This window comes from Vanessa tameamea, chromosome 26, assembly GCF_037043105.1.
Source record: "Vanessa tameamea isolate UH-Manoa-2023 chromosome 26, ilVanTame1 primary haplotype, whole genome shotgun sequence".
Classification (NCBI taxonomy): Eukaryota; Metazoa; Arthropoda; class Insecta; order Lepidoptera; family Nymphalidae; genus Vanessa; species Vanessa tameamea.
In genome coordinates this window covers 95375-167463 of record NC_087334.1, presented here as the reverse complement: position 1 = coordinate 167463, position 72089 = coordinate 95375, and the positions used below count along the sequence as shown (strand labels likewise).

General features: G+C 36.7%; 4 protein-coding genes across 5 annotated transcripts in view; 3 read left to right on the top strand and 1 right to left on the bottom strand.

Annotated features, from left to right (window-relative positions):
* Positions 1–2392, top strand: part of LOC113404846 (endothelial zinc finger protein induced by tumor necrosis factor alpha-like) — a 6146-nt gene extending 3754 nt beyond the window's left edge. Inside the window, exons 5-8 of the mRNA XM_026645911.2 lie at positions 1–225; positions 396–530; positions 1662–1799; positions 2076–2392. The exon at positions 1–225 is cut by the window's left edge and continues 233 nt beyond it. Coding sequence (XP_026501696.1) covers positions 1–225; positions 396–530; positions 1662–1799; positions 2076–2091 — 514 coding nt within the window. The 3' untranslated portion in view covers positions 2092–2392. The remainder of the gene's footprint in view (positions 226–395; positions 531–1661; positions 1800–2075) is intronic.
* Positions 2393–21892: 19500 nt separating this feature from the next.
* LOC113404848 (hexokinase-2-like) lies at positions 21893–33361 on the top strand. The gene is made up of 10 exons (XM_026645919.2): positions 21893–22070; positions 28264–28417; positions 28829–28940; positions 29572–29678; positions 30170–30390; positions 30866–31074; positions 31462–31599; positions 31960–32102; positions 32403–32536; positions 32764–33361. The coding sequence occupies exons 1-10, from the start codon at positions 21903–21905 to the stop codon at positions 32851–32853; spliced, it is 1476 nt and encodes a 491-aa protein (XP_026501704.1). The 5' UTR covers positions 21893–21902; the 3' UTR covers positions 32854–33361.
* Positions 33362–33733: 372 nt separating this feature from the next.
* Positions 33734–62289, bottom strand: LOC113404847 (epidermal growth factor receptor kinase substrate 8-like). 2 transcript variants are annotated; one of them, XM_026645915.2, is made up of 17 exons: positions 62184–62289; positions 49541–49858; positions 48487–48557; positions 47960–48177; positions 46538–46637; positions 43980–44542; positions 42412–42504; positions 42014–42163; positions 41502–41590; positions 40883–41007; positions 40326–40469; positions 39832–39871; positions 37551–37673; positions 36711–36829; positions 36093–36281; positions 34178–35296; positions 33734–34115 (listed from the first exon to the last, which is right to left on the bottom strand). In XM_026645915.2, the coding sequence occupies exons 2-16, from the start codon at positions 49761–49763 to the stop codon at positions 35225–35227; spliced, it is 2319 nt and encodes a 772-aa protein (XP_026501700.2). In that variant the 5' UTR covers positions 49764–49858; positions 62184–62289; the 3' UTR covers positions 33734–34115; positions 34178–35224. The 2 variants fall into 2 exon arrangements, with proteins under 2 accessions (XP_026501700.2, XP_064075182.1); XM_064219112.1 differs by lacking the exon at positions 42014–42163 and having other exon boundaries at positions 62184–62288.
* An 88-nt stretch (positions 62290–62377) lies between these two features.
* LOC113404849 (Na(+)/H(+) exchange regulatory cofactor NHE-RF2) lies at positions 62378–63535 on the top strand. Its single transcript, XM_026645921.2, has one exon. It carries the CDS (start codon positions 62453–62455, stop codon positions 63014–63016), a length of 564 nt encoding a protein of 187 aa, XP_026501706.2. The 5' UTR covers positions 62378–62452; the 3' UTR covers positions 63017–63535.
* Positions 63536–72089: the final 8554 nt, after the last annotated feature.

The window sequence follows — 72089 nt, the reverse complement described above, 5'->3', positions numbered from 1 at the left end:
GCACCGCACGCGCGCGCACCCCGAGGCGGCGGCGCGCGCGCTGGCGCTGCGCTGCGGCGTCTGCGCGCGCAGCTTCGCGCACTCCAACTCGCTGCGCCGCCACGCGCGCGTGCACTCGGGCGAGCTCAACTACCTGTGCAACGTGTGCGGCAAGGCGCTGTCCTCGCGCGAGCACCTCAAGTTCCACATCCGCATCCACACCGGCTACAAGCCCAACGTCTGCAAGTGCGTGCGCCGCGACCGTTCGCTTATGTGTGCTTGGAGTTCGGATGCGAGAGACGCTCGCTCGCTGGTCGACTCCCCCCATACTACTGAACGTCTTCGCTTGGTATCCATTTTTATTCATTGTCTGTAACGTCCTACACGGTCTCAACGCTCGGTCTGTGGTCCCGCAGGGTGTGCGGGAAGGGGTTCGTGAAGAAGTGCAACCTGAAGCTGCACGAGCGGGTGCACTCCGGCGAGAAGCCGCACGTGTGCTCGCACTGCGGGAAGGCGTTCTCGCAGCGCTCCACCCTCGTCATACACGAAAGGTGCGCTCGAGGGACTCTTCGTAAACGAATGTCGGTCACGGCGGCCAATCTCCCGGACTGACCGACTGCGCGGGATATTTTATAGTGAAGCGTGGGCTTGCATTGAGCTCTTCTGTTTTCTAATCCGTATTGCGATGGCATAACACCGTGTCCCTATGAGTAAATTCTGATAAAATTCTGTGTTTAAAAGAATATTTATTTCAAAATTATCAAATAGTGTTTACCTTCTGTGAGCACCGGGCACCTGGTGGCTTAACTATCCAATAGAAAAAACCTTTAGGCAATAACTCTTTTATTGTATTAATTATCAATAAAATCAAATCAAATACATTTTATTCAAGTAAAGTTTTCAAAGAAGCGTTTTTGAATCGTCAATATTTTAAATCTATGTATCTATTTTCAATTATGTTAGTATTCACAATTATTGTTTCATCAGTCCTGCGTCAGAACCCGTCTTTATCCAAAGAGTATTATTTTTAATGAACAGTATATCTGAGTTTTAGATTTTTTTTTATTGCATAAATGGCACTACTCAGTCAGGGCATGGGTGCACTAATAAAAGTTTGAGTCGAATCAAAAAACTAAAGCCTTTCATAATTAAAAATAACCGTGAAAGACACTTGTCAGGGAAATATCATAGATTTAGTTTTTTATGCGTTTAGAATTAGATTAATGATATCAAACCAGCCAAGAACCTGTATCAGAGCATTGTTCACAACGTCAAGGTTGTTTATCCTTCTGTCTATTTTAAAAATGTCACCTGAAAACAGTACAATGTCGCAAGTCTTATTGACAAAATAAGTTCAATCGCTTACATATATTAAAAATAACAGAGGTCCTTACATTGAACCCTGCGGTGCCCATTTGTGCCAGAGCGCCATCTGATTTTGCCCTCTTAATAAAAACCTTCAAACCTCTTTAATTATGGTAGGGGTAAATGAATTGTAATGATTCCATAGTATTGACGTTTTCTAAAAGAATATCGTGCTTAATACGATCAAAAGCTTTTGATAAGTCACTCACTCACTCGGTCACTCTACTGTGAGCCGCGTAGAAGGACTTAGAAAATTCAAAATTCGCTTTACCGTTATTTTATTATATCATAGCTCACGTAGCCCCCCCCCCCCGCAGGTACCACAGCGGCGCGCGGCCCTACGCGTGCTCGCTGTGCGGGCGCGGCTTCGTGGCGCGCGGCCTGCTCACCATGCACCTCAAGACGGCCTGCGTCGACGTGCCGCGCCACCGCCCGCCGCCGCCGCGCCCGCCCAAGTGAGTCGCCGCTCGTCACTCACCACTCACCACTCACCACTCACCACTCACCACTCACCACTCACCGCTCACCGTGCGATTCTACTTTAGATAGTGTCTTCATTTCATATATGTTTGCGGGACTGAAACAGGTTCTCTCCAGCCGGCCTCGGTCTACATTTTGTGTAGTTTGAGACGAGAGCGCAACGACGCCATCACTACACCCCGTATTTACTCAGACGTGTGGAGCATGCCTTGGTTTATAATTTTAAAGAGTTTTCTTTTTTCATTTTTCAGATTAAGTTCGCGATGAAAGGCTCTTAGAATAACACCTTCGACTGCTATCGATTATATCCGATGTGACGAGTTGGGTTGTTTTTAATTTTAAAAAACTGTTTCCTTGAAGATATACGCTGATCATTACTATTATGCCTCTATACGTACAGTGTTGCTGGGTCTGCTAGTGGTCGTGGTAATTCTGAACGATTCAACGAATCGCTGGCATATTTTAATCACACACGAAGCTCGTTTCGTTTAAACAGTGGTTTATAGCTGAGTCACGTTTCGATAGATGGCGCTGTTTTCAACTTTTCAAATTATTTTTAAAATACGAATAAAGTCCATCGATATTTACAATATATGTTGGTTTATCCGCAAAAACATAAAATTACGACCGATAATTCCGCTGTGGTCGAGTTATGAATGCATTTATTATTGTTACATTACCGGGGACGATCCAGTGAGCGTTTGAGCGCAACTTCGTCCACGTTTTATGATGGTGTGATATCATTTCGATAAATATACAAAATTGTATATTAAAAATGTATGTACATAATATTTAAAAAAATCTGATTATGTTATTTTTTTATAGTGTCCTCAGATTTTAATTTTTAAAATAACCCTGAAGTTGTTTACACTCTTAGGGTAATTATTTTAAATCTACATATTGACAAAGAATTTGGGACTAAATTACTAATTAAATCAAATAATCAATTTCATAAAATACATTCATAAAAAGGGGACGGTTGTTTATGTTTATAGTCAGTTCGGTACTAATTCGTAATATTGACAGGCCTTAGGATATTTTGGTTTGCTGACTATTGCACGAGAAGGTCAGCAAAAATTTACAATTTTTCAGACAATCGCTAACGTACAGATAAACCAACATTATATATTAGCAGTTATTATTTCAGTAACTACAATTACAAATACGTAATAGTTCGAATTTGAAAACATTTTATTTTTTAAATGAGCTGTAGTAGTAAGTGTTCGTATTGTTATTGACCAATCCGGTCTCGCTTATATTTATATTGAGATTGCTCGACAGGTTTGGTCAGGGAGGCTCCCATCGTGGACGTGTCGATATCGTGTCCGACTCCAGTCAAGTCTGGGACCGTTCTACCTAAAAAAAGTAGTAGGGCTTTGCACCCTACCTGGGCATACTATATTTATTATCTATCATGGGTCTTGTACGGTCCCGTAACCTTTTAGTGATAGTTGATTGTTGGTAGTTGATAGTAGTGTGGAATAAGTCTCTGATGTATGATATCGATTGATACAAGTAACGTTTAATAAAGATTGCTTAACGATCTTTTAAGTTTATGTATTCCCAATTATAGGAGGTGACAACAAAGTTTATTTTTATTAAAATAGTGTTACAATGTTTTGGTGAGACTTATAACGTACTAATAACGAGATTATAAAACTAAAACCAAACATACTTAGTTTGTGATAATAGAAAAATATATTCATACAAAAGGGCTACAAGTACTCTGCAATCGTAATTATAGAGGATTACATCTGCACTATTATTAAAAAATGCAAAAGTAACTCTGTATATGTCTGTCTATTTGTTACTGTTTAAAGATCGATCCACTGATCCGATTTCATGAAATTTGGTGTGAAGCAAGTTGGAGCTCCAGGAAAGGGCAGGCTTTTTACTTCTAATACCTGACCACAAAGCCCTAAAGAGCGAAGCCGCTGACATCAACTAGTTAAATATAAAGCTACCACTGAAAAATAGTTTATCTTCAGTATTAACATCTGTGGGCTGTGGTGACCACTTGTAAACAAAGATCCCTGTCGAGCATTTCTTAGAGATTTTAAGTGAAACTAGATCGGTTAGTACGGATGAAATCGTTTTCCTAGAAGCATAACCGTTACCTCATACTTCGTTATAAATTAGTCCTAAGATTAAACAAATTCTATTTGAGGCTGAAGGTATTGTTTTCCTGCTTCCACTTCGCAAACTAAAAAGAGATAGCACGAATTATATGAGACGAAGCGTATAAGATCCTATTTAATTTTTATCTTTTTTTTAATTTTCGTGATGGTAATTTTTTTGAAACGGGGAGTTGTCGAGTTTTTTTAGTGTATTTGACGTTTGGACTTTGGACGGTCGCAAATTGTAGAAATATATAATTAATTTACCGTATAATTCATCTTAAATAATTGAAAATATAACAAAAAACTTTAAATTAAGCTAATATGACTAAACTAGAAGATTCTTCTGTTTCTAACACGCCGTTCGAAGTATTGTTTTAAGATCACTTCACTTCACGATGAATCATCAGCGTGTGGTAGTGTGAGAGACTTTAGTGCAGACAAGATGTCTTAGTGTGTGTGAGGTGACTAATGGAAGAATAAAGACAGCAAAAAAATGCGTTAAACCGCTCAGATCTACAATGATTTTTTATCGAATGGTCATTAGGCGGTTGTATCCGATAACGCAATAGGCGACCAATGAGCGTTCAGCATTTTGTTATATTAGTTAATCTGACTTTAATCAGAGACCTAAAGATTCGTGTGGACCTCCCAATTTAGTTAAGTTTAAAGATTTTGTGTAAAGTTGTCAGCAGTTTTATCAAATTAATATTTAATATGAAATCGGGTGAATGTTTAATTCTGTGTGCCTGATTTATATACAATTTCTTGCGTGTAATTTTAAGTTAAAATGTATAAAGTATATAATAACAACTTATGTTCTCACATTGCATCTTAGAATTTCGTATGGCTGAGTTCGTTAATGTTATGAGTTTCTGTTAGTAATAACTCACAGGAGCGGATTTAGAATTAACCCAAATTCACAAAAATATATTATTTTCTAAACCGATTATTTTCCCGTCGATAATTACATTAAATTTTGTCATCGCTGGCTTGCTTTAGATGTTATCAAAATAAGTTCACCGTCGAAAACTAATTTTATTTTACTTAGTAATAAAATAAAATATCGGAAGAAAATATATATCAAGCATAGTATGAAATTTGAAAAAATCGTATCAACTATCTCAGTATGAAGTATGCGTCTGTGTATTTATGTATGTTATATAGTTTATGTGTGTCATGCATGCGTGCATGTTATTGTATATTATAAAAGTTTTTAATATCTAACAAAATTCACTTTGTTTGTACTGAAATAAATTTCTAAATTTGTTTCATTTCTGGTCAGACAAATAAGATGTTTAATGAATAAGTCTTGTTCGGTGGTCGTGGTCGTGGTCGTGGTCGGTGCCTACCCAGGCTTGCACAAAGCCCATTTTAAATTAACATATCGGGTAGGTACCGCCAATCAAATCAAATCAAAGTATACTTTATTCATGTAGGCTTTTACAAGCACTTTTGAATCGTCATTTAACAAACTATTTAAAGTAAAGCTACCACCGGTTCGGAATGTAGATTCTACCGAGAAGAACCGGCAAGAAACTCAGTAGTTACTCTTTTTCAACGTCTAAAAATACAGTCATGTTAGTTAAATACAATTATATATGTATGTTATGTCTCCTGCCTGGAAGTCAACAATCATTAACTCCAAGCTTTTTTATCATTTATATAACCTTGTATCGAATAATATGCCTTCTTTACCAATGTATTTTTTACAAATGACTTGAATCTATGAAACGGCAAAGTTAAAAGTGTCTGCCAAACACTAATATGCCGTATCAACGCAATGTCTCGAAGACAGGTTTCGAGGCAAAACATTTCAGTGCCCCCGTGGGTGATGGTGCATCCTCGGTATTGGTTTATGATTGTTTCATTTTCACAGAATGTGACTTTTCATCTTGAGCCAAAAACAACTCATGTTTATTCGTCTGGTAGCTATCTCATACATGCAGATATTTGCAATACGAAGTGCCGGGCACAGGAATGGTCTACAGTGATCATTTTTAAAAAAATAAACAAGTGCGTCAGTTGTAAATCCGCCCCCGACAACTCATAGAAAGTTACTGAATCTTTTGGGACAACGTATTTTGTATTATTGAATTCGTCGTGCAGGAGATCCCCGTTAGTTTTAGAATTGAGACTAAAACGTAAGTTAGGAACAAGTGCCTCAAGTTGTGATACGATTCCCATTTTTATATTTATTATTGTATATAAATACGCCGTACGATAAGGTTATGTTACTAGCATTAAGAAAAAAAAATTGTGTAGTAAAGTTGATGATTGAATGTTTTGAAATACCAACGACATACGATTACAAGTTTGAATAAAATGTATCACAGTGGCTTTTTTTTACACACATCCCGTTATCCCTTTTATATACGTTTCATGTAACGAACTCTCATGTTTTGAATCTACTTGTTGGTAGGGCTTTGTGGCAGCTCGGCATGTTACCACACTCGTTACTGATAACCGCCAAGTAGCGACTTAGTACTGCTGAGTTCCGGTTTCAAGAGTGAGTAAGCCAGTATAACTCCAGGCACAAGAGACATAGCATCTTGGCTCTCAAGATTGATGGCGGTCTGATGATGACAAATAGTCGATACGCTTTAATCTGTCGGACTGAACGGGCGCCCACGACTATTCAAACATTTTGAATATAAGTAACGTCCGCGGTTGATTCTGCGAGCGGTGCGTCGCCGCTCAGAACACGCAGTTAATTTTTCTTACAAGTCCAATGTCTAAAGAGAGGTGATACTTACCACCAGCTAAATAATAATAAAAATGCGGAAAATACAAGTCGCCGTTGCGCCTGCAAAAGTCGCTGTTTTTTTTTTATTTTTAGATTGTTATGCCGTTTTAATCGTTATTACAATTTATGTAGCTTTCGATGTATGAACGTCACGTAGCTTAATTTTAAAACTTTTAAATTATTGAAGTTATCACAAAACTGTTCGTACAGTACGTGCGTATTGAAGTCCTCGTTGTGAAGGTATATTCCCTGGAGAATATAATGGGGTTGAATGAACGGCATTGTCTTGCTTAACAAGCAAAACGTAGTAAAAGAGTTTTAAATTTTTATTTGTTTTTTTTTCATGTATGAAGTTTATAAGAAAAGCGACTTCCGCCGGTCCTGGTATAAATTCTACTGAAAGGAATCGGCAAGAAACTCAACCCCCAAATTGAACTCACCTTCTCGAATTAAAAACAACACAAGACTTTTAAATATGGTGTCCAACAGCGAATACGAACTACTAACGATTTTTTTCGTCTGTCTGTAGTGTGTAGTAAATATTAACTAATAATAATTTTGACATAAAGTAAATAAAGTTAAAAATATCTGCAGAATATAGGACTGAATACCTTTGCAACCAGATAAGGTTAAACGTCACTTTATGAAACGCTGCTCAAATTCAGATTATCTAATTTTACTACAAGTTGAACGCTCATTGGTTGCTTGTAGCGTCATCGCCTTTCACTGACCAATGAACATTCAGATTAAAGCTAAATGAGACAAACCGACGTTGATCGGTCTTTCAAAAAAATGGAGGCAACTGAATTAAAAGCCGTAAGTTTGTAAAAGTTGTGTCTAGACCGAAGTAGGCCTGTCTTTGTTTCGATAATTATTTCTCACACGTCTTATCTTATCAACAATATTGAATGTACGAACAAGTCCCGTTACAGTTTTGATATTATATCATAAGATAAATTTCGTTGTATTGACGCTAATGCGATTTTTTTCTTGTAATAGGTATTTATATATACCAATACAAGTAGAATAGATTGTCGAGCAAATGGACCATAAACGCGATACTAAGTAGTCAACACTATCCAATAGCGTGGCAATGTAAGGAAAGTAAAATATTTACAGCGTTAATGAACAGCTTGGTGGTAGGGCTTTGCGCAAGTCCGCCTTGGTAAGTACCATCCACTCATCAGAAATTATACCGTCAAACAGCAAATTTCGTATTGTGTTCCGTCAAAAATTATCGTTGTTATAAAAATGCTAGAAATGTTATCGTATAATTAAAATTTGTTAATTATATTTTGCTGAACGTTAATAAACATATAACTAAACAATATCTTTATCAAAATAATTCGGGTAAAATATTATTATAAACAATTTTATTTTTTTTACATGGCAGAGTTTATCGGTATTTTATTTATTGTATTATCTGATACAGAGCTTGTAAAGACATTAAAGGATTTAATTGAAAATCATAAATTGGCTTCCGAATTTATGTAGGTAACATTCTGATAACAGCCAGTGAAAGAATATTATTTAATAAATAATGTATTATAGAAGAGTCCATTCTTTTTTATTTCAATCGATGAAATGTCTTTGATAGTCACAGATTAAAAAAAATGGAGATGAGCGCTCTAACTCTACACTATACAGATATTGTTTGACGTAAATCCGGGTGAATCTATCCGTCCGGAGACGCACAAGTAAAGGCTTTACGTGCTATACGAGACACGAGAGTGTAAACATAAACAATGCCTCGAACACGACTTTGAAGCTCGACGCTATTAGACAAATAAGGGACACAAAATTTAGTTTTAACTTTATTATTTCGACCAGGATTTAGTAGCCTTATAAGTGGTCACTTGACCACCGAGGCAGTTCATTATAATTACAGGCCGCTTAAACTTGTAGATATTACCAGACATACGTTGCGAACTCGTATCGAATAACGCGATTATTTTCGCTAAAAGGGCACGAGGACTGAGGACCGACCGGCCTCTTTCAAAGATTGGTGTTATTGTCGTTGTAATATCAGCTGAGAGGCTGGTGGTTACATGTTGGACGTTGGTGTCAACGTTGGGTGTCATAGTGTATCGCAGGGGCAGTGGCGGCTTGCTCGCTGTTGGAATTGGACGCACTCAACGGCTGACGGCAGTGTTCGCGCTAACGTCGTCGTCGTCGCTCGTCCGCGGTCGCGCCTCTGATATAATATCTCGTCGGCCTTGGTATCTATTTTGATTCGTTGTGGTGCGACACGCACTCCGACCCACGTGTGAGTATCGTTATATCTTTTCACTATCGATTTCAAAAATACACGACAACCGAACGAAAAAAAAAACATTAACCCTTAATATACATTAGGTTGAATATTATTATAAACAATTAATAAACAACATTGTTAACTCATAAAAATATTTATAAATAATTAATTAATGGATTCGTAATATTTTGTAATATAATAAAAACTTTTTTTACGACTTATTTAGAGCGGTGTCAATGTACATGTGTTGTCATTTACAATTTGTTAGTGATGTAAAACTTGAGGAAAAAAAATATTACACTGTACATAAAATATATTTAATTTTTGATTTAATAATCCCAGTACAGAAGTTGTATAAATAAAAAAAGATAGAATAAATTATTTACATCATCCTCATTCGCGTGTCAACAGCACCGTCATTCCAAACTAAACTAGCGTTTAATGTAAATAATGCATAATGAGGCCCGGTCCTCCGCGACCAGCAATTTGCGTCGCCGAATAATTTTAGATCACAAAAAACAACTACGATATTAAATAATTGTGTTAAAATTGCAACATATAATGTTATATCCATGTTAAAATTAATCTATATGGAGATACGGTTTAACATTTGAGACTAGTCCGTCTAAGGGTCATTGTCCCTCACGGCTAGCCTCTGCCCTCTATTATAGAACCAACAGTACTGGGATATATAATTTAATATATTTCATGCATAAGATATTCTTCATTTATATTATATGTGATGATTATTAAAAATCGTATTTACTTTTGACATGTTGAAGTATGAGGTTACTAACTATCAAAAGAATAGTTATCATACAGTAAAACATAAAACTGTAATAACTTTTTAAAAGTAAGTCAGTGCTACTTAGGACCCATTTGCTTGAATAATAAAAAGATTCAGAGTTACTTAAAACGCTGAATCGAGACATCATCATCCGTCAAAACAATTGTCTTTAAATTAAAACCAACTTCCGTTATTATAATATTAATACCTTGATGAGATTTTTATTGTTTATGTTTCACGTACGTTCATTGTGTGGTTATTTTGTCTTCTAGTGCAATCACTGAACTGTTATAGGTAATTGCGTTATTGCACTCAATTTTTTGGGCGGAGTGATCAATCACGATTCTGGAATTATTGTGTCCATTAGAGACAAACAAATTAGAGCTTATTAATTGGAACTCCTATGTCGCGTGATTCGCAACGACAAAGTCGCTCGTGATTAATTCATTAAGACTACTTGTGGAGCGAATATGTTACACATTTATTGTGAAACAAGTTTTAACTCGCCTTCCACTTTCCACGACGCCGTAAAACATTATTTGTCTGTATCAGAGACACCGACCTGGCCAAATTTGATTACGGCTGGAATTTATTGCAGATTAAAGAATATCAATAGTATATATTTATATTATAGTGATAGTAAGTGACCACCACCACTCATAATCTGTAGTTACACTGGCTCACTCACTCTTCAAACCGGAACACAATAATACTGAGTAATGTTGTTTGGTGGTATATCTGATGAGTGGGTGGTACCTACCCAGGCCTCTTGCCCGAAGCCCTACCACCAAGAAAAGAATAATCTCTAATATCTCTATCACGTTATATCGCTGCGCCGTTGCCGTCGGTCTATGTCTCCATTGTGCCGGCGGTTGTGCCGGCGGTTGTGCCGTTTCCCCTTCACACCGTTTCTATATTGATATGTTAATTAAATATAACTTGAAACAAACACCCGAAACAATAGCAGAAATAGTCAACACACTAAACATATTTTAGCATAATCATAAAATATATTTATCCATAAACAAACGGTGATATCTGGAAATCATTTAGGTGAATTGTACTTGTACGAGTACGGGTATATTCATCGGTAACAATCTGTGTTCCGATTGAATTTTTTTTCATTTACTTTTTATGACGTGATAGGCGGCATAATTTGATAATGCAGATTTTAAAAAATACGATATAAATAGGAAACTTAAAACGCGACGTCATACGTTTTTAATCCAAGTGTGCGAATACCATAGAAGTGAAGGTCTAATGGTAAATATAATCCTAATCAGTTAATTATATTCATTATTAAAAATATTTTAACAATAAATTTAATTTCTCTATAATAACAAAGTGTCACGAAAACCGAAGTTTTAAACTTATTGCGGCCTCATCTTCATTCGTCAAGTGTTGGGAACGTAATGTGGGATATAGAGTTCAGAACTCAATACACTCTGAGTTCGACCCGCGATTTGAGTTCCTCCGATTTGATTTAAAAGCTCGAGACTTTAAATGTGTATGATTGATTGTAGAGGTAACGAAAATAAAATGTAGCAGAGTTGTTTGCAGGAGCGAGGCGTGGCCGATGGCGCTGTGGAGGCTTGTTTGTGGGCCGTGAGAGTCGCGTCACGCGTCACGCTGCGCCCGACCTTTGTAAACATGTTGATCATAAGAGAATTAACGATCATTAATTGATTATCTACATACCTTTGATAACTGATCAAACAAAAATGGTTACAGTTAGCGTCAAAAGTACCTCGTACCTTTATATTATATTTTTTATAATTTCAACGGTTTCCCGGACGTGTCTCGTTAGCTTTTAAGGTTTATTGTAATAACACAAAAGGATACATTTTATGTACTCGTAATGGTATATATGTATGTATTTCGAATGTAAACTAAGTCTCAACTTATTTGACGGGACTTGTATAATGCTTTCTCTTTCCTTTGTATGAGAATATGTCCTTAAAGGGGATACGGGATAGCAAGATATTTTTGGAAAAAATGTTTAGGATCTGTTTAAAACGAAAACAATCGTTAATGATAAGTACATTTCAAATTATAAGACCTTACCTTTATCTTTTAGGGAGGAAACTTTACAGGATTATACGTTTTTTTTATAGATGATTGTTATAAAATTAATAAAATTTGATTTTAACTTAAAGTCCATAATATCTCGTCAAGAAATTACCGAGGACATCAGCGATAAGGATGATTAGAAACAAATATTCCAAATAATTTTAAGAATTTAATTGGTTTGATTTTGATGATAAAAATTAGTTGTCCTTGCAATAGCGGGATTGCAATTTCTTTTATGTCCTGCTGTGTCCTCGGCTAATGGATTCGACCGCGGCGCGCGCGCATCGGCCAATGTTGGCTCCCTTGACGCCCCTCGCTTCTTCGACGTCAATCTTCATTTTCTGGTGTCTATAAAAAGTTTCTATTTATGCTTTGTCTATTTTCGATTTGCCATTTTACAATATCTGAACCGCTGTTATTGCATTCACATTGGTTGCGTAGTTGTTATACTTTATAGTAAATGAAAAGTTTTAAATCCATTTCTTTAAATTGTAGGATGTAAAGTTCACCGCTTACAGCGACTGTTATATTAGTAAGTAGTAATAATTAGTTCAGAAAGAAAGCGGCGAATGGGACCCCACTAGCAGCTAGTTGTTAGGACAAGAGTGATACTCCAATCAAGTACGCGTCGTCAAAGAATGCATGGGCTATCCATACTACATATACATCTACAGCCACATCTAACGAAAAACTATTATTAATAATAAAACTAAATGGGCAATGCTCTTTTGTAAATGTTCGAGTGCCTGAGTGTTGATTAGTAAAAACTTCCAACCGATCTATTAGAAATAACAAGAAGCCACACGACAAGTTTGGCCACAACTTGTAATTAATTTGACAACATCATGATTTATTTTGTGAGTCAAATGTTGTTTGAATATCTTTATTATTGGTGCATTTAAGTAATATACGATAAAATTTGGCCAAATGACCGAGCCGAGTTAAATACAATAAACAGGTGAAACGATTATAAATAATAAAGAGTCTTTAAAAGAATGGGACCTACGACCTGGATATAAGTTAAAATTTTCAATAGTTTAGGTGGCTATGAAGGAATTTAAAACCACAAAATCTCTTGATTTGCATCATTAGACTTAATTCGCCACACAACATTAAATATTTCGTTTTACTTTGATCTTAAATAATGCCTATAAACATAATTTAAAAATACTGAACCATCGCGTGGAATGCTTCCGATTGATTGAAATGATTTACAATCATTTGGATGTGGCTTATGTTATTAAAACACATAGAATGAATGTTTCTTTGTTAATCTGCGTTTCGTTACCTTAGATCCGATTGAGCTCAAACTTTGTATACTTATTGGCAGTGTCATTAACTGACTTGTTGCGTCGAACAACAGCTTCATCTGTAAATGTAATGAAGGCGGTGATTAGTAAACAATCCTACATCTTATTCCATCAAATGTCAAATCTATAACGACAAAAAAGGTCAAATCAGTGATTAACTAAACTCACACCACCGTTTGCATTGTGTATGCCGGATTTTTCATCAAAGTTAAGATATAATTTAATAAATAAATGTAATGTTTATTTGTAAGTTTGTTCTCTAAACGTTTCTGAATGTCAATAAACTTGCTGAATTATTTTGCGTGTACATACGTATACCTACGTGTTGTGTGGAACTTTATTCTCCCCGTGTGAAGCCGGGGCGGATAGCTAGTATGATATAAAGGTAATGATATGATAAAATATTAAACGAGACTTCTGACTTACGTTATCACATAATTTTCGTTTTGATAATACGACTGTAATAATGGCCTTTATGTTGTTTTCTCCAGCTCTAGGCATTATGTAACTCTCAAATCATAAACAAACATATAATTAAGTATATAATAATTGCTCAGTAATTCTTATTAACCGTGTTTACACGTGTAAATAAGTACAATAGGTTGAATTTGTTATTTGAAAAATTGTTTCGGTCGCTCGGTAACAATTTTGAGAGTAAGCGTTTTCATAAAACCATTGTTTGGATATCGTTTAACAAAACACCCGGACACTATTTAAAGTTTTGCTATGTATGTATTTTGTTGTAAACTTAATATTATAAAAGGCAGAACAGAAGTACACGAAAAACCAGTGTAATCTGCTCGGAATCAATGGGCTGACTTTTACGGACTGATGTAATTGAATGAATTGTTAAAGTTAACATACGCAATAGTTAAGGCACTTAAATAAATAATGAGCTCGTTTAAAACTTGTTACATACATCATCGATAAACTTTCTATGAAAATTAAAATATAACGTACGTACGTACGCTCGGGGTTCACAGTTGTTTACAGGCCCCGACCTCGCTGATCGTGTGCTATCGTTTACGCATGTACTTGTTTGCCATCGGACCGACGCGGACGGCGGTCAAGTTCACGTAGAGCGCACCATACGCGTATCTACAAGCCATAAACAGTATCAGAGGCGATTAATGAGATATGCGACGATGGCGTTGTTAGTATGATTACTTTCTGAAGCTTAAAAGAAATAGTACTAACAGCCTGTAAACGTCTCACTGCTGGTCTAAGGCCTCTTCCTCCTTTTGTTCCCCTCCTTTTTGAACAGAAGTTTTCGGCTAGCTGCACCACGCTGCTCAAACGCAGGTTGGTGGATACTCGTGGAAGATACACATCCGCTACGAGCAGGTTTCTTCACGATGTTTTCGTTCACCGGACACGGCCGCCAATCTCAAGGGAGACCGGCCAACCTCGGACACATTATATTGCAGTGTGTTGCGCAAACACAAGTGCGCTTTCTGTTCCCTCATTCTCATAATGCGATGGGACGGCAAATTCGGCACGATCGGAAATAGATTAGACGCAGTCCCGACCTACCGGCTCTACCTACTGTCCGAGACACGGGAGATTACACACTTTCAACTTCCAGATTCAGAGATCTCTCTGGGAATTTTTCGACAGAAAAACCCAACTGCAGTAATAAAAAAACGAACTCAATGATTGTTTTTATATTTAATTTTATACAATTAAAATCAGGCGAGGTAATGGGTTACAAAATCAAATCAAATATTTAACTTTTTAAATCCCTCGTAGCTATACTGGCTCACTCACTGTTCAAACCGATCAGCAACTCAGAGCTTATTTAGTTTTTGGCGGCAGAATAATCCATCAAGACGGGCTTGTCAAAGTAAGGCAATAGTACCGGGATAAGCGTAAATCATATATTAAAAAATCGGGAAAATAATTACAACATGAAATAAATATAATAATATATTCCAAACTAATTGATGTTTTTGGTAGTTTCGCTAATTTATTATTTAAGACGATGTCAAAGAAATATTACTTAACAGTACGAAAGAGTTATTCCAAGACCTAAATATAAAAAAAGTAAAGGCCCTGGATGAGGCGCCCCACATTTTTTCTGGGTCAGTGTCACCTGAGTGCGATGCTCTGTACGTAATTAATTACGTTCAATGTAGGCCAGTTCCAGAAACAGTAATCATACAAAAAAATTGTCTCGGCGTTTTATTACATCCTCCTCGACATGTAAAAGTAATCACATGATTTGAACATAATATTAATTCGTTTGTTTTTATTTAAAACAATACACGTAATTTGTTTTATTAAAAAGAATAGTCGCTATGGCCCCATTTAACTAATATTCCTATTTACTCCACTATATAAACTACAGGCTTGTGTTACGAGTGGAGGCGACAGTAGCCCAAGGAATCAGAATCGATCCTGTGACTTCTTACATCGCTTGGCGGCCCGTAAACCACTGCGCTATTGAAGCTTAATTGCTCTTTTTAATTTAAATAGTAGGTATTTTAAAATAGTATCAATCATAACATCAATGAAGGTATAAGTACTATTTTGAATATATAATGTTGGTAAGGCTTATCAATATTCATAAAAGAGGCCATTATAATATATCTAATTGACAGGGGTAGCTTTGAGATTGGCGAATCTTATTTAGTTTTAGATTTATCAAATAATATAAATCATGACGATCGAAAGTAAGTAATGAATGACTTTATATGAGACACGAACATTCTTCACTGACGAAAATAAACAATACGCAGTTTGTTATTTGTTTATCCTGAATATAACTTGTTTATAACGTAGAGCCGGTCCTTCTTAATATTTTATTGAAGAATAAACTAATTACTTTTCATTAATGAAGGCCCGCACAGTTTGTTTTCATTAATTTTTAATATCTAGGGTACCAAGGAGGTTCCGAATTACAATCAACAACAAAATTAGCTAGGTTCTTTTAGGTATTGGCGAATATTTATAAATTGATTAATGGCTTATTGACATCAAAAATTTTATTTATCACCGCAATTTAATAATATAAACGAATATCTCGACCCAGAAGCAATTTATTAACTTCGTAGAGTTGGAAACAAGAGTATGCATTACTATAAGTGACCGGCACGTGTATCCAGATGGTTTGTATCTACTGAGACACGACTGAGCGACCGAAACATTCCTAATATACAATAATTAACATTCGCAAAACGTATTACTCTTTAAGTTTGATTTCGAATAATCGAAAAGTATCGAAATGGTGTCGCACTTGACCGTTCGATAAAATCTGAAGGTGTCTAGTTTGCGACATCGGTATTATCGGAGGTCGAGATATCGGCTATCCGGAGGCACGACCCGCTGATAGCCCGCGGCCTCCGAGCGGCGGCGACGGCCCGCGGAGCGTCACTCTGCGCCTCAGTTCCGACGCACAGTAGTACATACTACAGTAGCTCACGGGCCGCGCCAGTGACGTTTATGTGAGATTATTGGACCTTCGTAGTCATATGAGGTAATGTTCATTAATTCTGATTTTTATTCATATAATACATACGGTAATATTGCTATGAATAGAATAAAAATATTTGACGTTTATTAATTAGGTTATTTTAAAACGTTTTATTGGTATTTTGGACAACTTACTGTCTTTGTAATAAATTTGAAACATGACACGTAAACTATAGCTATTTACGAATGAACTTAATTTACAATTCTGTGCAAAACTAAACAGATTGTAATAATAATATATAGTATTAAACAAAAATAAGATAATAGTTTAAGTTTATATTCTCTGAAGTTGATTAACATAATATATATTCAGTTAAAACAAATATTATAAATTAATAATGTAAATAATATATTTTTAGCAATATAATAATAAGTATTGTTTTTCCGAAATATAAATCTGTATTTTGATTGCGGTAAAAGCCAGATATTTGGATTTGGGCACCCATTTTGTGCGGTTACCATATCTTCGTACGTAATTACGTAAATAACTAGATAGCAGATTATTTTTGTGATTGTTTTACTGATCTACTTGCGCGAATGTCCGAGAGCGCAACTTCAAGCCGGCAACTTATAATGCGCGTTATAAGTCAATGAATCTTTTGCGACGCCGACGTTCCACGGGGGAGAAGATTGCAGTCGTAGAGGATATTCCTATTAAGATTGCATTCACGGAGAGATTGTGAACCGTTTTATAGTTTAAACTACTGACACGAGTTGAAAGGATTCATCCTCATTGTACTTATCTTGAGACTAGTTGACTGACAATTGCTTGTGAATAAATTATGAGCTGTTTAGAAAATAAATAAGTCCAATTCAAAATTCTATATCATAGAATGTGCAGCACTACACTTGCTTGTCAAATCTACTGCTAGTTCAGAAATAGCCAACTCAGACTCGAGACGAACCGGCGAAAGAAATTAGCTTTGCTTTAGCTTTTAAAACAGAATGTTGAAATTTTTGCTAAATCACTAAACGACGTGAGACGTGGGCGTCGCTCGACGTTAGAGTACGGGGGTACGTAGTTGTGATTCGGGATCAGAGGCTATAGAGGAAGGATCAGTAATCACTAAATTAGGAACGAATCTCGTCTTTAATGATAAATACGAAAGTTTGCTGATTTCTCCATCTGTTCTTCTTTTTGTCGGCACCGGAGAAACGACTGACGTGGTCACACATACACTAGCAACTACTAAGTGAGGGTCCAACATGACAACTGTTATTAAACACGACTAATTCGGTTAAAGTTTTGCACACCGGTGACAATAAACACTAGAGTAATAAATAATTGTAAAGAGATTAAATAAAATATTCCTTTTAAATTAATATGAATTGCAGATATAGTATATAGTTTTGGCCCAAATTGTTTGAGCGAATCGGCTCTTACATAACAGCTGTTACACTTGAATGATAACGACAAATTTCGTTGTACACATTTTATTTTTAACTGCGATAGTGATTTGATATGAGAGGTGAGAAACCGAGGACGCGACGTACGTCTGGAGCCATTATTGCTGGTCATTGAAACGTGACTTGTTGAAAGATTGCTTAATGCGTTTCGTAGAGAGAAATTTACGAATGTGACGCCTATGGGAAAATGGGATACAGAGACAGTAGCACATCTCAACGACCTGGATTCGAGCCTCAGGTCTGGCTACTAAAAATTGCTCGGTTTCTTCTGTCAAGGAAGCCAGTAGCAGTCCGAAGTTTGGAAGTTGGCAGAGAATATGATACTGAATTAATTTCATGTAATTTGTATTCTTGAATCATAGTCATCTATTCAAGACTCACTCCACTCGCGTTAATGGACGGACGTACGCATGTACTTGTGTGTATGTAGCTCTTATTACCACGACAATGATCATTACTTATTATTATTATTTCACGGTCGAGGTCTGGTTGGCGGGTCGTAGTCGTGAGTTATTCAATGATGATATATTTCTTGACTGGTCGGTTGACTTGGCAGTATGTTGAAAGAAAAACTTTAAGCTATTATTTACTCTACATAGGAATCAAAGTAAATTGACTCTATATTCCCTCAATCTCAAAATGCAATGGAAAGAACACGACCGCAAGGCTTTCAATTAGCTTCACGTGCTTCCCGACGATGAGTATACTAATAAACATTTATAGACATTTGTATGTTTGAAATGTTATGCCTAAAAGCCCGTGATGCGTTATTATTGAATTCCTGCACATTGGAATCTGTAGCCCTATAATCTTGGACTAACGAATGAAAACGTGTTTATTGAAGAATGTTTGTCTCGGTTATTATTTGATTATATTTGAATTATCAAAGATAAGTCTACTTTGTTGTTCTCGTCGTTTGTGTTCAAATAATATTGAAGAAGATACAGCTTCATACTGTGTGGTACTCTAGACATCGGTCGGTAAATCTCTCAGAGTAATAAATTATTACCTGAGTCCAATCAAATATTATATATTTACTAATCACTTATATTGTTATTAAGTTTCGTAGTTTTCCGCAAAGTTGGGGAAGTCGTCCAACGTTGGTTGCCAGTGTGGCGTTACTTGTTATTATTATTTTTGAAGTCTAATGAGTGAGATTATATTATGTAGCTAGTATTATAAATACTACTAAAATATAACCTAAATTGTAAAAAAAGAAAATTAATTCAAACACTACAAGAAACAAAAGCTTGGCTTTAATTGGTTATAAAAATCACTTGCAAGACTCGACCCACACACATAAACGGCGACGTTAAATATAAAAGTTATAATAAGCGTTGCTGTTGTTGAAATTATATTAGCATTCAGCTAAAAAAACCGTTGATATCTTGAATATGTAGTTGGGAGAGCGATTGATGTTCGCAAGTGGGCGCGTCGCCGCGTCACAGCCGCGCCGCCGACTGCGATGTCGTGTTTCTGTTTACGCGACTATCGTGACCTGTGTGCAATAAATATATTTTTATTAATACTTTATCAAACTGCATAATAATATTTTTAACGAAGTTATTATTGTTAGCATTTATAGTTACTTCAAACAATTTAATTTCAATATCAGTTCAATTGATATGTGTTCACTTTGTTTCTCCAAAATCAAAAGAGATTATAAAATTGGATGATAGAGATATACGTTTACAATATTTAGGACATCAAATCAAAAAAACAACTCGGTTAAAAAAGTTATTTAGCCGCACTAACTATATTATTTTCACAAATTAATAATCGATACCGTTGATGTTATTTAAGTTGGTCAATCACATCACGTCAATTCTAGTTAATTTTTTTTTGTTAATTGTAGGTGGACTTACAAATGGGCTACCCGATGGTAAGTCGCCCATACACTTTGGCATTAAAAAAAAAATGATTCCTCATATTACCAATGCGCACAAACTTCGGAAACTAAGATATTAAGCCTGTAGTTACACTAGCTCACTCACCCTTTAAACCGGAACAAAGTATACAATATGGAACATGGAGAGTGGTCAGAATCTACCCTAACTCTCTAGTGTCTCTAGTCCTGTTATTAAAACAGGATATGCATCATTAATACGAGTAAATTATTCCTGTTAAAAATATTACACTCGATATATTGAAATATTTACATAAAACGAAGTCATATAAAAATACAGGAAATCGCGATTGAAATATAAATGTAATTTTCAAGATTTATCGTAATGGCGGCCGTCATTATAGCAATCTCTATTTCCTTTCAGGAAAAAACCTCGTTAGTCATTATATTTTTCATTTACACGGTTTCATTGACTTCCGATTACAATATATACATTGGTATTATAAATGATAAAAAAAGTTAAAGCTTTTAAGAAAATAACCTTTTCAGTGGGGGTCGATAATATCCCCAGGGGTCAAGATTGAGCCTACGTTGTTTACATCGCTAAACGGCCTGTAAAACATTTTCATTTCAAATAATTAACATATTAAATTTTAAACTTAGATTCCGAGACGGCTCAGCTGTAAGGGCCTTTTTGTTTGGTATGTATTAGTATTGCAGCAAAGTCCTGGAATAAGTTCCAAATCCACTTTTGCTAAAAGAGCGGAGGCCTAAACCCAGCAGGGGGACATTTATTATGTTACTTTTACTTTACCTTTAGCTACTAAAACTTAAGATAATTATGCATCGACGAGATAGGATGCCACATTCTGAGGTCTAGAAAACTGACTGGTTTAATCTACTTTCCAAATAATTGACTTAGTAGACACTGGGTAGCTTTCTCGTGTATCTTATCAGCGGACGTTTAACGTCATAGATTATACCAAAAATATTTCATAACTGATAATAGTCTTCGATTGATAATGTTACTTAAGGAGAGGATATACCTACATGTAATACTTCCTAAGGATACAGTTCCCAAGGGCTCGAGATCGGGTCAATAAAACAAAATGGGTGTCTGACAAGAAATTGTTCCTGGCTTTGAACTCACTTCGGTGTCGGATTCAAAATCGTTAAGAGAATATGCAGAAAGAACTTGTATACACAAGTGTTTGAATAACGTGTTGGTTTTTTATACGCACACATTTGTGTACTATTGTATGGCCTGCGCTGTTATTAAGTTACCGTCAAACAGCAATGCTTATCGTGATTCGGTTTATTGGACGAGTGCGCCAATTGGTGGCGAATTATAGACGATGTCGTTCCGACAATCGTTCCAGTTGATATTGTTACACTGCCAATGAAGACAGCGAAGACCACTTACCAACAGTTGGCCTATTTGTCAGTTCACCTACTTGTATATAGTAGTCCTCTTTGAATGTTATTTATAGAATGCTTTGTTATCTTCTTTCTAATGTAAAGTAACGGTTGATAGAAAGAGACAGTATTTATCTATACAGCTGCGAGACAACGGCTATAGATTGGTTTTCATGTAAATAGTGTTGGTTAAGATTGTGGTAATGTATCCTACTGAAGCTGATTAAAAAATATGATTTTTATTTTTCCGAATGACAGTCGGAAAAATTGTTATGTAATTATTTGTTACAATATTTAGTGTCTTAGATAAGAATAAGTATGTAATAGCAATAAACAAAGTACCAACCCTTATATAGTAGTTGTTACCTTTTTTCTGCAAAATTTTTCATCCTAATTTTTTTTTATTTTCATCAGTATATTAAGTAATACAACACTAAAGGAATCTTCGGCTTAATTTTGCAATGTATAATTCTAAATGATTTGCGCAAATGATGTTGCAACCCTTGCATCACCTAAGAAACTGTTCGTACAAGCGTGTTCATTCATTCTTTCTGTTCCAGCCGGTTCTTTTGCAACGTTATTACAGAAAGTTAATTTGTATATTTTTTTGTTTTGTTACAGAACATACACAACAGATTAAACAACAACACAACAATGTCGACCGCAATAGAAAACAGTTTGTCAGTAGACACTCGCGTCAACGGTCACGCGGGATACATCAATGGCAACAGTACGAGCAACGGCACTCCGAACAACTGCACCTGGGAGCAGCAGTTCTTACCACCCCCACTGCAGCTTGATGACAGAGCACGAGCTATTAAGGTACTGCCAAAATTACCTACAGACAGGTATAGTTCGTATATTAAATGAGGGTAGTCCTAGCCTCTCTAAACATGCTGCTCTAATGAGCGGTAAGTTTTGAGGTCGTTCTTACAGAACAACTCTACAGATTCTTGAAACATTTATTTTTCCTAATATAAATTGGTAAGGAAGTAAAAAGTATTTACTTAAAACCGATATTATTTTGCATTTATTTCCGTTTCCTGATCCGATGATAGCATACCGGAAATGTCTATTCTTGTGATAGCATCCTTGTGATACGAGTTAGAATGTGGCATATTTTACATGAGTTGGCTGATTTAAAGTATTTTTAATTTTAATTTCAAACATTTACTATTAAGCTAAATTAATTTATTAACAGCTACCGTGCAAGTTGTGATCGCGTGGAATGGAGGCAAGAATGCTACCAACATTTTTCTGTGTTTTACAATTACGATTATCTGGGCAAAATCACCTCAAATATGTACTAGTCCCGGAAGAACTCTTCCAAGTTGTAAACTGTTAATCGTAATTTGATTTGTAGAATTTAAAAAAAAAAAAATTTGTTATTTATTTTGATAAGGATTAATATGGCGTGTCGAATTAATTGCTCTTATGTTATCGGGTTCAGACCGATCGTCAGTGAGTGCGAAATTAAACTAAATATAAGAAAAGCATTAATATCAAGCAATTTAAGTGATAAAAATAATTAACTTTCAATTGGTTTACATTTTTTTTCTACCTAATGTTAGGTGTAGTCTACTAAGTGTAGTACCATTTTAGAATCCAGACTAAATGCGCCATATTTTAAAGCCACTTGCCAAAAGAGCGTAGTACATTTTTTTTAAAAGACAGTCACGTAAAGCTGAACGGTGTAATCTTTTTTGTGTAATGGTTGCGCAATAAAATGATGTTTTTCTAAAACTGAGGCATTTTTGAATCTATTTTAGATTACAATTTATAAAACGGTCAAGATTCGTAGTCACAAAGCTTGAAAGACTGTCACAGGATGTCAATTTCTCGATTTTTTTTAAGAAACCAATATTTTTTTAAATTATTTATAAATATTTTTTTCTTATTTTTCTGATAACCCCCATCAATTGGCCTATCGTCCATTGCCGGCTTGACATTGATTTCTGGGACACCCTTTGATAACCCTTTTCTTGTATTGTATTATATGACTTTAAGTAAACGCAATTTTGACCTATTTCTTGGTATATTTCGCGTTAAAATCGTGCAAATTAAGTCAACTGTAATGAATATGCATGCAAAACATCCTACGTGTAAAACCTCCCTCATTGTAGACTGTTAATATATAAAGGACGTATAAACGCTATTATTATTAAATAATAAAAAAATATTATAGTATATTGATTGGCCTTTCGCCCGAGGTCACCCAAAACTCTGATTTTTCCTCGTATTGATGATAAGTTTATCGTAATTACACACGAGTATCTACGCGAGCGCCTCGTCGTGCTAACTACGCGATAGTGGGCTGCGAAATAACGATTACGCCTAAAACACAAGAGCTGCATGAATAGACACCATTATCAGCACTTTATGTGAATACATACTTCATAAAACATTGGTTTTTAGACAAATAGAATATGAGAAATGGCTGTTCTGTTCTGTTCTGAAATAATTAATAATATTTCTACTCTTTCCGTCCCATCGGGTTATGACCAGGGGGGGGGGGGGGGTTAAAGTGCACTCGATAACTGGTCAGACTTTGGCAAACTTAATAAATAACTGTCAAATGAATAGCCGTAATATTACGTTATACTTACTTTTAATTATGTGAATTAATGTAATATTAATCAATAAAAAGGTTTATTACTCGATAAAATATTATTTCTATTGCTGATTAAAAAGTTAATTTGGTTCCATACAGAATAAATCATATTTATTTGTGTTTAATGAACATACCTATGAAATTCAAGTGTCGGAAAAGAGTAATTTACTGAGTTTAGCATCTATTTGCCGAATCAGCAATAACTTTAAATTTTGATTATTTTTTAAAAAATCGGTTCATTAGTGCAAAAATAAATACTTGAAAAGAAATGAAATTTTAAAATAGCAATAAGTATTGCTGTTTTAAAATTTCATAAAACGTGATTGTTATATATTATTTACATGGTTTATGAAAACAATGAGTTTAAGTGGAAGTAAGTGCTGCACGTGCAATTATTTGACGAGTTACGATTCGCTGCACTCAATTGTGACGGATGCCGCTTTGATTGACCGAGACTTCGGTAATTGTGGAGAATTAAAAGATTCCTACTATTCTATTCGACCGTTATTAAAATATACTTCAGGCGACGCTCGAGGTGACGCAGTGGTCGTAACACGTGAATCTTATCCAAAAAGATAGCGGGATCAAAGCCACACTTTTTGAATACATTTCACTCGTGTTGGATTAAAAAGAAAACATCAGGAAATCTGTATCAGATTTAACTTACCCACGTGTGTACACAAGTGTGTGTGTAGTATGTGTGTAAGCCTATATCTTCAAGAGATCCTAGCCCAGCAGTGGGACAATGATAGGCTGTTATTGACAAATTATTGACTTATCATCTTTTGATACGAGCAGCAGTACTCGTATAGTCTATTCCAATCAAAAGAGGCCAAAAGCCAAATAAACAACATTTGACATCGCATTGACGCGATGTAATTGGTCGAGAGCTTGAATAGTCTATTATCGGAACTTTGGAAGTAAAGTTAAAGTGAACATAAGTAGTTGTGGAATAGTGATGTGTTGTAAATAAACATACATTAATCAAGAATTTTTTCATAATACACAATAAAGTAGAGCTAATAGACAATCGCGTGGAATACGTAAATTCACATGTGCGATGGTTCGGGCATTGGAGCGCGGACGCAAACGCGTTACAGACTCACAGTGGAAGTCGGCCCCGCTTTGATTAATAACAACTTGTCTCAATTCAAGAGCTGTTGTAACTGATATGTCAGTCTCTCAGATTGTTAAACTGTTTAGAAATAGAATTATTACTATTTATAGGACTTCCTTAGCAATGAAAATAAATTAAAAGCATTACAATACAATAGAGAATGATTTCTCTTCAATCTCGAGGACTTGTCGATGGAACTGAAGATATTATCTCAGTGCTAGACTTTTAGCCGTGATATACAAGTTTTCTTTTCTATTAAATATCAATCTGATAGGTAATCGAGAGGTAAAATTATTTGTATCTCCAAAACTGGGCGCTACACTCGGACAGTCAATATTGTTTACTTTTAAAATTTTGGCAAATTCGTCAGAAACGCTTGTTTAACTAGTACATTATTTATTTAAGTGATATTTCTCCATAATGTAGCCTGTGTCTTAATTTCTACTATCCGTGATACGTCAGTCTTGTTATTTTTAATTGGTTCTTTCGTATGCACATATAAATAAAATAATCTCCTCTCAAAGACAATCAATACCTACATATATTCCAAGTTCCAACCATTTTTTTCAGACAGCATCCGTGGCCTTGTTTGACTTAATTGCTAAATATCTAGGTACACAAAATAATTACAATGTTTAAAAGAAATATTTTATACTTCTTCCTTGTGTATATTTATGTAATTTTGCAGGTTTTAACGTTGGTTTAAGACATATCAAAACAGTTAACATTTTTGAACAGAAAAGCTGTTAACGAAAATTTTGCTTTTATTGTTATTCACACATAACATGTCAAACAAAAAACATCAAACCTAATTATATTTCTGATCATTCGGTGGTCAACGTTAGCTTGAGATGTGCTGCGTACTATTTTCGCTTTGATAGATCTTAAGATTAAAGAGTTTAAACAGACAAACTCGTCAGCTTTATAATGTAAGCATAACATTTTGTAGACATGTACCAAGTGAGGCTTAGATACGATATCTTAATTATTTATACAATTATTACTTCGATAGTGATGTTTGTATAACAACTCCGATGAAACAAATTCACGCAAATTCAGAGCTCGCATCATACTATATGATAACTGCGCCGCTAGCGCCCCGTTTGCAAATCCAGAGAAGCGACCAAAATTTTCTAAATTATCAATTTGATGACTTGTTTGAGTAACTATTGTTTAAATTGCGATGACGTGCTCCTGATTGTTGTCAATCGAACGACACGACACAACAAATACAAGTGCAATCTCTGTTTCCACATACTAATAATCCGATGGGACGCCATACAATGCCAATTCCCAGAGTCCGGGATGCTCCTCAGAACTCTTCTGGTTTGATGTGAGGTCAACTTTGGTGAAAATTCCTACCACCATCAAAAAAAACCATAAATGCGCTATAATCTAGTGCCAATAATATATTAATGACATTGACGTCACCGGCTTCGACTTATATTACAGCAAGTACTTTAATTCTATTTTATATTGCCCCATTGGTCGGTGGTCGTGTTTATAATTGCCATAAAGATAATTTTAATTTCATCGCAAATGTTGTGATAGATACTGTTCTAAGCTTTTTATTGTCGTAGGGGATTTACTTTCTCGTTATCAGAACATTTGATAATATTCTACGTGATACCTAACGTTCGTTGTAGGAAACGTTGCATAGACTTCGTATTCTATACTTTTGTATTGTCTAAACACACCAAAAATAAATAAATAACAAATTAATTATAAAGTTTGTTAAAAATTTGCACGTTTTTATAACTGACCATATTAATTTATTTCGTATAAATAGATTTATCTTAAAGACACTCACAAATTGTACAATAATTCAGGCTGTGGTTTACATACATATAATATCCCCTTCATATATACAATGAACAATGAATAATTGTGTTAACGGGCTGTCACTGAATACGTTAAATAAATCACAAGGGGCCGAACTGTCTCGGGAATATTGCGATCATACATCTTCATAATTAATTGCCGAATCAAATGTCAGCTTAATTATCTTCAATAACATGGTCATTATGTTATCGGGTGCAGCTCGGGCCAGCTCTGCGCTGACGCTGCGAGCACCCCCCGATAACCTGCAACTGATTTTATTTTATGGCATTTTATCGTTAAATTCATAGATATCAATAAACGAGATGCCAATAAAGGTTAAACTTTAGCGATAAATTGTTTTTGGATTTTAGATATTGCTTTATACTTCATAATCTACTTTATATGTCATATACAAATAAAATTACCTAAAAGGATTTAATTTGCCATGTTTAATTTCTGTAATGAAAAAGGAACCAACGCGAATTGAAGAAGCGTGGTGGAATAAGCCTGGAATAAGCATGCTCCTGAAAAAGAGAGAAGAGCCTAGTTGTGGGCAGTTACTGTTACAGTCACATACTCGTAGTTCCGTAATCACGATAAATTTAGTACAAAGTAAAATAATAATAATAAAAATGTATTTATATCTCCTCATATATGACCAAGATCTCATGTTACAGATATGTTCACTCTGACTGATGAAATAATAATGTAAGAATAAGACGACAAGAAATAAATACAAGTTAGATTATATTTGTTAATGCGCGCGATGATTTGACGCAGAGGTGAGGGATACGATATAAGTTTAATGACTAGGAACAGTTTACATTCAAGTGAGGAGCTAGTGCCAGATTTAGGTATAACTTTAATTACTTAACACTAAACAGTTAAATATATATGTGATACACTTAAAATCACGTGATATAGTATATTTCTCAAACTTTCTGCGAAACTGTCGGCGCGGAATACACATTTCCAGACGGATGAGCTGTCAAGAGTCTATCAATATCATAAAAAACATCCGACGCCACTCAATACTAAGCCTTATTATGATAAGAGTAGGATTAACTACAACATTAAAATACTAAAGACGTATATATCTTTTAATGAAAGCCTTCCTTAATATCTTGTGATTTTTTATTTAATTGCTCTTTAATTTGTTGTATATCGATATTTTTGTATAAACCAATCAATGATTTAGTAAGTCTATCCTAGATAACACGGAAACCTAAATTTTATTTCAATAAGCAACTGCATTTGTATAACGCCTTTAAATGTTTTTAACGTCCTAGCTTTGTATCGACTACACATTATTTTTTATTTTAATCCTCTTGCTTTATTTGGAATAAAAACATTAATATTATTATTGTTTTCGAAAATCTTTGAGTTAAATATACTTTCTCTAAGATTCTCTAAGATCTCCGCTGTTAGACGGCAAGAATTAAATGAGATTTTATGAAACTTTGCAGATAGACTCCCGACTCGCAGGTCTGATGCTTTGTGGGGCGACGTTGCGACGTGTAGGCGAGGTATTCTCGCGAGAAATTGAAAACGGCCTGCGCGAACGACCTTCTAGTCTCCAAATGGAAAATACATATGTTCCTGAGCTTCCTGACGGAACCGGTGTGTTGACATTCGTTGTTATATTAATTGTAAGATGTAAACTGCAACGTAACTTATGCTATAGTTTTAATTGCCGTGATTTCTATGATAAGGGTGATTAAGCTGAAAAAAACAATTCTCTATTTAGATCAGCTCTTTATAATTTAGCCAACAACTTCAATATCGTAAAATGCCTTGCCTGCCTTGCCTTCTAAATTAGGCTTCGACGTAAAAATTGAAACAATGTTACTGATACTGATCCTATGACACAAAGTAAAGCCTAACTGGGGTAATTACACCACTACAACACGGGCACTAGCTTTCTATTTAGAAAAGTTAAAAAAAAAACATTGCAATCTTTAACAATAACACTAACTTGTATTGTAATCTTGAAAAACAAATGTCTGTAATTTATATCGTTATTTATTTCAGAGGAAGGCGTGTTCCTGGCACTCGACCTCGGTGGTACTAACTTCCGCGTGCTACTTCTGGAGCTTCAAGCTGGTCAGCTCGTCCGAGAAGATGTAAAGCAGTATCATATTAGGTATGTTTTGAATGAGTATTTGATTCCCTCTACAGTTCCTAGCATCATTTGATTAGCAATATTACATCGAGGAGCTGAGACCCAGTGTGTGGCTCTTGTGAATCACATGATAAAATCTATTTCGTGTTTATAATCGACGGTGTATATATATATACTATATTATATATATTTATATCAGATGACAATCGCCTCCAATAGCTCCTCTAACTAAAGCCTGCTCGAGTAAATATCAAGTCTTCTCCTCAAAAGAATAGAATGTCTTCGTCCAGTAGCCTGTAACATTTTGCTTCACAATTCTTTATTATTATTATTAGCTGGTATGTTTGAACTTACAATAAATAATTACTCTAAACAATATTCTTGAGAAGGTACTTAATATAGTACTTAACGATCATCTTATAATTAAACATAGAGAAGAATAGAAAAGTTTTAGCTTAGAAGATTTTTTGAAATATTTAACAAGATTCGGCTTAAAATTCGTATATCTTACGATAAGTACGCAAAAGTTGGCGCCTTTTTGGTTCCATCGATCTCTTCCACAACCTGATGAGGATTATTGCACAAAATGACTAAACATTGTTTTTTGCACATGAAATCATTAAAATAATATTTTTATGAAATTTTTGTTCAGTGACGCTTTGCGCCTCGGACCAGGTGAAGATCTTTTCAACTTCTTGGCTGACTGCGTGCAGGATTTCTTGCGCACCGAAGGCATGGAGAATGATGAACTATCCCTAGGTTTGTTATCCTGTCAACATGTTTTTGTTAAATAGTTTTGGTAAATGTCCTTCTAGTTCATTCTATTCTTCTTTTAAAGAGGTTTTGGGGTATATTCCACTACAACGTTTAGAAACTAGCGAGAAGAATCTGCAATAAACTCATTAGTTACTCTTTTCAATCTATCGAATTTATATAATATGCTTGAAAATCAACAAAATTCTAAATCCACCCTTTTTTCATTCGTGTAATCTTGTATTGAGCAATTCAATGTCTGGTATATAAATGGATTTTGCTAAAATAAAATTTATAATATTTATATTTTATTAGCAAAGTTAAGGATCGGAAACTTGGTGTTATAAGCTTATCTATAATTCTCGTGTTATGTTTACAAAATGATTGTCATTTACGTGCAACTGTTTACAAAATAAGATTGAAATTATTAGCAAAATAGATTACATAAAGCGATGACCGTAGCTCCTTACCTTGTTAATTTATTCTCTTGTCGCCAGGATTCACATTTTCGTTTCCAATGAAGCAACATTCGATATCATCGGGCGAGCTCATCACGTGGACCAAGAGTTTTAAATGCGGCGGTATGGAGGGCGTGGACGTGGCAGCGCTGCTGCAGCGCTGTCTGCACGCGCGCGGCCTGCGCGTCACCGTGCAAGTGTTACTCAACGACACCACGGGCACGCTGGTTGCAGGCGCGCAGCTCGATCCTGCAGTTGTGGTATGTTTATTTTTTAGTCAATTACTAGGAATAGATGATTTAGACGTTCTGGTTTGAAAGGTAAGTGAACCAGTATAATTAACCAGTATTGTATAGGAGTAACAGGCACGAGTGATAAATATCTCAGCCCACGAGGTTGGGAGCACATTCGTGATGTAAGGAATTGGTAATATTTCTTACAGTCCCAATGTGTTTGAGTGAAGGTGACCACTTGACACCTGGAGACCCATTTGCTCGTTAGCCTGCTTATATAATAAAGATGTGTGGTACATCCCAATCCAGGAAGCTCCCAGTGCTTAGAGCAAACGAATCTTAGCCGAGGATTGCGGGTAAAAATCGTCGTAGTTTGTGTTTGTTCAAAACTCGTGTGACTACCACCGTCTATGGGGATATTCGTAGGCGGGGTTGCTGGGCTGTGGGCTGAATGGGTGATTTCAGGCTAATGCGTTATCATGCTTCGTTATTTAATTTCCAGATCGGAGTTATAATGGGCACGGGCTCCAACGGCTGCTATATGGAGCGCGCGGAGCGCGTGCAGCACTGGGAGGCCGCGCATGAGCGAGTGCAGGACGTGTGCGTGGACATCGAATGGGGCGCCTTCGGGGACAATGGCTGCCTCTCTTTCTTACGTACCGAGTTCGACAAGGAGGTCGATGACAATTCTCTCCTCGCTACATCGTTTACGTATGTATTGCAATTGTTTTCATCTTTAAAGATGTCTTTTCTCGTGCTCTCATTTTCAGTTGTTCCTTGAATACTTATCTGAGAGTTTTCTATGTACTCTTAAGGTTTTTTTGAGTTAGAACGCTACCATTATAAATTTCTCCTTTAAATCAAACAAAGAAATCAAGGAAATCACTGCGCTTCGTAAATTTATAATTCGTGTAGACTTAAACGGGGAACAAAAGCTTGTGGATCTTATATTGAAAGTTACATATTTAAACAAAATATTGCTTGTTAAGTCGTTGATAGATTAACTAAACAGCTCGAGGCTTAGAGCTGATTATGAGAGTTAGGGAATAACAATATTTTATTGCGTAGTTGACTAATGTCTAAAATAATAAATTATAGCTTTGAGAAGTACATCGGCGGCAAGTACCTGGGAGAGTTGCTGTGCGCGGTGCTGAGTGGGCTGGCGCGCGATGGGCTCTTCCCCGCAATCCCTGCGCGCGGCTCGCTGCTGTCTGCACATGTTAGCCTCTTCGAGGAGTGAGTTGTTTATAAATATTTATTTAACAGGGAAAAACTTTGACAAGGTCGTGTCTGTATGTTGAGTAAGTAGTTTAAACAAATAAATATATAAATAACTAAATATAAGAAATAAAATTGTTATTAAAAATCACATAAAACTTAAAACATTTATAAAAAATAAGTTTAAGCGATATTAGTTAAAACCGTATATACCTAATCGAAAGAGAAAGAGAGGGAAAGAATACTTGGAGGGGCATAATGCTTTCCTTACGTGACGATTTCTGTCAGTTCTCTCTTCTGAAAGTCACTTAAAAGAACTTCGTTCCAACTAACAAAAGTAGTATTATAAATTTGTAAAAGCAGTCTTCCCATTTCCAGAGAGAACGTGGCGGGCGTGTGCTCGCGCACGGCGGAGGCGCTGCGGGACGCGTGCGGCCGCGCCGTCTCGCGGCACGACGCGCTCGTGGCGCAGCACGTCGCCAGGGTCATCTCCAACCGCGCCGCGCAGCTCGTCTCTGTCTGTGAGTACGGCAAGGGGATATTTCACTATCACTGGCAAAAAGGAAAAAAACGGCATAAAAATGAAATTTATAGCAAATCTTGGAAGAGGTGGCTTTGTGGATTCTTTTGAACAGTTCAGACATATTTTGAGCTGACTCCAGATATTATCCTTCACCGCCGAGCATTATATGAATATACATAATCTCAGGCCAACAGAAACTCAGTTATGCCTGGACTCGCATTCTCATGTCATCATTCCCACTCGTGCCATCTCCTTATAAGATTATATACATTTAGTTACGGACCGTACTCCATGTCAGGTATCGCGACGCTGCTGCGCCGTATGTCGCGCGCGCACGTGTCCGTGGCGGTGGACGGGTCGGTGTTCAAGCGCCACCCGCGTATCCGCACGCTCATGGAGAGGTACATCGCGCTGCTCGCACCGAACCACAAGGTATTGATTGTTTACGACCGCTCACTAATATTCACACGTCCAGCTGCACATTCGCGTATGTCTTGTGTTAAAATGGAGTGTCAGTAATAAAATATTCTAGAACACGAGTGTGTGCGCAAAATACAGGCGCATAAGCTAGAAAGTTTTCAATAGATCATAGCTGATGAGTATTTGATACATATGTAGAAGAATAGTCTCACTAAGTCGTGCTATTTTGTTTGTATCAGTTCTCGCTGCTGGGCGCGGAGGACGGCAGCGGCAAGGGCAGCGCGCTCACCGCCGCCATCGCCGCCAGGATCGCGGCGCGCTCGCTCTAAGTTTTACGAGCGTTTTGACCATCGCGCTCATTCAGAAATAAGAATTGTATTTATTTCAGAGGAGTGGGAGAGAGTTATGACCAATATAACTTTCGCATTTTCATATACACGTCCAGTAACATCGCTTTCGTCTAATGTCTTAAACATTGATCGAAGGGACAAACATTGATCTTAATAGTGACCGCTCATTGGTCGTCTATTGCGACATCAGTTGCCATCCACCAATGACGATTCAAATTCTGATGAGTTGATCTGACTTTGATCAGCGTTGAAACATTTAGATCACCAATGAATTGGTTACTATGCAACCATAGAGTTACATATTGTTAGAGCTGCATACTGCTAGCGATATTTCCTTATTTTTGGATAGCGATAGTACTGTTATTTATTATATTCATGTATCTGTATAAAAAAAAAACGTGTTTGCGTACAAAATAGTAGGTGAAATGTACACATTATAACTTTGTAAATGATTTGATATCGTCTGTTTTAAAGATTCTAATTGCATTGAAACCACTAAATCTTGAACATTTTTAAGAATGACGGTATTTATGGTTCTTATATTAATTTTCCTGAATGTATCATTTGAACCAGCTCGGGCTCCAAACGACCTCTGTTTCGAGGCTGTCTCCTATGTGATCGTACCGCGACTCAGTTCGTGTGGTCGGTAGGATCTTTTTAAATGATAATAATTTGAATTTTACTCGCACATACATATCACAACATTTTATCAGTCTGCGCGTCATGATGACACGAGGGGTAATAATCCGGAACACGAGTACATTTAATAATGTCTGATTAATAACTCATTTAAAACCGAAATTGATTATAATAATATAAACTGATTTTGTAGACTTATGTAGTATTGGTCTAAAACATATTTTACAAATAAATATGGCCAGGCGTTGTAGGGAGGCCGCAAAGTCTGAAGTGTAGCTGTGCGCATGCGTGTGTGTCGTCGCTCGCGGGTCGAGTTGTTCGATGTGTTTTGTAGTAAAATATACAAAAGATAATATATAGTTATTAGAAAGTAAGATACTATTATTCGTGCCATACTCATTAGATATACTTTTATTGGATCGTATTGGACGGGAGGATATTTTAGACTTGGTCGTGAATCATTTTAAGATGTCAAACAGTAATAAGAGAGTTCAAATGTAGCTGTTCCCTGTCAGATTGGATTGTCGAATGTCTGTGACGTCACAAATTAGATTTAAGTTTGAAGTTTCCTTTATACAGCATTAGTAATATTCAAAATGAAACTAAATTGTATTTACATTTTCTCTGCAAGCAAGCATTAATATTGTTTTAGGAGAGTAAGGACGTCCACGTCGCTGAATGGCGTGTATAGGGCGTTCTTTCAAGACAGTTTGATGTCTAATTAATCGATGCTTTCCGTGTAATGAATACGAATAATCAAATTATAAAAAACCTTCATATTGTGACGTCACTGATGTAACGGCTTCGTTTGACCAAGTGACATCAGAGAGGGTGACTCCAGTGATTGTAATCGTAAGATTTGAAGTGATTTATCTAAATAGAATGAATGTATTACATTAAGTATCAGGGTTGGGTAGGATAGATATTAAACGAAAATAAAAGACTATTTTACGGCAACTAAATAAATATACGGATATTGTAACATAGAACTATTTACATAATGTTAATAGTAATAGAAACTCAAAATAGAAGGATATATTTATTATTAAAGTAAGTGCTCTACTTACCGTAGCTTAGGAAGCTGGTGATAAGCATATGTAACGTTTACCTATTGTTTACATTCGTTTATTAGAAATGATAACGACATATTAGTTATTATATTTTACATTGTTAGAAAACAAAACTCGCAGCTTTATATTTTAATATTATCTGTACAAAAAAGGTACTTACGTGTTACCGCCACCGCAGCCAAATGAAAAACAGGCGAATGCAGCGATATAGGCTAGGTTAAGTTTTATTTATTTCAACTTAAACTAATCGATGTTGCTTGATTTTTATTTGGCTGCGGTGGCGTTCAATTGTAAGTGGCCATAAAAATATTATTGTTTTATAATTTTAAGACAAGATTGAATAAATAATCGAATTATTGCAACATAATCTTTTATTAAAACTCCCATCTGTTACTTCTTGTATCGCTATTTTAACAAATAAAAGAGAAAATGAAATACCGTAACGAATAACATTAAAAAAATTACAGTATATTATCTATAAGAAAACCTATAACTTTTAAATCATTAATTAAATTAATATTAGCAATAAGAGGAACTTCTGTGATAATCCGGAAGATCGAACATGTCACGTGTGGTCTCCGGGTTTCCTGTGCTAGTATTGATTGACTTGTGCATGTTGTGCATGTTCCTGGGCTCGTCGATCAGGAGACCTCGACCTTCTCGCGCACCTTGCGCAGGATGCTCTGCAGCTCTGACGCTGATGTCGTCTTGTACTGTGCGCGTGAAAGCAACCAACACAGAGATACACCATTAATTAATTATTTAACTTTGATTAAATTCCGAGTTTGCTAGTGAATAGAACGGGTGTAGTTAGGAGGATAATGTCTTGGACCTCGAGACTCCAACAGTTTGTCTTATTTTAGTTGATATTCGTATTAATACATGATAATATGTTCTGAAGCAATATTTTGTGTATTTACAAAAGATCAATTTTAGCATAAAATAAAATTACCTTATACGAAAAAAAAGTTTAATATGTAACATGAAGTTGCTCATTTTGCAAAGTCAATAGATAACTGATTTGCGTTTACTTGAGTTGCACGAAATTGTGCTCGGTATATCTTTTGTTTATAGCCTTAGTAGGAGGACGTTCAAATAGGTCATCTGATGGTCATCACTGGCATAGACATTGGTGTCATATGAAAATTTTAACCATTTCTTGCATAGCCGATGCGCCACCAATCTTGGCAACTGAGTTGTTACGACTCTTGTGCCTGTAGTTACATTGGCACGCTCGCCTCTCAAACCAGAACACAAAATACAAAGTATTGCTGGCGGTAGGATAATATAAGGGCGCGGTTCCAACCCCGACGGGCTTGCACAAAGACCTACCACCCGGTAACACATCTTATAGCATTATATATTTATGGTTTTTTATAGCCAATTATCAAAAAAATGGTAGTATTTTAGAAAGTGTAAGCTAATTGTACTATATTGGGATTTTAATTATTATCATTAAGTCATTAACATTTAGTACCAACAGTCCGCGTTATTAAAATGTTTGGTTACCCCAGACACGTTTCTCTGCACAAGGACCTGGCTGTAGAGACGCTTGCCTTCGTCCTGTCCGAGCACGCGCTCCAGCTGCGTGCGCGAGAGAGCAAACAGCTGATGGCCAGATACCCGCAGTTGTTTCTGAGCCGTCGAGCTGAAGCCCTTCGCTTCTAACCAAGCTGCTACTTCATCAGGATTTGATTTCTAAGAAAATCAGTTTTTCTTGTAATGGTTTTTTTTTTAAATTAATTTCTAAGTAGTCAATGAGTTCAACTTTAATAACAACAACACCTTTTCTCTACAACACATACATAATAATTATATAAACATAAGCAAACGAAGAATAATACAAATCAGATTTTGTCCTCAAGAAAACAATCTCCCCCGAACATTTGGGCACAAGACTCGCCGTAGTTGTAAGAAAGCAGCTGGTAGGAAGAGGAACACACTCTGACCGACAGACATTAAACACATCTATGAATATTGATGTCTATAAATAAAAGATATTTTATACCAACTACTTATTTGTCATGACAAATCAAATATATCAGTTTTTCTAGGCCAATTATCGAATATTAATTAAAAGTTTACTAAACAACCTAATGTTTCACTGGTGAAAGTTGTGTACGTTACCTGGTGTATGAAAATGTCAGGGGTTTTTTTGAAGTCGAGCCGGCGTTGCTGGATCTGGGGTAAAACCATCTTCAATTCCTCGTGCAGGCCGCTACTGGTGCTCGTTACTGACTTCGTCGCTGGTGAGTTAGTAAATATAAAATTACCACCACACAATAACACCACACTGAAGAGTGGTAATGATTTGTCTATAATTATATTTTTTACTATAATATATTTTCCTTATACTACTATATTACCTATATATTATATACGCAATATTTTCGAGTATATGAAATCTTCACAAAGGGCTATAAACTGCTTCAGTATTTTTTAAATTTAATGCTATATAAGTTGAAACAGCCACCGGACCGCACTACTTATAAAGTGTAGTAGGACTTGGAGGGGCTTTAGACTTCTTTAAGCAGCTATACCATATTTTTGATGCGAATCTTGCGTACATTCCTTATTGAGTTATGTTTAGTCTGGTTTGTCGTAATATGCTATCTTTACATAATATAAAACAAAGTTGCTTCCCGCCATCTGTTCGCTTAGATATTTTAAACTCCGCAACAGATGATTAATAATCAGAGTAATTCAAGAGAAAGGTTTATACGTATTCGTCAACTACTTTTTATATCTTCTTTAATCTAAAATTTGTGTATATACCCTTATTGTGACCCAATTACAATAATACATCTTATATTTATTGTAAATACAGCACCTGATTAGCATGTATTTGTATATATATTTGTATTCATATAGGTATTACTACGCCATGTCATGTCCCAGTGTCGTTTCATTTTATTGTATACCACCCGTATGTGAGGGCAACTCCAAAAGTATCAGGGATTCGCTTACACTTCATGGTGTCAGTTTTGAGGGGCACGATCACGGGTGCTGGCGTCGGAGGTTCGGGTGGTGGCGGCGGCGGCGGTGGAGGAGGTGGTACCACCTTCTCAACCTTACGTGGCGATTCTGGAACTGAGGTATAGTATGCAATCTTTGATTCGATAAATACTGTAAAAGTATTTTCTATGTAGTATTTCTTATTAGAGATTTAACACAATTTATTGATATTTATCGGGATATTTTTATAAAAGTATTGCTTCTAGAATCATAATGAAATTCGTCTTTATTGTATTTATAATTAGAAGTTAGATATTTTGACAATTGACCATTTGAATCATTTTACTACTTCTTATATCGAGATATTTTTTATATTTATTGTAAATACATGAAAAAAGCAAATAGCTGTTTAGCCATTTCTACTAGACAACATAATTAAAATGGACATTCTAACGGAGTCTAGGTAGGTAAGTATTAAACATAATATTTAACAACACTTACAAGTTAATGATTATTTTAAAATATTATTTGCTAATAACGCACATTGTTAGCATAACACTTACCGCGACACGTCACGCCACAGACAACACAGGCATAAGCAAAGCACACACAGCTCACTCTAATGATTGTAGAAATATTTTAAATATATTATTTCAGGACGAAAATTGAAACGTTTAGATATGTTGTGTTATTTTTTTCTTTAATTAAATCGAACAGGAAGGCGGAAAGAATAGACTAGTTTAAGTACTTTTTAAATAGTTTATTCAGGGTATAAAATGTAAATATAACAAGGAGTATATTCGGTTGCAGAGGTGAGCGGAGCGGGTCGACTCTGCAAAGCTATTTTGTAAGAAACGAATACGAAACTCGGCCCGACCATAGAATGCTTGGACCGTTATATGGCGATGGACTTGTATATTATCACTCTATAACATTTAACGATCGAGTTCTACGTCGGGTTCCAAGTTTGTTCTTACGAAATAATAGCTCTGTTGTCAATTTCAAATTGATTACAGTTCTCATCGGAGTCCGGTCGCTGAGAGAATGCGTTCCTTATTTACTATATCTGTCTAGTCTAGCAGTTGGTGACTGCAAACATAAACAGTTCACATAATTTGTATTTAGAATAAATTTTAGCTATATTATTATAACATTTATTGTAAGTTAAAAAAATTATATTACTCGACTGCAGGGCAGACAATTGATGATAATATGTTTATCGTAAATTCTTCGCCAATTCAAAGTCACGTTGTCCATTCGATCACGAATCTGTCCAAAACGCATTCTCCCTGTGGCCGGACATGTGGTTAGTGACGCTATATACAATGTACCAGTGTACTTTATTAAGAAAAACATTATTGGTAATCACCCCCTCCCGCCCCCAGTACAAAATACATATGAGTTTAGATAATAATGAGTTGATTTACAAAACATCTATCATATAACTTAGACGTACGATAATAATTTATTATTGAAGTAAAAATATAGACTCTGTTAATAAAACAAATATTCTAAGTTATATATTATATAACTCCAGACTCGCTGCATTAAATAAAACATAGCACTATTGATTAATATCAGACTTGTAGGTCACTAATAGCGCTGATGTTGACAATTCTTTCAAAGATATACATATATTTTATCGAAATGTTTAGTGTTGAAACCAAGTTACAATTTTATAACGCTGATACAGCAGTAAACGATACATCAAGCGTACACACACAGTTACGACTACACACGCACAAACACAAACTAGACGTGTCAGTGAAAGTATCGTCCGACCGATACAGGTGCCCTGTGGAGTCGGCACTGCGCTTCGACGTTCCCAGCGAATAGCAACACACACGCAGAAGTGAGACAGACACGACAACACGCACACACGCACGCGGCCGACGCGTTCCGAGCCCGGCGCCGTCGACTCGATGCGGACAAACTATGTCAGTACGTGTCTACACGAACACGAGCGCACGTGACGCGGAATAATAAATATCTTAAATCGATATATAAATTATGACTAAGCGATGTCCTGACGGACTGCACGCGCGTGCGTTAAGCGCTTTGGTAGAGGACGTCCAGAGATGGGGAGGTGAGTACTTGTAGCGTCACATACGTTTACATATGGGAGTATGAGTATATATGTGAGGCTACAGGTTCAAGTCGAGTTATCGGCGGCGCTAGAAATATCGGAACTCGCCCTTCTTGCCGAGGCGCTCGCGGCGCACCCAGTCGGCGCCCCCGGGGCCCCCCGCACCACCTCCACCCGCACCCCCCGCCGCGCCTCTACCCGCCATACCGGTAGGACTGCTGCCGCCGGAGCCCCTTCCACCGCTCTCCTGATGGATAAAGTGTATGTTTTGAGAAGGAGCAGTTAGTGAATAGATACATATTATGATATTAAAAACTCGTGATAAACCGCTTCGTTGGTCCCGATCACTAACTATTTTGTCAAAAGGGTGATAGTTGTTATTGATCAGGATGTATTATCGGTCCAGTAATCCTCAGTGGCAGACCTCAATCTGAGACTTATGTTGTAAACTCCTGTGTCTTGGAAAGCACGCAAAGCTGTTGGTCGTACGCCTGAATTTTCTTCGGTTGTGGAAATAGAGAGTGCGCTTGTGTAATATGTCGTTGGCAGTTGGCTTGTCTCTCTTGAGACCGGTTGCCGAGGCCGGAATCGGCCAGTAGACATAAGTATATATTTATAAAATATATACTAGATAGGATATCTTTAAATAAAAGATATTATTTTATAAAAAAAATACAATTTGAGTGTTTTTAACGCTTTACCTGATAATGCGTGTAGATGGGGTTGGGGTAGAGATGCGGCGAGGAGGGCGGCGACAGCGCGGGCGCCACGATGGTGTGCGGCACGTGCGCCGTCACGCCTCGCCGGTTGCGCGCCTTCCACCACTTGCGGGAGTCGTCCAGCACCTGGGGTTACGTCACTGGTAGTTTACTTTAAGCATATACGATTTTATAGGGGTCACTTCGCTCTCGAGTTTATCTATGTTAAGGTGTTTTAGAGGGTAATAAGAAATGTTTTTTCTCAGAGAATATAAAATTCAATAAAAGGGTGTCGCGTTATAAACATAAATACGTAAAAGTGTGTCGATATATTTTTATTTAGTATGGTACCATTAAAGTTGAAAAGAGCAGAGGATGGGGCTATGACCTTAGCACTGAAAGACTGGCTACGATGTTTTTATTAAGTACATCCATCGTTTGACTGTGTAACCACCCACACACAAGCTCACCAAAAAATTGGGATATTTAAAAGCAAATAATGATAACGATGAGCAGTCGAAGAATGACTTGTGCAAATGTGCCGAATGAAATGTACCTACCTCTAAGTACTCCCCGCGTACAACGGTCAGCTCCTTGTCATTGTTGGCGGTGCGGGGGTAGGTGACGCGCACCACCCGCCCCCCGCGCGCAGACACGCCCCTCGCCCACGCCTCGCCTAAGTCATCTAGAAAGAGCAATATCTTTGAAATATTTGATAATTACATACATTTGTAATCTTAATTTAAGGTTTAGTTAATTTAAAATTATGCAATAAAACTTTATCCCATTTATTGACAATTATAATAATAGTCAGATAGTTCAGATACTGTCCCATCGCATGCAACTTCCTCAATGCGTCGCTAATTACGGGATGTTACGGGATTACATCTTGTTATGTCATTGTGTCAATCGACGGTTCATCTTTAAAATTGGAACACATTCTAATAGGATAATTGACGCGTAGGCCAAGACTTGTAGCAAGTTTGTATTTTAAAACAATATTGGTGAAGCAAAAATTAAGTAAAATCCATACAATTGAACTTTATTTAAGAAGGCTCAGAAATTCAGATAGAGATTTTACAAGATCAGATTCTACCGAAGAAGAAACGGTAGGAAACGCAGTAGCTGATTACTCTCTTCCGACATTAAATGACACAGATATGCTATTTAAATACGCACCTTCGTCACGATCGCTTCTGTAGGCGGGCTCACGCTCAGGAGACGACGCTGCTGAGACGGAGTCCTCGCGAGCCATCGCTCGCGTGTTTCTGAAATATTTACACATTCAATTAGTATTCAATCAATGCACTTACTATATACTTTTCAAAGTGTAAATATACATAGATGAATGATTCTGTATCATACAGATTTTTTGGAATGAAACATGATCCAAAACGCGAGAGATTATTGCCCCGTAAAAGTTGTTTTAGCATTAATTTTGTATTTTGTATGGTTTAGATAATGTTCAACGACAGCTGATAAGTATTTGATAAACGATGTGAATATAGGTATCATGGGTATTACATGTAAGGCAGGGGAATACCAATTTCTCACTGAGACCAATACCGCGATATAAAGATCTAATACTCTGTGGTCTGATTCAGGATTTTAACCCAGAAATTCGAAATCAGTTACCTAAAAGCAACCATTTAGACGAAATAGACAAAACAGATGAATAACGAAATACAAACCTGGGAAATGACGCATATTGCTCGCCATACAAGTCAGGCTCATCTCGGTCATATCCGTAGCCTTCGGAGCGATCAGCCCTCCCGGCTCCTTCCTCTTCTACCATAGCCCCATCCGTTCCCCGACCGGCCTCATTTCGGCGAGGAGACGCCCTTCACCACACAAAACACTCACCACAAATAAGAAGCAACAACACATGGAATGATATACAAATATGGATAACAAAGAATAAAAATAAGACAAATGGTGACTGATGTGATGGAAATTGTCAATATTGTCAATAATGTAACTCATTGTGGGCAGGGGACTGTCCACAATGAGTTACTCTGCGAACGTATACAAACAACCAACATGGCGCACTATGTTACCTGATCAATCAAAAAGTTTATTGCGTACTTACCGACGCAAAGGTTGGTCGTCGACTTGATAGTCCGGAGACCACCCGTCCATGAATACCGGTTGGTACGGAGGTATCGTCGTCTTCCATTGTTCTCTAGAATAAGTATTTATTAAAAATTAGATTTAAAATTGATTACATGATACAATTTGGTACAAAATGTGGCCGTAATGTTAAGTCATTGTTAATTTTCGACACTTTCGCCATATGACGCCGCAGACACTGAGGTCCTTTCCTTTACTGGATTTTCGAGACACTGGAGTGTAAGCAGTGGCAGTTACCAGACTCGGGTCGTACTGAATTTTTTTCGACCAAAAAACCCAATTTTATTTTATGGCTGAGGTCAAACCCCAGAACCCGGGATTGACAGCCTAATAAGCTTGCTGCTAGGGTTTCGGGCAGTCGAAATTTACAACTAAAGAAATGGGAGTATTGTGACTACTGATTCAATGATATACCTATTCCCTTTGTCATATGTTATTTATCGAGGAATACTCGAGACGTCGTCTTGGGGAAATATGTCGCGCATTCCTCGATACTTTACTTAGAAACCGGTGTAGCTGATAATATTTTTAAATAATTCAACATAATCAACAGATAACGAAGGAATGTCATTGGTGGAAAAATTATCAGCAGTATTATTCTGCAAAAACTCACTTCGTATGTCACTCGTGAAACACAAGTTGAAAGTCGACTGACGGTGATTCGCTTTTTTGTCGTTTATTTGTTGATAGGAAAAGCGTCACAATAATTGTCGATGAGTGTAATCTAGACGGATATTTATTTAAATGATTATTATCTCTCTTTTAATTGTTTAATAATACTTATTATGACAGATTTCATTTTGGTTTGCTCGCCATTTCACTCTGATAAAAATAAATAATATCTCCTCCTCACTCCTCAATGCTCGTAATGAGTTGCAATATTTCTTTAAAGCTATTTTTAAGAAATTATCCGATACACCGATCCATCGATTGCAATTAGCCCATGCTATTTAAAATGTAGATTTTGTAGAAAAATCAACGATTTGTGGTATTTTTAAATATTTTAGAGACCCCTGATAGGATCCTCTTTCCCCAAGGACGGTGGTCTATGGAGGGGATCCAAACTTTGTAATCCGTCTATCCATATAATCCATATAATGATATGACTTATTTATTAATGTATATAATATAGATCCTGATGTATATCTGCAGTCTATTTATCAAATCAGATTCGATATCTATGTATATTTATAGATTATGCAAATAAGGCCAATAAGACATCGTTAAAAATATTTAAGCCTTTGCCTATATCGTTCAGTCCGTTAGTCAACAGCTTTACTTTGCCTTTCAGCGTCAAATAAATTTTTTCTGACATAGTCAGTTTGTATGGTTGAACGCAATGACATCAGGAACTACTAGTGCGATAAGAAAAATAAATAGTCGTTTATGATTGACCTTCTAACTCTATGCGCAATTTAATTCATTGCAATTTAGTTGTGCAGCTTAAAAAACATTCAAGAAAAAGTATCAACAAAATCAATTATTTAATGTCCGTTTTGTGTGAGACGTCTAATAATGATTTGTTACCTGGGTATGAGCCACGCGTCTCCGAGAGAGTGCCACAGCTCCGTTTCTTTGCTGGTGACGCAATTAGCGAGCAGGTTGAGCGCGTCACGGGTCAGGAGCGGCTGAACGACCCGCGCAGGGAGCCGCCCGTCGGCGACGTCTTGCGCCGCGTCCACGATCAGCGCTAATGGCGTGAACAGGAAGTGGACTAGCTCCGGGGCGTTTGGGTCGTGGATGTGAGCACGGAGTCGCGCCAGTAGGTTAAAGGAAAGCTTGAACTTCTGAAGCACATCCACGAAGTCCCGTTCTGGAGGAGGTCTAGTACGCAGTGCCAGCATGCCCTCGCCGGTGCCCGCGGCACGCTTGCCCCCCCCGCGCGATCTTCGTCTCCGTTCGAGCTCCCGTGACGCGGCTGCCGCGTGCTGCAAGCGCGCTATGAATTTTTCTATGTCATCGAAACACCGATTCAGGATGGCGATGTCCTGTTCATAGAGTCGTTCCGATCCAGTGGAGGAGGCGTCGTCTCTCTCCCCCCCCGATCCGCCGCGCTCACGTTCACCGCGCCCCAGTTGAGCTGACATTTGCTAAAAGCATACAATCTAAATGAGAATCTAATTTCATCGTTCATTTTAAATTATTAAAATGAGTTTGAGTCATGAACAGGAAACGATTAGATTAAAAACTATTTTTTAATTGCGCGTAATATCTTTGTGCGTAATACTAATATAATATAATTGGCAATTATGCGTAATATAATATAATTGGCAGTCGCGTGAAACTCACAGTGAGGACCGCCTCCCACTGCTGCCGCGTTAAGGTGTGATAGAGCGGCGCCATAGCGGCCGAGCGAGGTACTGATGAGCGAGGTGGTGATGAAACTGACCAAATATTGCCGCGACCCGTATCTCCCTTATCACTGATAAGGGGCTAATGTACGTAATCCTACAGTGGATTATCTCTGCTTAAAAATGTTGACATATTCTGTTCTATTATTTGACTAATACCAGCGTGGGAAATACCCTAACCAATACAATATATATGCTACTTACATATAGTATAAATTACCAGATACTAATCCATACTAATACTCCATCCAAACGACACGACCTTCAGCTATTTCAGGTATCTTGTAATATTTCCAACAAACGTGTCCAACCCTAAGTTGTAAATGTTTTTTTGTATGTCAATTTTTCATAACAGAAATCTGCGCTTCATTATTTATGTTCAATTTTTGTACGTTATATTAATATTATACGTGCATTTTTTTTAATTTAAAATCTGTACCGTGACTTTTATATAAAATATATTATATATTGCGGACTTTTCGTTCTAGGAGCTACAATTTAGCTCCACATGACAGCTATCGAGTCAGTTATTGAATAATTTCGGTCCAAAAGTACCTCCACTTACTTTTATTAGTTTTATAATGTAGGCGATTAGAATTATACAATCAGATTGTTATATATTTTGCCATTCATAACATCTGCGAAACCAATGTGCTGCCAACCTTGGGAACTAAGATGTTATGTCCCTTGGGCTCGTTGTGTAGTTACACTGTCTCACCCTTCCAATAACTCCCAACAATACTAAGTATTACTTTTCAATGGTAGAATAGACAATGAGTGGGCGGAGCAAGTAAATTACTTACTTAATTGACTTTAATAGAAAAACCTTAAAAACTCTCTAAAATTATATTAAAGATTCATCTTTAATCAAATTGATCATACACTACAACAGCCCAGTACAGCAAGTAAGTCCCTTCAAAGACATCAACATATTGAAAGGTGAAAATTTACGACGAAAAATTATCCGATAGACAAGAAACGATTTTGTTTTATTCAACAATATTTAATTATTAAAATACCGCCGGATCGATCTATTTATGATAGAGTCAGCTCCAGCTGTAGAAAATGTAAAGAAATTGTTACCAAAGAGAACAGAAAACCACTTTAATTTAAAACTTTAACTTTTAGTGTAATTGCGGCGAATAGATTAAAATATAATAATAAAATATATATCTGTAATCATTATTATTAGTCTCGAGATTAAATTAATTGTAAATGTTTAGTATGCTCGATAGCGGCACAGGTGTACCTACTTCATAACATATAAGTACACGTGACAATAACCCAATAATAGTTTATTGTAACCATATCGTTCTTCGCAATAACAAAAATGAAAATAAAGTTGTTTGTGCTATGTAGGAATTTAATCAATTCAAATGTGCAATAAAAGCAATCGATTGTACGCCCTTATCGAGAGATGATAAGACGATTGATAAACGATAAAACAACCCGCGAGCTTCTAGAACAATGAGCGACTCACGTCGGCTACGTTCTTATACATTTAATATAACGAGGTCAGGCGGTATGTTGCATTTCTAAGATAGTTTCTATTTTATTCAATATAAAAAGTTTGAAAAGTAAACATTTTTGATCATGCAACGCAACCACAATGCAACATTGGAACTTAGTTATGTCTTTTGTGAGACTGAGACACAGCTATAGAAGCTATTGCTGTTTGGCGTTTATATATACGTCGTGATTGGCAGTAATCTCACACACATATTGGTTAGTTACCTGTCTTCTTGGTCTTTCCATTTCATTTTCTCGTTCCCTTTCTCTTTCCCGTTCAATAACAAAATCACGACCTCCCTCAGATCCTCCGCTGCCGACTCCCCTGCAAGCACAGTATTATTAACAAATGTTCTGTAGCGAGTACTAATATACACTTGTGATGTCCGAAAAACATTGTCAAAGCATAAATTGTATGAGCGGTCACATCGACCTGATGTTTGGTATACAACCAACAGTATCATCGTCGTCATCCTCCTTATACAGGGATTCTTACAAGGATAATATCGCGTCAAGGTTTCGGAAAAAAAATATTTTATGAAACAATTTTTTCGAACACCTGTATTTCACTTTTACAAGTATGCGCACCAGGTGTAGGCAGAGACGGGTAATGGAAAGACGAAACCTTTGTTGAACATGTGAAGTTTACGCGATGCCGTTAGCGATTTGACTGCATTTGACGTCTGACAACCAGCTCCTCATCTCAGTAGGACCGCGAGATAAATGATAAGATTAAGCGTATTTAAAGCATTCCACGCGTCGTTACGCGATGAATAATAATATTCGGCAGATAACATTACATCTGTATGTGTTATTGTAAAGTATGAATATACTTTTGCGATTTTACGGTGACATGCTGCCGACGTCGTTGTCAGTCGTTGTCATCATTTCACGCTTTGACGATTTGTGCAGGAGCAATTTATGATTTGAATTTTTAAAAATAATTATTTAATTATATGTACTATAGGCTATAAACAAAATACAAATATGAATGTCTCTTGTTTGGGATTTCCGCAGTGTAACACTAACAATCTAATTTTTAGCATATTTGCAAAAACAACAACAACCACATTAAAAAAAATGTATTATACCTGTTCGTATCGTCGCCCGCACCAAATGTTTGTCGGAAATCTCAGCTAAATCATTTATATTAAATTAATTTGCAAGGTTTCATGAAGTAATTACTTCTTTAGTTTTATCATCCTCGTCACTGATTACGGAAGGGGACAAAGATTATTTCAGATATTTTTAGAGCGTTACTCAAGTTAATTTTAGTTTATTAGTTGTTAGACTTCAAATATATTGAAAATCATTTCCATCGCATTTATGAAATTGATAAACGTGTGAACCATTTATAGATTTCAAGGAACCTCCTTCAACGTAAATTGCCATAATTTATGTTAAAGATTTCCTTGAAACTTGAGAAGAATTAATTGTCAAGCGAAATAACATTTTAAATTTGTTATAATTTAATTTATAATGATAAGCTGCAGGTCGATCATTCTTCTCATAGAAACTTACATATATATGTGCACTGTACATTCTGTGCTTGTCTAATTAACAATGCCTTTCATAATCGAATGGCCTTTGCAATAAAACGTATTATTTACAGCGAAATATATTTATGGTACAAATATATAAACTTACTTAAGAGCATTTAATTCCTCGACCAGAGTCTGAGCTCCGACGTCATGGCATTGAAATATGTGGAGTTCACGTCGAGCGTTCGCAGGTGAGTTGCCACCGCCGCCTTCCGGAGCTCCCACCACGAACGCCAGCACGTTGTTGTACAGTTCTGCAGGCTCGGGGGACGTAAACGCAGTAGGAGAATGTACCCATGAGGCTGGGAAGCGTTCCATTATGGACTGAAACAGGAGACAAGTGGTATCATATACTGCTTTTAGTTTGTTGTGATGGTTGTGGCAGAGTAGAATTTTACCGGCCTTGTGATTCTTAGATATTTGTTTTAACACAATTGAACTTTTAAAGTGTTTTGATCTAAAGAATATGTTTTGTATTTAGCTCATGGCAATTCTCCGATACGGAGAATATATTAGAAATCTTCATCTTTCTAAGTACAACTATACAAAGTTTGACTACATTCAGTTGAACAAGAACAAGCATACATTTCGAGATACTATATGTGAAGGAGTAAGTTCAAAGTAATCACTCACCCCGGTTTCGTAATCCATTACTAATACCCATTGATCTTCTAAACAAAGCTGCATTTTTTGGCTCCATATTCCTGAAATTAAAAACGACAAATTTAAATCAAAATATTCTTCATTCGAATAGGTTCTATATATACACGATTAAGTTGGAGAGTTCTACAAGTGACGGCGCTAATCTCGGAAAAATCTATTTTCTATTAATTTCTTCATAAGCATTTGAATCGCCATGCCATATTAAGTTGAATTTAATTCTTCTATCAGTTCGGAATGAGTCTAAGAGAAACCGACTAGTAACTTTGTGGTTACTCCTTTGTGACAATAAATTAAAAACCTGTTACTAAGAGTACAAAAAATAATACCACATCTACTCAGATTACCTGAAGATGCTCTGATAAGTGATTTTTGATCCAGAGCATTTAATTGCTAGAATAGTTATATTTCAGTCATAAAAGCATCGTTCGGATTTACTCACTGTTTAAAAATGGCGTTTATAATATTATTATTTAGGTTTATATGGTAAATGTATATCATGTACATATGTTTTCAATGTGTTTAAATTTAAAAAAGTTGAATGTATTTAAAGTTTATATAGGCATTTTATCTAAATCGCACCTAATTCGCTTGGAAGGCCAATTATTACCAATTATTGCTGCAAGCAATCAGCCATTTTTTCATCTCCTTGTACCTAACTCGGTTGGTCTTTGGCCAGCTTATACGGCTGGAGATCAATAGTTCAAAATCAAAATAACTTTTTCCGGTTTTCCTACTCAGCAGCAACCCGTGTTTTGAGAATAGACTTTGTTTACACTCCCGTACCTCCAAAAACATGTAAAATTGATCCTGTCTGTCTACTATGCCATCGGACTATGAGCATGAAGGAACAGAGCGTGCTCCCGAGTAACAAGACCCGCATAGCCCTAGCCCTACATACGTATGTATATATTCAGGATGTCACCGTTACCGTCATCGGTCAGGAGGACGTCATCATACCTTGACTTTTTGCTAAATTTTGTCATAAATTTAAAGTTTTTGTGTAATAAATTTGTTCTCGTATTACCGTTGCTCTTTTCCAACTGCAACAGTCGTCTCATTCCATCTGCGGGATAGACGATGCCCGTCTCGCGTGTGACAGTGAAGGTCGCAAGATGCTCTAGCACATAGGCACTTCTCCTCAACCCTGCCAGGGTATCGAACTCGTCTAGGGCGCGTGCCGCCGTCGCGTCCGACGTCCGCCCCCGCGCACCACCCCCTCCGCCGCCTGAGTTCCTCATCGCCATCATCAGCGGCTTGTTTCACGCCGACTGGTTCCACTCACGCATCACGATATATTATTTTTGGTATGAACGCTAAATACTCGATATGTTGTTTGTGGAATCTGCAATCAAAGAAAATTATATATTATAAACAAAACTCAGTAAGTAACTACTCCGTCTTCAATAATATTATAATGTTACGAATGAATGCTTTATAGTATTTAAATAAAATAAACGTATTTGCCATGAAACGTTTGTTAAAATATTGAATTCTGCTAGTTGCGAAATAATTTCATTAACAATAAATACGACACAAGTGTAACGAATCGACTGTCAACACGCCGCCCAGTTCGTGTCGCCACACAATGTCGTGAAAGATCTTTGTCTTCGGGTTTTGTTTACAGAACGTGACTCGACGAGACAACAGTAGTGATGCCGCTTGCATGGACTCATTAATTGTTCACAAGCTACTTGTATTATGTACCCGTTATTGGAATCAAAATCTATTCTTATGCAGTAACAGCTGATGAAGTGCACTAATCAGAACAGGATGAATTATTTCTTCATATTTTAATTCCATATTTATTGGTGAGTTAATATTTCCACGATAGAAGTCGGTCTACTAAACTCGTACAAAAGTGCCACTTTCCTCAGATCATCGGTCCACTTTATTTGAGGGCGTTTTCATACTTATTGGTCTTTTTATCAATTTCCCATAAACTTTGTTCACGCCCATTTCTGGGCAGATTACTAGGTAGGTTAATTAAAACTAGTAAAATTACAACTAATTTATTTGCTTTGGTTACCGGGTTGTGGTTTGATATTACGACAACATAATATCTAAGCCGAGTTGTCGGCCGGAACGGACATCGGATACAGTTACAAATTGCTTTGACAGTAACGATTGAATTTATAAAAATGGCTTTGATATTACAAGCGCGAATTGGTTTTCCGTGACTTATTCTTTAATTTTTGTAATAACCGTCGAAAATATGTCAGATTGGATTATCAGTGTGAGACTGTAGCAATCAGAGCGAGAGGTAATATTAAGAGTTTATTTTAAAATGACAGGTATGTTATTTATATTAAATTTAAATAAATTGATACCAACGAAAGCACATGTCGACGTGACAGATTTAACATGATGCTGGCATCACAATGGTGACGATCAAATAGAAAAAAAAGACTTGTAAATGCCTAGCTTGCATTATAGGCTCTTAAACGATACGACTCGCCATTATTCGGGTTGATACATACAACATCAATGGTTCTGTACCATACGCCTATACGTAAGTGCTTACAACTTACCAATATAACAGTTCTAAGCGATTCTATTAAACGAAAACAATAACAATAAAACAAACCAAGCCAAATGGCAATTATGCTAACACAACTTTAACTTTATGAAAACGTGTTAACTTCTGTGGCGCGCTGTTGTAAGATAGCAGTAGATGTGTTCCAGAGAAGTGCGCCCGCGCTGCAGGTGCGCCCTTCATTGCGATGCGCGCCGTGAAAGAGAAACCTCCAACCTCTCCCTCACGCACAATACAGAACACAAGTCGCGTTTCTAATCATTTCTTGTCTCTGTGTACAAACATTCTTGCTACTTCATAGTTATTTTAAACACAAACTCATAAGGTATGTGTTTATTGAGAAAGTTTAAGCGCTTTCTCCGCTACCTCACGACGTTATTTACGGGACGATAGAAACGACCTTGCGTTTGAATATTAAACGGAATATTTCAATTTTGTTCCAGTAAGCACGAAGAACGTAAGTAGCCAGCCGAGGCAGACCCGTGATAGCTGAAGTCTGGTGGAGTACGCGCCGATCCTTCGCCTAAGAAGGGGACCAAATTATCTTAACGTATTCCACCAGCTTTCCGTTTTTTGGGACATTTACGAACTGTTGCTTTTATATCGTAAACAGTTTGTAGTGAATTATTAGTTTTGTTGACAATTAAAACATTAGAAACTGTAGTGTTAAAGGATAAAAAAAAGTAAGAAATGATTAATAATTATGTACAAGATTATAATGACGATATAAGAGCTTGGAGTTAGAATTCATTGGTTTTCAAACAAGAGATAGTTGTAAGTGTAATACGTATGGGTACATGATCGATGAACACGATCTAATTTACATTGTGACCACGTGGTTTGTGGTTGATTCAAATTTACTCGTAACTAAGGGTTACTTGAATTAAGCATTTTTTTGATTGGATTAAGAACATATTAAGAACGTCGCGACTAATTCGTGTATTACGTCAGAAGACAATTTAAAATACCTCGGCTCGGAGGCTGTGGACTGCTATCTGCCAACAGGTTCCAAGGCACGCATTCCAAAGGAGTTATGCATATCAATGTTATGAATTATGATAAATAAGTTGTACTGCTGACCTTCGGCGCTGTAGCACGAACGCGTCTATTTAAGACTTTTGGACAGAACAATGATAGGTAACTTTATTTCATAGTGATTTTATGTGTCAACGCTCAAGATCCATATTAAAAAATCTATCATAAAATTTACGTCTTTATTTTTAATGATTTGGTACGAGCAAAATTAAAACTAGGTTCTAACCTATGTTAGCTCTGATAGCTATTATCTTTTTTATTATTTGATATATGAGTTTCCAACAAAAGAAGGACGATATACACCAATGAAGGATTTATAAGTTGAGTGCCTTTGATTACAGGAGACCACAGTCCTACTCATAAGCAAAAATATTTGCAGTAAAAAATCAAATTAAAATGTGAAACTAAAATACAAACATTTTAAGTACATATAAGCTTATTAATATATTTTTTTTGTTATACGGCTTGATATGACAAGCTATCGAGATGAATATCAAGATCATTTTTATTCCTAAATTGTCCATAGAGCCTCGGAAGGGTAACGTTATTAAGTTTGTGTCTTTGAAATATACTTTATACTGTGTGAGTATATTTAAGCAAAATACGTATATATACGTCTATCTATATATTAATATATGAGGATCGAAAATATGTACCTTTTTCTTATTGCAAAAATAATAGTACATTTATAGTTACAACAAATTTTAGGTATTTTAGGATTTAATCACGCAAGTCAATAGTTTTTAGAGGTGATGTAAAAACATAGTTGCCAACGATCGCCCGCAGACCGAACGGTTTATCAGCAAAACCAAAAGCCTTGAAACAACGCTTGTGTGAACAGACCTTAATGTACAGTCAGCATCAACACCGTGTATGTCACTCATTGATATTAAATTCGAATTTATGTTGTATGAATCAACATTTGATGTCTAAATTGAAATTCAACAGTCAGTTAAAATTGCCGAGATAAATATAAAATACTAAAACTATCAGGCGCAGGCGCAGGCGCTGCGCGGGCGTTAATAGATTTACTCTTCGTTACGTCCTTAGTGTGTTGTGTCTGTGTGGGTTTATGTACGTAACGTGTGTGGGTTGCTAATGAATTGCGGACTTGCGAATCACCTTCCAATATAGTTAATTATATTTACACCAAGTTTAAGCGGCCGTGTCGCAATGCTTATCGTTGCGATCGATACTAGTTAAAATACATATTGGTTGATAGTTGGTACTATCTAATTAAAATGGTGAAAAAGAGTGACTACTGAAATTCTTGCCGGTTCTTCTCGCTAGAATCTACTTCTCTCTCTTCTCTTCTCTTCTGTATTCTCTTCTCTCTTTACTCCGAATCGGTGGTAGCTTTTAATTTGATTCAACTCTGTAACATGACGATTCTAAAGTGCTTTTATGAGCCTACTTAAAAAAATAATATTTTGATTTACTCTTTTCCACCTTTTTATTACAGAGTATGTCAGTAATATCCTGGCTGGAAATCAACAAATACTAAGTCCGCCCTTTTTTTCTTTAATATAACTTTGTATTGAGTAATATGCCTTATTTATCAATGTTTTTTGACATGAGCTTTTAATTTAACCGTGGAGACTTATTATGGAATGAATACTGTGCCCTAGGAAGGATGAAATTAACTTTGCGAATTCGGAAACTAGGTGTTATTAGTTTACCTTTCGTCCTCGTGTCTAAAATTAAACAATCTTAAATATATTCGTTTACAAGAAGTCACGAGGGTCGATATGTCTATGTAAAGACTATTTGTGCTCAGTAATAAGTAAATAAACGGCGCGAATATTTGTCTCTAATTCCAAATTACATATTTGCAATTAGAAATAATACAAAACTATGTTTTGGTAAACGTGTTACTATAAAAGGCAATGTCAATCATCGTGACCTCTCAGGAGATGCTGTTGTTTAGACAAATCTGCATTACGAATCTTCTGCTTTGGCGTCATGTTATTAATTTACTTTTACGACATCGTATTTTTATGATATTTTGTATTTACGAATAAAATTATTTATTTTGTGAATATTTCCTAAGTACCTTTATATTGGCTGTTACATACAGGTTATTTAGAATTTTACCCGTTTCATACACGATGAGAACTTGCATACATTGACACAAGCGTGAAGTTGGAGCGTGTAAAACCTTCTTTAATAAACTGACTACTCCCAAGTAACCTGGTTATGAGACCCTGCTTAAACGAAAAACCTCATACATTATAACTGGCAATGAGTTCCCGACACTTTAACATTGAAATTCTCCTGTTGTATTTCACAAAAAAAACAACAGACTAATATTTCCTGTATCCTCGACAAGAGTTCAACCAATCCAAGATTTCAGTTATTTAGATGTAATATAAATTAGACGTCGTCTATATTTCATCCGCGTTATGAATAGATTATAAATACTTTTCTCAAAGTTTGCAATATAGATTGTCATTTATGTCTGCAGCTCCGCTCCTCGGGGACTGGGAACGCAAATAATTAAAATCGAACACATATCTATTTATGGCTAACGCTTTCAAACACAAACTAGCAGTTTTAGCTTTTTAACATACATAAAGATTACACGGTGTTTTATTTTTAATTTATATCGTGGGTTTGCCAATAGTTCGTGTTTATTAAAACTATTTCGGAATCTAACATTCCTTAACATTCTTTATAATTATATTTGATTTTCACGTTTTGTTACATTTACACTATAAATATATTACATATTATATTAACTCCAACATAATTATATCTTTACAGAATATCAACTATTCAAGGTCTTTTCGCTGGACATTATTACATTATACTATGACTCGTAAGAGGATATACCTATCGTAAAACAATAATAAACATATTCACAAATCATATTTCAAAAATAATTTTTTAAAGAATATTATCAGTTAACCGTAACATCTGTATCTACTACTGGACAAGGACTATCTTTCTTCCTCTTAATAATGGTTGTTACAATGAGCCTAGAGTCGTGTCCGATATTTCTAAGTAGATACAACATGTGACTATAAACCTAAGATAGCGGGGCGAATCCATTTTGGAGTTTATTCCACCACGCTGCTCCAAAGCAAGTTGATACTTTTCGTGCATTTCAACTAACACAGGTGACAGAATCATCATCCTCACGATATTTCTCTTCATCGTCGAGCGCGAGATGATTTATAAGGATTAGATCAGACGTCACCAGAAACATATTTTAATTAATTTATAGAGATACATTAATTAAGGCATAGAGATACCCTTTAAAAATATATAAGCTTGTTATTTTACATTAATAAATTAAAAAAAATTGACATACTGTGGTTACTCTTGTTTAATCCAACTTAAAGCGGCTCATTTGTTTAATTTCTCACTGAATTAAAACTGTAATTAATAATGATTGTGGCGTAGTTGATATAGAAGTGTATTCACAAATGATAAATTCAATAATCAGAGCTGTATCTACTTAGTTATAGCTGATATATTTGAAGTAACGTCCCCTTATCAGAGATAACGTCATCGTGCAGCTACATACGTGTCTACATGTGTAATATGCATATGTGTGCGTATGGTGTGTGTGTGTGTGTGGAAACATATCCTAGATATTGTTTTTTTGAAAAGTAATGAGACTTATAATATGGTTCTAAGGAGAAGAAAAGGTTAATAAGCTTGATGTGACCTTCAGTTGACATGACATTAGAGATTAGCCAGTCGGGAATTAATGATCGATTAAAGTCGTTGTGTTGTTGTATATTTTCAATTTGGTTAATTTACAATTATTATCTCTTAAATAATGATAATCTTGTATTGGTTAGGTAAGCCATCCTTAGCGCGAGGTGGCATGCGACCACGGATATCCTCTGAACATCATTACTTGTAGCGAAAAGATTGGAATTTCGGATACGAATATATTTACCGTAAATTCTCCACTGAAGTGGGGCCCGTGCCGTTGTTATATCGAAAAGTGTTTGGCTTATGGTTTGGTTTTATTAAAGCTTCTTTAAATTCAAGGTTAATATGGAAAATATATATTTTTTAATTTTAAATATACTATATACCTACGAATTTCTCGTTTAACTTATAACCTATCAATAAATAAACTATAAACACCAATGTTTTGTATGTAGCTATTTATTAAATAGACTTTTTAAAACTGAACTCTATAACAAGAACTGATGCTATTATTGCGTCGTATCTCTTCCCTTCGTACTTGTCAGTATGGTACTTATGGTGTTTTGGGTAGTAAGACGCTTTGTACATAAGACGTGTCATCGTTGATGTCTTTTGCAGGCTCATCGGGCGCGACGCGCGCTGTCTCGCGTGAGCGGGTACCGTGGCGTGTTCCGTAGCTTTCATATGCGCCGATGACAGTGATGTAACGTGTTCTGTAACCGTTACGATACAACTAGAACAGACGATAGATCGAGGCGTTGATTACATTACAATAGTAACATTGCCAGTTTTACATAATTTTCTTATTCGCCTTAATCCTTACTGACATCATAAATATCTGTTCCGCGCATAATCATCGTCATATTATGTGACGTTTAGCACGCGCTTGATGGTGACACCACATGGATCAGAAATCAATATTTTGATCGACATAAATGTTACGAGATTGCGATGATATCATAAGTTACAGAATCTACTTTGTTCGAGTGTGTAATCATAATTTTTTATATCCTGGGATAAAAATAATAATGAAAATTTTAGCAGGATCCAAACTTAGCATACCAAGATTCAAATACAGACTACAGTAATGTAAACTCCTGTAAATATTCTATACATGGACAAAGTCCTTCACCCATTGAGCAATGTATGGCTTATTTAGGTTTCCTGACGACGTCTAATAAATTTAATATAAAAAAAAAACATATTGTATAAATCTCTATTATCATCTATCACTGACGGATATTATATATTATAATTTATATAACTACACGTAAATACCTTTTACAGTTCAAATACAAGGGATTTTTTATCGTAGTATTCGCAGTAGTCCACGATATATTATGACTTATTTCTATCGAGTAATATTGACGCCGTGACGTCTCTAACGTCCGCGCCTCGCGCCGCCGCCCGTCGGCTGCTGCCGGGGAAAGTGAGGCGGGTTCGGTTCCTAGTTGCCTTATTGTTAGACGTCGCGACATCGACTCACGTGGGAAACTTGCGAAGAAATTGTTTCTAGTTATTCCGTTGTAAGACCTCGGTGGCCAATACTCTTGTTTTAAACGTCTTGTAGAATGTCTATATATATTGTCATTAGTGCTACCTAGTTTATTTATGTTTTTATTATTCTTTAATACTAGTTTTCGCCCGCGGCTGCGCTCGCGTTCTACATATTACACGTTGGGACACATTGGGACCGTACGAAGTATTAATCAACATAAAAGGGCCCCACACGCTGCTTGCACCTGCAGTTACGTTGTCTCACTCACCCTTCAGACCGGGACGAATATAAATGACTACTATTGCTATAGTGAGTTTGCATTTAACAATTAATTAATACTACAGTAAAGGTTAAAAACGTTTTTTTTTACGGCATTGTTTGGCGGACGAGCATATGGGCCACCTGATGGTAAGTGGTCACCACCGCCCATAGACAAAGGTGCTGTAAGAAATATTAACCATTCCTTACATCACCAATGCGCCACCAACCTTGGGAACTAAGATGTTATGTCCCTTGTGCCTGTGATTACACTGGCTCACTCACCCTTCAAACCGGAACACAACAATACAGAGTACTGTAATTTGGCGGTAGAATATCTGATGAGTGGGTGGTACCGTCCCAGACGGGCTTGCACAAAGCCCTACCACCAAGTAAATGATATATTACGTATTAATATACCATGCATATGGCACTTTGCAGGATTACGTACATAGATGACAAAAGAGCTCGCAGTTGACTCTCATACAGAACGAATCAGTGGAACGTTTCTAGAATGATCTAATTCTTACACTTATACTTATCTGAGAGCCAGATATTACACGAATGTTAATTTTCTTGATTAAAAATAAAAAACTAGAAAGTAATATAACTTTCTAGTTTTTTGCCTCAATGTTGTTTATTAAGAAACGTGATTAGAAGTAACAGCCAATCCCACTGTTGGGTAGAAAGAGAAAGAAAGATTGGACCTTTCAACGAGCTGCTCATCATGCCGCGCTTTCCATGTGTTAAGAAATAAGCGATTGCCCGGATTTGAACACGCAATCTGTCTTCAAAATTCCTTTTCTATGTGGGTACTGAAACATGAGTATTCCCTGTATTATAAATCAGAAATAATTCTAATTACATATATGTGATTAGAATACTTTTTGGTATTTAATTTTAATCGCTTTATCATTACAGATAAAATCGTCAGCTTTTACACATTCGGTGAATACGGTGTTGTCAATAGCGGAGCAGAGCGCGGCGCGCGGCTGCGTGAGCCGCTCAAGGCCGCCCAGTGTCATACCAGGGCTCATACCTCAAAACCTAAACTAAAAACGTATTTTGTCTTTGACACACACTTTATTATAAATTATCTTTAAGAATTCAACTTAAATATGATGTTAGCGATTATTGGCTGCAGTCGTTTTTTTAAGAATAAAGCGATGGAAACGTCGACGTTGAAGCGCGCTTTATATTTTAGATTTGATTGTTTTGAACAGAATATGTAACCGGTCGCCGGTCATATAAGTTATAAGCAAAAGTCACGTATCGTTGGAAACATTTGCAATAAATAGTAATGTTAGGTGCGTGAACGTGTGCGCGAACGCTACCTGCGTGAAGTCGAGTCGATGAGCGCACGTCATCGCTCGGGAATGTCGAAGCGAACGGAGTGTTTACTAGTTACTACATCATTGAGCCTTAAAACTACTCCGAGCGTTGATGTACGAGTTATTATTTGAATAATAGCCCGTATTTGAATAATAAGCGTCGACATTTATGTTTCAAATGAGACATTAGAAACCTGATCGTAATTTCGAGTGAGATGACGAGTGGTTAGAATCGGTGAGCTTGGCTTGCGGGATCAAATTGTAAACCCAAGGCAAGCATCGGTGTATATTGAAAACCACCAATCCGCACTGGAAGTCAAAACCGTCGCCCTAAAGAAAGATGCCTTTGCCCATTTACGGAACATTATTATACGCAGTTATTTATTATAACGCGGTATCCAAATTGTATTCGAAACAACTGCTTTAAATAAAATTTGAGTAAAAATTTGATAGGAACATGAATCATATAAATAGGTTGCTGGTCAAGAAAGTGTTTTTTGTAGTACATGACGAGTTCTTAGGTACGTCAGTGACATGCTGTGGTACTCGTATTAGTGTAGACACATCGAATAAAAAGTGCGGTCTCAGAAGTATCGCGTTGGTTTCACCGCGACTTTCGCGTCGTGCGACTTGTCTGCGGTCGTAATGAACGAACGAACTAGCTTTGGGAAACCGCTTTTAGTATCATCTGCTTGACTTAGCGCTCTAGATCACGAGTTAAAGTACTTTAGGTATTGTTCTTTTATTGTTATTATGTTTATCGTTTAGTTTATTCCCACACTAAAACAATAATTCATTTCTAGCTACCAATCGTATGAACGTAACGGTACAGGAGGCACACGACCACAGCGGCTTCCTGTGACAATAGTCATGATATAGTTTATTTAATATAATATAATCACTGCAAGTGGCGCCTTCTAATTAAATTATCAAAGTTATTTAAAGTTTATAACTTCAATAAATTTAAGTGGGCTTCTATGAGAACTTTGAAATCAAAACATACCAGATTGGTCCGAAATGCAATTGTTACCGACCCGATAAGAATCTCTGTAAATCGTTGTCAACAATTAAATGACTCGAGTGCATTAATTTTGAATTTAAAAACTTTTATAAACTAAAACAGCAAAATTTGAAAAATCAACTCATCTCTAAGACACGAAATATAAAATGAAATACAAATGTCAATAACGACAAAGAATCGTAATTGAAATCCATAGTTAGTTAACGATTCCATCCGTGACTGCGACATGTTCGATATAATTACAGTTTTGGGTCGTTTAGTATTTCAAGTTCAACATCGTAATGAGAGCTTCGCTTAGTCATTTGACTCGTCGAAGTGGTTTCGCAGAAAAATGTAATCATTTGTACAAGTCATTAGTCATTTTATAATCGTCATTCATATAACAATTCAATATTATTGTTTTAATACGATATTACTACATACGAAATGAATAATACAATCAATGAAGATCAAAGGCTAAGCGGCCATAAAATAATACAATAAATTCGTTTTTAAATATTAAAAACTTATGGTAAATATACCATAAGAATTTATACAGTTTTCAATTAAGAACATTTCATTAAACAGGCTTGCTTTGCCCTCCCTAATGTTTTCTTTTTGGTATAATTATCTGTTACCATGTGCGCGTTATAATATCTTCGTTTTGATGGGAAACCAAAAATCTTATCGCGGTTGTCAAATGCAGTTGTACAAAATTTCACCTCTGCTGAATGATGTCACATAGATGAATCACATAGATTAGGCAAATGAAAACCGAGTAGTGCTCGCTTTAATAAATTCACTAGCTTCGGTTATGATTCACGTTTGACAACTGTCATCTCCTATAGAATACTTAAAAGTACAAGTATTTGAGATGGCCGGGTAAGAAATATGGAAATGGGCCCGCTGGAAGCTCACTTGTGTATAATTTTAATTTATGCCTTTAATGAATTTCCAGTGATTATTAGTTCCACGGAGTGTTGTCAGATATAATACTATACTCTACTACTGTTCAGGTAAAGAGTAGTAGGCTGGCCATTCGTTTTCTGGTGCCCAAGGGGTTGGCAGTTGTTCTTTATACTTGCTTACATGGGTATTCGAAGCCTTCATTCTTGGCACTTTGCCTAAAGGTGAACCATCCAAATTGCTACCAAAAGTAATGTCAATGTAAAGTCATGTACAGGTATGAGCATAAATATTAGAACAAATATACTAAAATCGTGTTTAAACTTTCTGATTAGAATACATGTTATAGTGATAGTTACTTTAAAAAACCAAAATATATCGGAAAAGAGCTCCGACTCCGCGCACACGGCGTGACTATAACTTGAGTACATGTCTGGTACTCTCGTGTTTCTACGTTCTCCGCCGATTGGCTATTCGTGAAAATTTATCAATTAACAACGTTTTAGATAAATTATATTTTTCTTTCATTTATTTAAATTTGTGTATTATTGAGCTAAATTAAATGTTATTAATGATGTTAACAAGAATGTGTCCTAATCAAAGTTATCCTAAGATAACTTTAATCTTATCGAAGATTAGTGTTGTTGTTGACACGTAACTGTTGCTTGTACGAGTCAGGAACTCCACACCGCGTCGACGCTTGTGTTCCCAGCGAGTTAGTTTAGATAAGTAATAAAATGTCTGTCCTCAACAATATAATGTGACATGTATGCAGAGGCCGATATCTACTTCCTGTGCGGACGATGCTTTTAATGATGACGGTCACGAAGCACGTCGATCCGTGCGCAGGAACTCCATACAAGTTCTCACGGCAACGGTTTGTGGAAGGGAGTTATCCGGTCCCGTAGTGTAGGCTTAGTTCATCCTGTCCTAGGAGGTGCGACTTATGAAGTAAACAGCAATTAGAATTCAGCTGAGCGAGGCCTGACGTGTGAGAGTTGAGGCAGATCAACGACCGTCCGACCGCCGCTAACGCCATCTAGCGGCCGTTCGGGGACCCGCGCCTAGCATCGCTACATGAGTACATGCTAGTAATTAATTCGAAACATTTCGAGTGAATGTGTCTTAACTATGAATTTAGGGTTCTCTAATGCAACAAATTACCGTAGCCGTGTAAGTCGTTTACTCTCTCTACCTCTCGCAGTCTCGTAGTCGTCTCTAAGTATTTTCTGGTCAAATTGAACTAAACACGATATGTGCAGTCATTTAAAATTGCATTTTGTTTAAAGGAATATATTAATATATTAGGAACACCGTCGCGGGAAAGCGGCATACTCTCGAAGCGACCTCGATCCCGAAAGGTACGGGCGTTATGACGTGTCGCCCTTAAAGGCTTGCTCCAATCTTTGGAGCTTAAATTATATACGGTTCTGTACTTACCCTTCTCAATGTAAACTCGAAATCCTTTTCCGTAGACTTGCAACAACAAATCGTGCACACACTACACTCACGACGATAGTTCGCGCCGCAGCGGCGACTCGGTATACACTGGAGGCAGTACTCATGTTCCCCCGCTCCGCTCGCCCTCGGTCCCGAGCCGGAGCCTCCACAGGTGAGGCGGAGGAGGGCGTCGGAGGTGTGCGGCGCGGACGCGGGAGGCAGTGGCTCGGAGCGTGCGGTAGCAATCGCGCGCATTCACAGTCATAGTTATGGCTGCGAACGGGTCGGCGGCCGCGGAGTCGCGGCTCTGCCACGTGCGGAAGGTGCCTAATTTCGATGGATACGGATTCAATTTACATGCTGAGAAAGGCAAGCCTGGACAGTACATCGGCAAAGTTGACGACGGTTCCCCGGCTGAGACAGCCGGCTTGCGCCGCGGAGATCGCATCCTAGAAGTCAACGGGCAAAGCATCGCCGGAGAAACGCATAAGCAAGTAGTCGCGCGTATCAAGCAACGACCTGATGATGCGGAATTGCTCGTAGTCGCTCCGGCTCCGGGCGAGCCCGTTCCCGATCTCGATGCTCCCGAGCGACCGGCTTCTGCAGGATCAGTATCCGCGCAATCTGCAAATGCTTCTTCGCCAGCGAGTACAAACGATTCCTCGCCAATTACTGATCGCAACGAGTCGCCTTCGTCGGAGCCTCCACCACGCCTCAATCTTCAAATGACAGCCGCCGAGATGCGCGCGCAACTCGCTGCGAAAAAAAAAGTTGATCCTAAGAAGGTGCCTATGGATCTAAAGTCGAAGTTTGACATCGTGAAGAAACTATGAGGTGCTAGGAGCGGTAGTGTGCGTACGAGGGTGTAGTGCGTGTCGTAGGCTGCGCATACGGCGCCGCTACATGTCGTACAGTGCGGAGTGCTGTGTGGCTGTGTGCGTGGGTCACACCGGCGGCGACGGCCGCGCGGCAGGTGCGGGCGCGGCGGCGCGGGGTGCTCTCCTCGCGCCTCGCCCCGGGTTGTTATCGTCGTACGGTGACATCAGTGCTCTTCGAAATCACGTTTGATTTGCGATCTTATTCCCTAGTACAATAATTTTAGTATTTTAATGCGCCGCTGCTTCACCCGACAGAATGTAACATATCGTGCCTTTCATTTATTGCCATTGAATGTTGTACATAGTACATAGGTACTGCTCGTTATTAAGGAATTCTATTGAAATTTAATATTATTTTAATTATAATTTAAGAGGAAAATCGATTTTTATGAAATGATTACCTAAATGTGTAGTTAGATTTATATAAAAACTAAGTGCAATTATTGTTGAGTGATCAATAAAGGATGTTTAAAAATATGTCATGTTATCTGCCGACGATAGCGCAAGGCTGCGGCCCGCGTCCTTCGGTCGGTCCCCGTCCGCCACGCGTGTACCTGTTCTAATGCATCGCTTCACGCTTGTATCCAACGTCTATGCAATCAAGATACGAGACGTCCTTCTCTCTCTCTCTTTCTCGCGCACTCAAATATCTTGTTACATAACATCTCAGAAATTTTAAATATATACATTTTTGTTATTTATTTTGTAAAGAAATTTGTTTGGCAATAAATCGAGCAATTACCTAGCGGTAATTTCACCGAGTTTATCAAATATAAAAACAATCTCTGAGTTATATAATAAACCGCTTATCTATCTATTCAAGTTTGGTTGTTTGTAGTGTATATGTAGTTATGTATAAGAAGATACCTAAAAATGTATATCGCTATTTGAAAATTCTAATGATATATGTAGTTACGCTCTATTGAGGAACTCCAATAGCAACAGAAACTTATTCTGCTTCACGAGACAACTCGAAATTTGTATCTAATAAAATAAATAAAAATTACGCTATATATAAGAATTAAATCAAATCAAATTCTTTTATTCCATATAAAATATTATATTATTACTTATCAAACCAATTGTCAAATTAAACATTACCACCGGTCCGTACCTGAGAAATCCCGGCAAAAGAAAATCAGCGCCTCTTTTTGTAAATTTATATTATCGAGTCAACATCTTGAGTCGATATAAATACAACGCGAAGCTTTATAGTTTTATGCGTTCTTAAATAACGCGACCGGTTTGTATTCAACTACATGTATAAGCTCCGGCCCCACGAGCCGGCACGGAGAACATAGACGTACTCAAAGGAAGCCAGGCAAATACTGTTAGATGTATTAACCATGGGGCGAAGAACCATTTCCCTTGTGTTTGTTATTACACCGGCTCACTCACCATTCAAACAGGAACTCCGAGTAAATAATTATTGGGGACCTAAAAATTGCGTAGAGGAAGACATTGCCCAGCCATGGGATACTCATTATGTGTTCTGTTATTAAACTTATCTTTCTAAATCTGGTTAAAAATGAAACGTCATTAACAGATGCATACAAAATCTAATCTGTGTATCAGTCTTTGCTGGCATGTGAGGCCATTTTGTAGGCACCTACTAATTAGACATTGTATATAGATAAACAGCAACTTTAAAACTCAACGTAAAATATGGTAAGAAAAATGATACGTTTGAATTTTAATTATATTAATTGAAATATAATGGATAAAATATATTACTTGTACTTAATAAATTTAAAGTAAAATGGTTTTAATTTTTATATGTTAATAGACAGCTTTTTCTTGGTGGTAGGGCTTTGTGCAAGCCCGTCTGGGTAGGTACCACCCACTCATCAGATATTCTACCGCCAAACAGCAGTACTCAGTATTGTTGTGTTCCGGTTTGAAGGGTGAGTGAGTCAGTTTAACTACAGGCAGTCCCTTGGGACATAATATCTTAGTTCCCAAGGTTGGTGGCGCATTGGTGATTTAAAGAATGGTTAATATTTCTTACAGGGCAATTGTCTATGGGCGGTGGTGACCACTTACTATCAGGTGGCCCATTTGCTCGTCCGCCTACCGATACCAAATATATATATATATATATATATATATATATAAATTAGGCGCTGCAGCTTAGATACAAAGATGTTTGCAAAATTAAAAATTACAACAAACGAGACCGCGTCATCGGTCACGAGTCTGAAAATATACAAGAGACAGAAAAAACACATCAACAAAGAAACACATTTTATTTCTTTAATTATATGAATTGTATTGTCGAGGTACCTTAATTTTTTTAGTCCTCGTAATAAACCCCGCTGTTTCTTCTCCTGTCAAGCAAGCCTCGGACTGCCACCTACCACGCTACTCCTCAACAGGATATGGTAAGTGTTAAAGTGTTGTCTTCAGGCTACAGCCCTACAATATAAAGCAGGTACAGTACAATAACTACTGCCATACAATCTAAGTAGTCTAGTCCGACACGCAGGATTCTAATGATGTGTTCCTTTCATGAAATTTCAATGATACCTGCCTGGATTTAAGCCGATAATCTTCGGTTATGACTCACAAGATGAAGCCACTGGGCTATCGGCTCTTATATGTACAACGCAGGGTTTAAAAAGATTAAGCTGTCAGTAATTTACGGTCAGATTGTCACTACCGAGGAATGATAAAGACGTATAGTGTTCCTAGAACTAAGTAGCTATATTATATCCTAATCACAAGTGTGGCACGCACATTATCTATATTATGACTAGACGTGACTAGAAGAACAATACTACCTATATCTTATTTGATTCTGACTGAAATCCAGTTATTGTTTCATAAAAATAATTCGTTTTACATGCGGATAGAAGCTTGTCTAATCAGCTTGTCCTGTTTTCTATTGAAACACCAGTACCTGTCATTTTCAAACAACATCCCTACCATTCACTAGCAAGCTGATGGTAGTTCCCAATTTACGCCTCGTAGGCTATTCTTCTTTCCGGAAAATCGAAACAACCATTTATTGAATATAGTAAATAGGTATTGATTAGGAGGACTTTAAACTGCTGGTAATCTTTTGTTACGAAGCAGACGAGCTACCTGATGGTAAGTGGTCAACTCCTAAGGCACTGGCAGTGTCAGAGGTATGAGTCATGCACTGTCTGCTACGTTAAATTATATTTTATGACCCTTAGTATTTGACACACTGGCTCACTCAAACTGAGACACGGTCATGCATACCACTCATTATTACTGTGAGTCCTTAGAATACATACCAAAATGTGGGTGGTGCAAATTTCTACCAGCGATAAGTACATATTTTTTATGTATGTATGCATGCTGGGAAGTCAATCAACCTATCCCCGTACAGATATCTCCGGTGTCCCTCGGGGTGTGACCATTTATTGAATTAAAGTTTTGTATTAGAGGTGTGTAATCATTTCTGGTAACATCAATTGATAACATTGTGAGTTACAGCATGTATAAAGTCTATTATATTCGATAGTAAAGTCTCAAGGTCTCGATAATGTCCTGATTACGAAAGTAAGAAATAGATTTATACTAGTTTTATTATGAATTACACTTGTATTAAATTTTAAAAATCTATATATTTATGTAAAAAGTATTCAAATATTTTTTAATTGTTCGTCTCGTTCGTTCCTTTTCCAATGAGCCGATTATGATGAAACTTTGAACCTTGATGTGATTGTCTGCGTTAGGTGCTGAAATAGAACAATCATTTTACGTGCATTTCTTTATCTATGAAGTATATCTTTAAAGTAAACACATAATGTCACAAACTGCACCTACATTGTCTTTTTTTATTTTTATTTATTTTATGTAATCGGTAAAAATTAACTACCTGCTGGCAAGTTCTCACCACCACCCATTGGCATTGGCGCTGTATATAAAAAACCCTTACATCACAGCAATGCGCCATACAGCATACCAGCCTAGGGAACTAAGGTGCTATGTCTCTTGTGCCTCTGGTTACATTCAATTTTAAAGCGCATGTTTTATCTTAGTACAAGAGGTATTACGTATATTAGTATATTAATTAATATTTTGCCTCGTAGAATAAGAAAAAATACAAGTTCTAAGCCAATTACAGGTTTCAATTGTCGCATTTTTAAGTAGGAAGGTTCCTTTTATCATCATTTAAATAGATAATTTATTGTAATTTTTTCATAAAATCATTAGCAGTGACGCATTGTGCCTTTGCATCCTTGGTTTTTGCGAGTGCGGGTTAGTCTCACGCTGTTGTGCGGCCTTTACCGGCTCAGCGCGTCGGCCTTGTTCGTCACGAGATGCGAAGTGACTCAGATCAAAATTCTTCATTCACCCCAAGCGCTACTCTACATACACTAGCTGTGTAGTGAGCGTACAGTTGAAATAACGTCATCGATTCCGCGATAATTTCAAATTTTGATATTAAATCTATATAAACCGAAATATTTAAATAGACGGAACTGAAAAACACTAACAGTCTGTAAACATCCAGGTACTAGTCTAAGGTGTTTTCGTTTAATATTCACGTGTTACAACCACTGAGCTAGGTCGACTCTAAAGGTACAGAACATTATTTATTTACTAAATAGTATTGTTCGGGCGAAGAGGTTGTTTAAAACTAAACGTAGTTACGAAACGTATTTAGCGAGAACGAGTAGCTAATTATCAAGTCAATAATCAAGTTTCAATGTTGCTTTGAAATACTCTTCATACAATGAGACAAACCAGTTGATGCATGTATAATATCATTTACTGGCGGGCGCGTATAGAGCGTAGTTAAATTCATAGTATCCATTGTCGTGGTGAGATCGGCGCGGTGCGCGGTGGTCGCCGCAAGGTCGGCTGGCGCTGATAGCGGCCGATGTGACTCACGTACGGATATTTCCATTGTACAACATTTTTACAAATAACTTTATGTACCTTATTACACAAATGTTAAACCGTTTCTTAAATCCAATCCAAAATCACCAAAACTTGATACACGAAGGATCGTTTCCATTTATCTCGTTAATAATATCGTTTCCGTTTGATTTAAATCATATTTTAAAAGAGTTAAAAAACTTAATAAAATACATTGTGTTTAATTGACATATGTTTACCTATATATAATGTAAAGTATAAATAAATTGTATATTTTTCTACATGTTCGATATCCACGACGTGTTGTTCGTGCTTTAGTGCTATCTATTTTATGGTTTTGTCTCGCGTTACGCGTTAAAATACTCACATTTAATGCTATTATTGCCAAGCAGCATCACAATCACAATTTGAGGTCTACGTGTAATTCACAAACTTTAATTAAAGCCGAAGTAACACGTGGCTGTCGGCCGATGTCTGCCGATGTACACGTGCTTATATTGTAGATGGATGTTTGCACTACTGTTCTCGGAGAGTCTAACCCCCGGCGCCCGAGGTTGCCCGTAAGAGATCGCTTGTATTGATAAGAATGCATTTAGAGGCAATGACACTTTCTTCGTTATCGTCATTTGGACATGTCTGTACTTGCATGTACTTATGTGTATACATATAAGAAAACAATTGCTATATTGTTATTTGTAAGAGATAACAAATTGATAATAATATTCTAGCAATTGAGTTCAATGGGCATGGATGTTTTCAAAACGAACGTATTAAAATAAACCAGGGCTCGGGATCTGTAGTTCTGTAGCCTTACCAGCCATCCGATAGATCGACGGGGCCGTTAATTATTATTACGCCATCGTTTGGTCGGTTCGTGTCCGCCTGCCGCACGCCTCCGATTTAGTTTCAGTGTACGGTACATGTGTGTACAGTTGTCGCAGTCACGTGCCGCTTGCGTGGTGGTATCTGGCGTTGTACCACTACCATCACAACGTATACTATAACTTCAAAAAACCGATAAAAATATTTAATAGTCACGTCTATAATAAATAGGTCAGAATCGTTATAAATATGTGTATTGTATAGTTGAATTGTTTTTGATTTAAATAAAATATTGTCAGTGATCTGTGGTCCGAAAAGAAAAATATATTTTTCTTTTTTTGAATGGATTTTAATACAATTATTAAAGGAGGCGATTGTTTTGTCTAAGAGTAGGTAATAGGATAAAGCTGGAGTGTTTGTTAGTTTGAATGCGCATATCTTAGGATCCATCGATCTTGTGTCAATTAGTTAGCCCATTTTATAGACAGTGTAACATCACGCCGCGACTCTTGTGCGAGGATATCGTAATGAGTAACGCGGGTGTTACTTAATAAGTTTTGTTATAAAGTTTCGCATTTAAACGTTCTTTAATAGGTTTATTGCAGTTTAATATTAATCATTATTTTTCCTTTCCTTGTCGTCACTGCTAGTTGTACCGAATGCTCATCGTATCGTCAACAGCATGAGGAAGATTCAACGAGAGTCAATTCACTCACATCGTCATAAAATATGTTTTGAAATTACCTATTGTTAAATATATTTATGCAGTTACATTTATATCATTATTATTATACAATAAGCTTATATTAAACACCCGAGATGGCCCAGTGGTTAGAACGCGTGCATCTTTACCGATGATTGCAGGTTCAAACCCAGGCAAGCACCACTGAATTTTCATGTGCTTAATTTGTGTTTAAAATTCAAAAAAATCAATGAAGGAAAACATCGTGAGGGAACCTGCATGTGTCTAATTCCAACGAAATTCTGCCAGATGTGTATTCACCAACCCGCATTGGAGCAGCGTGGTGGAATATGCTCCAAACCTTCTCCTCAAAAAGAGAGAAGGCCTTAACCCAGCAGTGGAAAATTTACAGGCTGTTAATGTAAAATAAAAGCTTATATTTTGTTATTGTATCCGATTTCATAAAAATAAGTGTAATCGATTTGAGAATGTCATTCGTATGGCCTTAAAAAAATATACAAGATGGTTTCCCGCGTAAAATTAGAAATAAAAAGGACCGTCACCGATTTAATGTAAATGGGAGATTTTTGTTTAAGGTTTATAAGATTAAACAAACAGTAAAAATATGTTCTGTGTCCTGGTGGTATTATTACTATTACTTCACATTGTCTACCAGCAAAACGCTGACTTTGTCCCGTCTGAATGTAATACGTACCGATCGTGTTGTCGATGTATTAAACGTATATTATTTATTATGCTTATATATAATATGTCATACTGTTGATATGCTGCAGCGCCATCTGTGTATGGTAAGTTAAAAGCGCACAGCATAAAAACCTTTACCCTAAAACACATACGATGTAATATCGCTAAGCCGCGTCCTTCTAAAAAATAAAAAGAAATTTAAAGGATGATTTATGACGAAGTATATTTCTACAGTAAGAGAATTAGATCAACACACTAAAGTAAATAAGTGCATGTAAAGTAAAACGCCTTGATTTAGTTTTTACTTGAAATCCTCAACCTGGTTTAGAAGCAGAAAAACAGCTGGATTCGCTCAGATATAAACAAAAAGCTATATTAGTATATTTAGATACTAGTTTATACTTATTAGTACAGAGTAAGATTCTTTGACCTAATGCGCTGGATCTGACCGAAGTACCGAGACATTACTATAAGCATAAGGTGTATAATTACAAGATCAAAGAAGTACTTCAAAACTCAGTAGTTTGGCTAGATTTGAATCCGTATTCTTCGCTTAAGAGTTCTATCCACTGAGCCATCTCAGCTAAGTGCTATATGAAAGTATGTATGTGGTGTGTCCTGCTATATATGGCTAGTTAGTGATAACTTAAGACAAGAAGGACGTAACACGTCACGGCATAAAATTGAATTATGAATCATTTTGTTTATTCTTATTTTTTAATACGTCTGAGGTTAGCTTAACTCAGATGATGATGATGTCACCCTGACCGATTTCCGGCAATAGAATAACCAGCTGCATCTGATATTTTGCGTGCGAGCGTGCTTCTCTCTATTCCCGTATTCTTTTGATCCGATTGAAAATTTGACATGACTGGGGGAAACCTGAGCACAGGACCAACCAAAGCATGGGATTCCGAAGGAACCTGCCTGGAGCCTGGAGCCGCCTTATACAATATAGTCAAAGTTTTACTCGTATGTATTTGACTAACGAAGTCAGTTTATAAGATTTCGGAAGTAGATTTTAAGTTATTTCTTATCGTCGTACTGACTTCAAATTTTTCAATTATATACAATTTGGATGAGTATACTTTAATATCATCGTAGAGAAACTTTTTAATGGGTAATTGTAAACCGGTCGAGTTGGAGCGGAGTTATTATGTTGATTTATTTAAGAATTAAAATTATTAGATAGACAGAGAGATCACTTTATTACAATCCGCATACTGAGATACGCATTAAGACTAGATAATAATAATTTTAAAATCTAATTTTTATAAAATTACTGACTAGGACCATATTATCAAGAACCCTATTTTTAAAAATTAAAGCCTTGTTAAAATTATCTTTAAGCAAACTAAATAAAGAAACACCTATCAATTTGAAGATAATTTACGTACTAAATATTTAACAGGAATGTACTTTAATTAATTTTGTTCATATTTGTTACCTAGAAATATTCTAAGGTAACCGTTTCAAGCATAATTAGCACCAGTCGAGTAACAATTATCCTATATTTACGGATTGGGAAAGTTTTGACGAAACATTAGTTGCTATTGCTGCGGCGAAGGTTCGGCTCGGTTCCCGGATACGAGTGAAACTGTATTCATTGCCGAGTGTCCCAATAAGTACGCTATTTGTAATCACGACCGCGCATGCGCCCGCGATGTCCGACCAACGACGCGTGGACGACTACTGATGAAAGTCTTTGAATTTCTATTTGTACATTATTATTTCGACTCGTTTGTGTTCTAAATATTCATTTTCCGCAGTACTTACGTTGAATGGTATTGTTCAAGCTTAATTCAATTAATATTATAAAGTAACTCTTAACTGTGCCACTGCACCACGAAGGTCCCTGCTTAAGGGGAACATTTGGGGAATATGTTATATGAATACAAGAGATTGGATACGGGTTAATTTCCTAACTTGTTAAAATGTAGTAAAGTTTTATCACTTTTCTGGAAA

What these genes read in the sequence shown, in the direction of transcription:
- LOC113404848 (XM_026645919.2), top strand. Translation starts at nt 21,903, where the DNA reads ATGTCGACCGCAATAGAAAACAGTTTGTCAGTAGACACTCGCGTCAAC. An exon ending in ACAGAGCACGAGCTATTAAG is followed by an intron (nt 22,071 to 28,263) that starts GTACTGCCAAAA and finishes GAAACTTTGCAG; the next exon opens with ATAGACTCCCGACTCGCAGG. An exon ending in AGCTCGATCCTGCAGTTGTG is followed by an intron (nt 30,391 to 30,865) that starts GTATGTTTATTT and finishes TTTAATTTCCAG; the next exon opens with ATCGGAGTTATAATGGGCAC.
- LOC113404847 (XM_026645915.2), bottom strand. Translation starts at nt 49,763, where the DNA reads ATGATGGCGATGAGGAACTCAGGCGGCGGAGGGGGTGGTGCGCGGGGG. An exon ending in GCAGTTGGAAAAGAGCAACG is followed by an intron (nt 48,558 to 49,540) that starts GTAATACGAGAA and finishes TTTTAATTTCAG; the next exon opens with GAATATGGAGCCAAAAAATG. An exon ending in CTGACATTTTCATACACCAG is followed by an intron (nt 36,282 to 36,710) that starts GTAACGTACACA and finishes TGATTTTCTTAG; the next exon opens with AAATCAAATCCTGATGAAGT.
- LOC113404849 (XM_026645921.2), top strand. Translation starts at nt 62,453, where the DNA reads ATGGCTGCGAACGGGTCGGCGGCCGCGGAGTCGCGGCTCTGCCACGTG.